Source organism: Phalacrocorax carbo, chromosome 3 (assembly GCF_963921805.1).
Source record: "Phalacrocorax carbo chromosome 3, bPhaCar2.1, whole genome shotgun sequence".
Taxonomy (NCBI): domain Eukaryota; kingdom Metazoa; phylum Chordata; class Aves; order Suliformes; family Phalacrocoracidae; genus Phalacrocorax; species Phalacrocorax carbo.
In genome coordinates, this window is record NC_087515.1 from 17,909,817 (window position 1) to 17,981,905 (window position 72,089).

Below are 72,089 nucleotides of genomic sequence, written 5' to 3' on the forward strand. Positions count from 1 at the left end.
TCTGACCTACTCTAATGTTAGCAAATCTTAGTCTCATTTGCACAGAATTTTGGAGAAAGACATTTTATTCTAGGATTTGTGATTATATTGCTAATTTCAGCTGCTATATTCCCTATATAGCAATTTGTAGTAGATCAAATATTATTTCTACTCCCTTGCTGGACGAGAATAACTTTTTCTATGGCCAAGAAATGAAGAAGACATGATAAACTGCAAAAAATGAATGGAGAGTACTTGTACTCATGTGGGAGTACTATATGCTAATACAGACAGCGGTAGAAGGACCGTTCCCAATGCAGTTATATGAATGAAAAATAACTGACATAAATATTTCTGAGTTGAAAATAACATGGGAGAGACAAACCACACTGGAACCAAACACATTTTGAGTCTGGCTGGGTTTTCACCAACATAGGTGGTAAAGAGAGCCTCATTCATTCATCAGTTGCTTTGTACCAGGTAAAAAATAACAGAGAACAAACAGCCAAGGATTACTCTTACTGATGCAAGAAAAGGCTATCCCCCAGCTGTTTTGGGAAGGGCTGCTAAACAAATCCTGCTGGGTGTGCTGAAGATGCCAGAAAGGGAGACAAAAATTTAGACCTGTAGAACTGCTATAATTTATTAAGGTCTCTAGCACTGTCTAGATTATACTGGGGGTTATGAGGCAGGTTTAAGACCAGAATAATGCAGATCCACCTCTGTTCAGCACATTTTGGGTTGAAGTTTTATACAGGAAGCATATGTGAATATTTCTGGCAATGGTTATTTCATATTTAACCTTAATTGTCCCACTCCAGTTTGTGCTTGGAATACAGATGCAAATTAAATCCATTCTTGAAAGACTGGAGATTTAACCTGGTGGATTTCGGAGAATATTTGGTCTAATACACAGGATTTCATTCTGAACAGCAGTATGGCCTGTCTATACCCACCACAAGTTGTACATATAAAGGGAACATGCCATACTGCACCCTTTATAGGGTTGAAGTTATATAGATATAGAAAATAAGTATATACAGTAATTAACTCATTAAACAGATAGAGCTGATTCTCAAAAATATCCAGGAGAGGATGAGGCCTCTGAAGGGTATGATATCCTCTCCTCACTAAAATGAGATCCAGTTCACCTGTCCTAGACATTAATTCTGAAGCTCTTCACCAGGTCTAATCCATATTAACACCAAATACAATTTAAATATAGTGGCATTAACAGTAAATCTAACATATCTGACATAGTAATACCTTTTAGATGTTTGAAAACTGGGTCACCAGTTTGATATTCCTAAGAGCTATACCTTATCTCGTTCTGGAACAATGACAAACCAACAGGTCTGTTTAGTCAGTGTATTTATGGTCAATTACTTTGTTTACTTTGTGGTTCTTCTGAAGAAATCATCCTGAGACGGCCATCCCCAAACTACTAATCAGTAGTGCAAACATAGCAAGTCCCCCAATACTGAACTGTGCTCCTGCCACCTCTTAGGAGAACACTGAAGGATGAGAGATACGTCTCAGGAAATTCAGGTCCTCAGTTTGTGAGTGATGAAGGACCTCAGTTCATCTGATCATCTTGTTACACTGAATAACTCAAACAACTGTAATTGTAATCATCAGTCACCATAGTCAATGGCAAAGTTGCAGCAGTGTAACTGAGTATGGCCGGGAATCGCATCAGCCATATTCAGCCTGCCCACTCTCCTGTGGTGTGTGGTTACTTCAGACGACCAGCTGGGCTGAGATGTATGGTAGATAAAAAATAGCCTCTTGCCTGAAATCAAATGATAAATCAGTGAAGAAAGAGAAAGGAGGAGGTATGAAACTTGGGGGGGCAGGTTGGGGTGGTGGGAGTGGTGGGAGGTGGTGGGTCCTGGAATGCCAGGCTAGAGATGTACCGTCCTTCCCTCTCAAATTCAGGCTGTTGCAGAAGCAGGGGGTCTCCTTCTGGACTGAGGTCCTGGAGGAATCCGTAACTTACATTCCCCAGGGAGGAATAAATTCTTTAACCTCATTCAAGATCATGCTTAGCGGACTTTGTGGAGGAAGTCCAACAGGGTGGTTCTGCCGCTCAGACTCTGAGTGGCCAAGGCTGGCAGTAGATTTGGGCACCCAGCAGCATGCAAATAACTGTAGCCTAGAAGCTGCAGCCAAAACTGTATTGTTCTCATCTGTATTCTAACCAATGCTAACCATTAGCCAACACTCAGCATATTATGGACAGTTACTTTTCAATCATTTGAGTGTGTAGTTGTTTTGGATGTGTTTGTGGAGCAGCCCAAATGTATAGCAAGCTGAGGCTCTCTGGCAGCTGTTAAAAGCATCTGTACTAATGGCCCCAGGATGGTTTCATTTTCATGCACCTACAGAGCTTTGCACTGGCCTCGTAACCCAAATTTAAAGGTCCACAATCCCACTGGGGTTTCTTCAATAGAAAGGCATGATTTTGTGGCTTGTATTAAACAGGAAGACAGATAATATAACATCTACTGACCTTAAATCTAGGGACATCTTCTTCACATCAAATTTGTGCTATGCCCAGTGCTTCCGGTCTCATCTCCAAATATTACTACACAAACTGGTAGTGTGCAGAGGTCTCTTGGAAACCAGATCTTTTTTTCTATAAAATGTTTGTATTCTATTCATATATATATGAATATAATAAAGGGTATTTGAATAGAACAGAGAATATCTGGTCTTTTGTTTCTCAAAACTATGTGAGAAAGGCACTTTTTGACATGATGGTGGGGATTTTTTTGCATTATGCGTCAGAGTTTCATATTTGATAAAGTTTTCACTAGTTTTAATATTGTTGCTGTTGCTGTACACATTGGTCTGTGTTAGTGACAGTGAGACACACAAGAGGCACGCCCTGGCCTTCTTGCAAATGAGGAATGTTCTCATTATCTCTGTAAATACTCACCTGTCCATTTCCAAGCTCCTCAGGCAACCCAGTCTCAGATGACAAGGACTGTTTTTATAAGTCAGGATTGACAGGCTCAGAAGCAGAAACTCCAAAAGAGGAGGAGTCATTCAGAGCTTGTTCTTGTTCCAGTTTTAGTTCTAAGTTGTGTTTTAATTGTTGGGTAGTGAATTTTGGAAGAAATTCTTTGTTCCCTTAGGGAGAATAGGATACAGACTCCCAGCCCATCAGGCTTTTGGACAGAGCACTCCTGAAGGTACTTTCTCTGAAGTAGCTATTGTTGAACACTATCACAGGATACTAAGGTGGGAATGATTTATTGGACTAGCCAGGTCTAACATGTCCCTACATTGCCGTACCTCCTGGGTAACCTGCTTCACCAGGCCCAGCCTTTGTGTGTGACACCAGTTCCACCAGTGATCAGCATGCAACTCGCTGCTGCAATAACACTTGGATCACATCAGTCCAATGGGTGCCATTTTTCTCTCTATGGTAGATCAGATTTATGAGCCTAATTATTTGAAGTTTCACATCTCTGAGTCATGTTCAAAGGAAGAAAGATTAACAGATACCTTCTCTGGCTTTCTGTTTAAGCCTTATTACCACAGGGTAAAAAGTAGACATTTCACCACATGCAGCCCTGCCTATGCCTTCTCAGATCCTGCATTTCATACCAACGTACCAATAACACTGGCAAAGAGGACCAACTTCCATAAAACAACAGCCTTTTCTTTTTTCCTGTGCAAACACCCATCTTGCGATTTGACTCATAAATTGTACAGGTGGTAATTAACTGCTCCATATTAAAATATCCCTGAATTGTTCATTGCAGGGAAGAAGATAGCAGTATTAATACTTTTAAGATAAACTAGTCCCACAGCAAGAACTTGAAAAGTGTCACAAAAGACATCCATTCAATTTTTCATTGCATGAAAAATGTTATGGGCGAACATGGCTGAGCAACTTTAACAATGAGTTGATTCCCACCTCTGTAGCTGTACAGGTAACTAATGAGGCATTCTCCTTTCCTATTTCCAAACTAAGATTTATGGATTTTAAAGTCAGGATTTACTTTCTCTTAGTACAGGCCATTGATTTTCAATGTTTCTGTTTCCCACCAGTTTCTGTAGCCTTGTGTCCAAGCTCCTCATATGACTGAATATAATATGTGATATTGCCCTCTCCCAAAAAACAAACAAACAGACTAAAGCACAACATTGTCAGCACATTTAAGAGCACAAACAGGGGCAGTGAATGCAGAATAGTAGCTCCCTGTGGCTGCCTGTCTTCCTGCAGACCATGAGTCCTCATTGACAGGAGACTTATCTGCAGCATGTGGTGGGAGAATCAGGTGAATAAATGCCCTAACGTAGGAGTTAAGCCTTTGCTGTGGTCATATGAAACAAACGAATCCTTTCACCTCCCATTAAGTTCATTTGAAGCACTAAATTCTCCCATCTGGGATAAGATGCAGATTATCAACTAATCTGCTTTCTAGAAAGAGAAGGTTTCCATCCTCTCTCTCTTTCTCCGATTAGTATTTCATAAAAAATGTGAATGTTTCTTTATTACAAAACTGGGAAATCTGTACATCACAAACCATACAGTTAAAGAGCACAACATATACATGTGTGCATGTGTTCAGATGGACAGTATACATGAATACAAATGCACTCATTTGCTGATATATCTATATCTGGGTATATATTTATATCCATGGCATCTGCCATCTGTTGGGAGTATAATACTAGGAATAAGCATCTGGCACTGTTTCATATAGTAGGGCCTTTTGACAGCTGATGCTAGGGAATGCTGTACCTTTGGGGATTAAGGAGTAATTAATTAGGACAAGGAAAACATACTGCAGAACATAAAATTCCTATATTAAAAGCGAGAGTTTCAAGGTACTTTTTGTTTTAGTTTTCATCTGGCCTACAGCCCAAAACCAAATCTAATTTTTTTGGATGGATCCCCTCATCATGTTTAGCGGAATTTAAAGGTGAAACATGTAAGACGTTAATAATGTCACTTGTTAATTCCACATCCAGAATATTATTACACATCCAGAACTGTCCAAGTATTGAATTACAAACACTGAACACAGAGGGGAGAGTCACTGAGAAAAGGTTCCAGAGAAATAGGCTGCAAGGGGTAGAAGGGGTACTGCGCGCACCATATAGTGTGCTGTGTGTTACCCATGGGTTAATGGGTACAAAGCACTGCAAACAGATGTGACATTCAAGCTATTCAAAGACTAAAATGTTTTCTTGGTTATTAGGTGGAATTATTCATTGGCCTTGAGTTTAAAATGTGCTTAAATAATTGCTGCATTTATTGCACTTGCTCAGACACCTCCAAGGGCTCTTTTTTGTCATCTGTCTTTGCAGTCCTTTGCTGGGTGAAGAGTGAGAATGAAACAAGCAGAATCTGTTGGAATATTATTTTCTTCTGTTTCCAGAGCAAATCAGTCCCATGGTGTGGGATATAACAGGTTTAGCAAAGGAAAAGTTACCACCTTTTCAGTCTTGCATAATGCAGAGCAGAGGTACCTTTCATTGCTTTGTTGTTATGCATTGCTTTATGAGTGAATTAATTCAAATTGTAACTAAGTACTGGGTATAGTTTGGAAGCATATAAAAACTTATCTTCCTCTAAGGGTAAGAGGAAAACAAATTGGTTGCTGTTCTCTAGAGCTGGCAAACTCTGAAAATACATTTGAAACCAGAAATATGTTCCAATTCATGAAATCTGTAAGGAGGATATAAATTGTAAGCAAATGGTATGGTCTGCTTAGCTACTCATATGTACATACAGGCATACACATGCTCACACACACTTTGATTTTCATTTCATACAACCATTTGGTTCGTAGCAGATGTCAAATGAAATCCATATCAACACTAATTTCAGAAATTTCCATTTTGTCATTTTGTTTAAATAGTCTCCAGGATGATATTTTGGGGATTTGGGCTGTTTTTTTGAGCAAGACTAACTATGTGCAGAATTTCACAGTGGAATCATATCCTGTTCTTTCAAGTAAATGGCATATAATATTTTTAGAGAAAAAAGCTTATTCCACTATTATTAAAGATGTCAAAATAATTAATTTACAGGGGCTAAATACTCATATGTAGTTGTCTTTAATTACTGCCGTAGGCTTCACTTTAAATTCTGTAGCACATTTAATTTCACAGGCTCCTTTTCCAGAAGGATCTTGTTGATCTCTTTTGTCCTCCTTACTATCTGCTCTACCTGACTCTTACATCTAAAGCATAGTTGGTGCAGCTGCATGTCACACTACCACATGTTAATTTATGAGACAGCACTGTTTCTTGAGGCCTGTATAAATTTCTCAGTGTAGGGTTGCGAGGCCAGGGGACTAGGCCATTGGAGCTAGCTCACCTCCTCAATGATGTGTGAAAATATTTATTACACCCAGGTAAGTGGATATCTACACATCATTTCACTAGCCGCTGGCGTGCAGTTGCGCTCAGAAGTGGAGCAAGGAAGAATCTCTACCATGCAGCAGCACTACAGAAAAATAATAAAATCCAGAGACGCTGAGTGAGGCGCACATGTGAAAATAGAGGCAAAACAAAGGCAAAGTAGAGATGGGTTAGATTGTGTGTGGAGGACCCTGGGGTTACACTTGTGCATTAGCAATTAGGGTGTGGATTCAGCATGTAACCCAAAAGACAGAGCTGTCTTCAGCACATTTGGAAATGGTAAAGGGGAAGCCACAGGGTAATTTCAGGGTTCTGCTTGGCCATCTGTGTAAGCAGGGCAGCGGCTGGTGGCACCTGAAGGATGCCCAGGCACTGGCACCACCAGCCTGGCTCCATCCATCTCTAAGGTTTGGCCACCTGCTGGCTCACCATGGAGCTCCCTGCCTCACCTATGAGTCCCTGTGCCCTCTTCCTCCCAAATGCTGTGAGCACCAAAGGTAATTGCTGGGTGCTTGTTTCATTTTGCTCAGTATTTGCAAATTTGCTGGTGTAGATTGAGCCTCATTAATTAAAGCTAAATGAATTAAAATCACAGTTAACAGTATTAAATGCAGCTGTTAGACTGTGGACTTTATTACCTAGGTTCTTTGGCAACTTTCCATTATTTTAAAACAGGATCTGTTGGCTTACTTCCTTTAATCTTGTATGAGAAAGTCAGAGATATTTTCCTTTTTAATAAAGAAAATAGTATAGGATATTGCTTTTGAAAATTCACAGCTGCGTATGCTGCTAATATTGTTGACAAACTCAGCAGCTAAATTAAAAACAGCCCAGATGTCATGTTTGAAGTGCAGCAGCAACATAATAAAAAAGTCCAACCACACCACAGTGTAAAAAGGAAAAGTAAATAATTACATAAACATGTTTAAGAGTCTTCAGTACAACATAAATATAAATGTCATTAATGGTTAATATCGAGGTGCCAGCTGGACAGTTGGGTGGTGCAGATTCTGGCACTAAAAAGATGTTGCAAACGAAGTTTTACTGGATCTCTTTTGAATATATTAATGTTGGCTGTGAGCTATAATCTGAGCAAAACCCTACAAAGTCAGGTCCTAAGCCTAAAATGTCTTCCTGTTACTTCTGTGGATTTTGGATCAGAGTTTAAAATACCTTAGTGATATAGATCTGTATAAATGCAACCACTGATAAAGAGGTGAAATGCCTTTTTCCAAGATCTTTTCTCATGCATTCCAAGAAGGTCTGTATTTCTTGATTCCTACTTTATACCTAAAATCCTGAAGTCAAAGATAGTTTAAGGGACAGATAAAGCAAACATCTACATTTTCAAGATAATTTAAAAAATACTTACTGCTCCTTACTTAGGTTTCAAAGAAGATCACGGACCAGAAAATAAATGAAAAGCAGGTACTTTTCTTTTCCCCAAGAATGTTTTTTACTATACATTTTGTAGCAAAAGAAAGAAAATAAAGGAAAAAAAAATATTCTGATCACAGGGATGTCATTTTCTAAAACTCCAAGTAGGAAACATGACGAATACAAGGTCAAGTACACAGCCATGTCACAATATATCTCTGCACCTTTAAAAAAAATATACATAGAATTTTTTTCATGTGTTATTTTCTCTGTGCCTTGCACCCTTTCTCCACATGTCTTACAAAATCATAGTAACAATGTGCAACTTCAGAATGGTTCCCAGCAGCTGATCATTGGGAGCCAAGAAATAGGTAAACGATGGAAGGACAGTTGCACTAGCCACCAAAATGCTGGAGATCACAGTTAAGTCGTTAAGGACAATGAAATCTGCTTGGTGGGCCGTGCGCAGTTCCACAACAGCAATGCTCCCCAAATACAAACTTGAGAATTAGTTTACAAGCCCTAAAGAGCTCCTGTTCTAAGTTAGCAAGTACTTTAGTGAGGGTGAGAGGCAAGGGGGCAGGAGTACACTGGGGACTGGGGAAGTGCTATCTGTAATGGAGGGGACACATGGGAGACCCCCTGGTCTGACACACCCAAATTTAACTCAGATTTTCTGGCTAATTGGGAACATACCCAATCCCCTGAAAAACTTACATTTCCGATGATTCTGATAGCTTCAAGCTATGTCACCAACTGTACAGACAAAGAGCTTTTGTCACAATAGGGTGAAAGTCTGTGTTTTCTTTGTCAGTTGAACAGAGTGACAGTGTGACCTTTGCCAGAAGCCACTGGTATTCATAATGTGGACAGTTCATGGGAGCTACTTTCGTCTTCCCTTTCTTTATCCTTTAATAGGAAATCTTCATCACTATTTTTCCCATCTTTGGTAGCAACACCCCTATAGATATCAATAACTGCTGCAATCTGCCTTAAGCACTGACAAGCAGAGACTATGAAGAAGATGGAAGAAAGAAGATGATTTTTTTTAAATTTATTAGCCCTAGATTTAATTTTTCCTAGGACATAAAGGGGTGGCATTGGAGGTGGGTTATACAGTACATCAGAAATTTGACCTTTGTACATGTTCTCCTTTTCATCTGGGGGATTTGATGAGACTGAAAGCAGAAAACAAAAACTGCATGGAAACACTTTCTGCTGTGGGGAAAAACTTAAAAGCAGTAACAAGGCAAAACAGAACAGAAATCTTTAAAGCCCACTCAGCATGAAGTATTGTTTTCCCAGATGTCACAGTTAACACCATGAGATTATGCTGAACATTTTGCTCTGATCTGTCCCTGTGGATGCCCTGCACTTTTGAGACAGTCACTTGCAGTGACAACCAGATATATCCTAGCACCAGTCTTATACTCACAGAAGTATTTTTCTGTTGTTAAAAGAAAAGAAAGAGGTGCCCTTTAAATAACAAACCAAAACAAAAACCAAAAACAAGAAACCTGGTAAAATTAAACTTGTGCTGTTAAACCCCTTTTCATCCTCCTTGTTTAAGCCTGTGTGACAGTTCACCAAGATTCTGAGTAACTTTTGGAAAGCAATGCTAAATACAACTAGCAAATTCCTTGAAACATTCACACATGGTTTAGTTGGGGCCAAACGAGAATGGTGCCATACGTGCCTATTCACATTTCATGACCTTCCTTCTCATTTAGTATCCCTGTTACTTATTTGTTTACCTATCTTTTTGGCCAGTACAACTGAAAACATTTCCTCCCCTCTCTTTCCAAATGCATGGCCCTGCAGCAAACCACGCCTTATACATGAGGGAGAAGAGGAAGGGGGAGATGCTGATATTTACACTGTGCTTTCCATTACCCACTCTGAGCTCCCAAAAGTCCCTTTTGCCCCTGTTAAGTCGTTGTCATCGTACTGCAAAAGCATGCCATTCACCGAGAGGCTCCTCTTTGTCCAAATATTTGTTATCTTTTTTGGGTAGGTGCAGCACTGAGATGTGGCAAAGTCCCCCATGTCAAAAGAATGGCTACGTTTAGTTTTGCCCTCCAGAGGCAACATGAGGAGGCTGCGAAATTTGGACTCTGGCTGGCCCAGCAGTGGCTCTTTGTCCGAGTGGCGGGCCACCGTGGAAGTTCTGGAGTCTGTCATCTCCTCCTTTTTCTGACATTTCAGTTCCAGGGAGGCAAAAGCTCCCATTAGCCGGTCAATATTGTGTTTTGACCTGGAAGGAGGCCTCCACTTACTGGACAATGTGCCCTGTTCACTTTGGAGGCTATAGTCATCACAGTCATGGCTATTTGCAGAGCTGGAGGAAGAAGAGATGCTACTCCGTGCAGACTGACAGTTGAACTCCATAAGTTCATTTCTCACCACCACTTTGGGGTTGACTTGGGGCAAGACTCCGTTCTGAACTGGTTGTGCTCCATTTGTCTGTGAGTAGACGTTGCTGACATTAGACATCTTCCCCTGGGAATTGTTGCAGACCTTATAACGGACCATGAGTATTACAATGAATACCAACAGAGTTGCCACAATGATTCCTCCGATGATCAGAATCATGGTCCCACCCAGGAACTGGCTGTGCATCGACTGGCACTGAGGGTAGTCTTCTTTGGTGAAGAACTGGGCGCATCCCACAATATTGGTGGCAGTAAGGGTTGTGGCCGTGTCATCCCACATTGCCAGGACACAGAGGTCATAGCCTGTTCCAGAAACAAGGTTGTTTACAACAAAGGCTTTGTTTGTAGCTGGAATCATCCTTTAAAAAAAAAGAAGAAAAAATAGAAAAAATAATTGGTTACTCTTGACACTAAGGGAAAATAGAGGAGAACAAACATAAGAACAGTGTGGTGTTTACTGTGCTGCATACTGGCAGAGAAGAGTCAGAGCCATAAAATTTAAACAAGCATTCAAGCTTCCCAGCTCCTGTGGGTCCAACATCCCAGCATTCAGTAACGCTGAATATTTGAGAGGACCATCTCTCAAATATGCAATAAAGGGAATAAGAAAAAGCAGACCAAACTAGTCTGGGTTTTTTTTCTCCTCACTTGCATCTGTCCTGACCTTAAGTATATTCAAATCTGAACAAATAAGTCAGAATAAAAATATATGCCTAGAAACAGCAGTCCTTTCTAAGTGTGCAAAAGACCCTTGCACTTGCTGAGTCTGAACCTGGCCGTTGTCACATCACTTCACGGGTGCCTGAACATTTACTGTGTAACATCAGAGGTTGCTTACCTTGTGGAGACAAGGGGCTACATTTAGTTTTCTCATGAGAATGCAAGGCAGGCAGCCACTTCTTTCTCTTTCTCTTCTCCCCCACCTACTTTCTCCATCCTCCTACTCCCTACTGTGGAAAATATCTCCTAGAAATGCAGCTACTGTCTTCTTTGCCAGAAATTTCTCCCTGCAACCACTTTCCTCTGTGTGAGTGAAGAAGAAATACTGGCATTGGCAGTATAGGCTGTGGAAGTGTGAGGAGAGGTAGGAAGATGCAGTGATGGTAACAAGAAGATGTCTTTAAGATAAAAATTTCTATCAAATGTAAATTGATTTTCAAAAAACAAATGCCTAGGCCCAAGCTGTACTTCAGGTTTGGTCATTTATGGATATTATTCTTTGCTGCCACAAACCTTAAGCAGTCATTTGAACTCATGCAATATTAGAGCATCCCTGGCATTCAAAATTAGCAGATGGGCATGAACATGGTCTACCCCCACTTCAAACTGGTGAAAATTGCAGTACATTAGTGGAATGCTCTGGAGAATCCCAGATTTGGTGCCTGGTGAGTAGCCAAGAATATAACAGAGATACCCCATGCATGTTTCTTTTTACTTCCACGTAACAGGCTTGAGTGAGAGACAAAAGTTGAAATTAAAAGCAGCCCATTCTGACTTAGAGGTGCAGATCTTCAGCACCAGCAACAAGGGAGACCTACAGGCACACCACACAGCAAGCTGGTGTGACTACAATTGGGATGGTAAGGCCCGGTCAGAGGAAAAAGGCATATTCCTTGTGGGAGTGCCAGGCTTTCTTAGCCTCAGATGGTCATCGCAGCTAGCATAAACTGCATCTCTGCAGAGGCCCGTCTGTGTAGCAGGAGGGAACAGGCCTTCACAGAGAAGCAGCAATGTCAAGGAACTGCAAAGATGAACTTCTGATCATCTTTGCATTTATGCATTCACACCACTTACACAACCCTTCAGTCTGGCCACAGGCAAGGATGTGGCTCCTTTTTAAAAAGCAAACAAACACACAAAGATATTCTGTAAGGAAAAGAAATACTGGTGAGAGACAGCTGGAATATAAACATCACCTAGCAGGTTCACTTGATGTTATATTTAAGATTCTTGGCACATTCATCATCCTAATGGAGATGTTCTGCTCAACCATAGATGAGCTCTTCAGAATGAGTCGAGAAGTCATAAAGCAGTCCTCCTGGAAAACTCCAGATACAGTTCCTAAAATGGTTTCTAATAGTTGAAATGATTGGTCTCAAGTTATTTCTAATTGTTCTCCTCTCCTTTTGGCTCTGAGGACAACACACCATTGGCCACAGCAGCTGGGGCAATGCCTGCACTCTGTTGAATTGTTCAAGGAATTTCATAGGCACACACCAAGGAAGCTATATGGAATAACAGAATACTATTGATCTTCAAACATATGACCTTCAGACTCTTGAACAGCTTCATCAATTGTTTCATATCTACTTCTGTATCACCTAGTGCTATACTCCGCTTTCCACCATCAGTCCCAATCGTGTGCTTAAAAAATTCTGCAGTGCATAAGTCTTTCAGAAATTATTTCAGTGTGAAACCTCATTACAAGCAAGCACTGTTAGCAGAAAGAATAGTCAGCCCTATAAACTAGGTCTTGGACTTGGGACATAACTCTCGAAAAACAGAGCTATAGCACCATCTGTTACAGTGGTTCCTTTTGTTTTGCACTGATGAAACAGAGGGACCACTATATTCTCTCCAAGTAAACAGCAAACAACTGTATATAATTTTGCACATATCTTATGCATATAGAACTACAGTCTTTCAGCCTAACACACTATGCCAACTTACACAGAGTGAACACTGATAATTTCAATCATTTGCAACTTGTTTTATTCAAATACGATTACACACAAGCTACCAAGGAAATGTAACTGCCTGGAATACTTCAAGGACTGGCAGGTGGTGATAGTGGCATGAAATGTAAAGCCAGTTAATTTTAAAATGGTCAGCAGCGAGGCCACAACCAGTTCTAAAGCTGGGCCACATTAACTGTATAAAAACTTGCTATAAAAGATCATCATAGCATTTAAAAGAAACTGAGTAGTTTCTGAACTCAGTCAGTCCTGGGAGCTACAGCTATGATAATATTGGGACTAATAATAGCTTTACAAAAGATCACAGTTGCAATCCCAATCATGGAAAAAGCAATCAACTCTACATATACATCTAAAATGAAGAATTTTTGATGTTTCTGTAAATAAACTTCAAATGTTCTTGTAAAATATTCAGATTAAAGTTACTGTAAAAGAACAGCTGAGCATAGGAATAATCACCGAGTGCAAGAGTACTAGGAGTTAAGTAATTAATCTCAGACTCAGTTTTCTAGCTTGCAGGGAAGATGATCTTGTTTTCATAAAGTTGCCAAATTGTAAGAGTTTTTTGGCGTCTCTCCATGCTTTAGCCCACTCTCCCCAAACATACTGCCAGTCAGCTATGATGGATGACATCTCTTAACATTCCCCACACCTAAAATCGATGCAGACACATTTTTACTCTGGGATATTGATGACTCTTTGATTGTCTCCAACATGGGTAGTTGTAAGATGCCACTTCAATCTTTGCTTTGCTGCCTAACAGGGGGAGTTTCTACATGGCTGTTCTGTACATCTAGCTCATTAATCATGGATGACCATGCCCTGACATTGGGACTCAATAACCAGGAGCTGCCACAAAACTAAAACAGGTCATGAAAACTGTGCTAGGAAAAGATCCTGCAAGACTGTGTTCAGTCAACTCATCAGCTAAACACAGAAGTTGGTTCCAGGTAGCCAGAATCTATATCCTGGTTCACTGGAGATCAAAAACAGCTTTTGAAAGTTGTTAACTTCTGAAACTCAGAAGATCCTAGTCCTCACTTGTTAGCTCTGAGATAGCAAACATACTTAATTGCAGCAGTATTTTGAAGCAAGGAGGCTGATATTGTCCACCTGCTTTTCAAGGCAGTATGATCTCGCAGAGATGCTTCTTATCATAGAAGGGGAATAGAGATCGAAATTTGATACTACCTTTTCTTTAGGAGAAAAAAAGAGTAAGAGTTGACTAACTGCAAGAGGACATCAACTAGCAAAACATGTATTTTTAAACCAACGGTAGGTTATGATAGATTATAATGTGTACAGTTTAAGGAGCCCGGGAACAGTGAGGACTGGGAAAGCAAACAAATAAATATGTTAACAGTGTAAGTGTAAATGTAGTCCTAGCTAGGACAAAAAGAAATTTGAAAATCTCCTTACAGAAATTTCACTGTCCAGACACATAAGAACCAGTAATTTCTGTCTTTCGCCTCTGGTTTATTTTCCCTGGGGTAGATGGAGCAGGCAAATCTCTTCCACATTGGTGCCAGGATTTTGTTACCTGATTCTTAAGCTACTTTCTGAATCCTACCTGAAGACAAAAATACCCCAGAAAAGAAACTATTCATATAAGAACATGGTTCTGACCTCTCTGAAAATCTTGTCTTTAAGGAATGGAATAAGTATAGTCAGTCTTACAACAGATGTTCCTAATTTACAAATTTTTACAAAATAATTTCTCTCATCCTTTGGCACAAGAGCATCACTTATTGGAAGAGGAGGAGATCTATGTCCAGGACTGGGGCATGGCATAAGCATCTGAAACAGAACAGCAATAGAGGCTTCTATGAGAGTTTACTTGTGATGAAGAGCTATGGAGCTGAGGTGAAAGTTTTCAGGGCTTTTGTAAACAATAGATTCCCTTCGATCCATGGAGATTTATGTCTCATTTTGTGAAAGCATGAAATGGCACCATGAGACCCTTTTTATAAAAAGGAACGATAGTGCTAGCACACTTTGAAGTCAACCTTATTTTCTACTGCTACCACTAAAAAGACCTTGTTATGTCCTTGTAGACACAACATATGGAAAGCAAGCAATTTTGCAATTATTTGATTCAGTTTGTAGTGATATTAAGAAAATTAGAAAATAAATTACTTAGAAATGCAGGGGGAAAAGGCTTGCTGCAGATTTCACTCATAATCCCAGAAGCAAGTGAGCACTGAAGCTTGCAGAAAGTCAACTGTGCTGAGAATTTAGGAGACCTGAATTTTATTCTCTACTTTATCAGTTACAGTGTTATCAGGCTCTACTTTATCAGTAACTCTCAGTTCCTGAGAAATCATTTTGCTGTACTGTAAGTCTCCTCATTTATAAAATGGGGATAATGCCAGCAATCTCCTTTCAAAAGAGGCCTGTAGTGTATGGAAGGAAATTAGTAGATATTATGATTACACTGTAATATAAAAACGGGTTCTTTTCTTCTATGTAGCACTGGGGATTAGCAGGAGTGAGCTGGTGGTTAATACTGTGGTTATGCAAAACAGACAAATTAGAGAAAAGACAGATTAGGCTAATTGGCTAGGCAATTCTGTTCCTTTTCTCCATCGCAAGAGGGGTATGATACCATCTAGTTTTAGCCTGAAACTGCTTTAATCACAGAACTTGCAGGGAACTGTCAAGGCAATTCTACTGGGAAGGCACTTGCAACTCCAAAGACTCAGTTTTATATTGACCTGATAGACTACGTTGCTTTTCTGATGGTCCTTTTTTTTGTACTATCCAGGGCTATATACTATCTATATTGCAATACAATTTCTCCTTTTGAAGTGAATGCTAGGAGTTTAAAATAGAAAGTCATGATTATTTATTAAATGTTTGTGTCTGAGGAAAAAATAAAATAGCCTAATTGGTTGGGTGTGAATTTTCTGTGCTTAAGCTGCTCAACCCAAACTCTGCCTGTAAGATTCTATGTCTATATGCTCTGTCCCAGGACAGACACCTCATGAAAAGTGGTCCATATTTCTGCTGGTAAATTCTCCTCTCTTCCAGAGTGACTTCAGAAAGTTCTATATCAAAAATAACCATTGGAATATTAGGTCCTGAACCATTCTGGAAAAAGCATGCAAGGAACTCTACCAAGACATTAGCAGTATAGATGATGCATTCTGGTGCATGGGAATTTTTCCGGGCCCTCATTAATTTATAAGGACAGCTGTAGCCTATACAGTAATTATGAAGTGACTGCTAAACAGCACTGCTAAACATTGTCACTGTGCACTATAGTTTGTAATGAAGAGGGGAGAAGGAAAAGGAAGACGTGTGCCAGGGTGAAATAGCTAGTGTTCTGTAAAATCATGTTTCTGTTTGTTAGCACACTAACTTTCATGTATAGTAATGCCTGAGAGTGAAAATATCAATCTCGCTGCACATTCCTATTCTTAAATTTCCTCTTACACAAAGTTGAATTCACATAAGTGCAAAATATTACCCTGATTTCTCTCAGAAGTACAAATCAATCCAGAAAATGTTAATACTGGAATCTGACCAATTTTCGTTTTTCAGTGAAAATCTCAAACCAAAAATGTTCATTTATTTCATCAAGTTTGTCCCCTATTTTAAAATCTTTGGGTTTTTTCCTTTGTTACCATTTTGAAGCTAATTCTGAAAAGCTGTTGATTCCAAATTCCTTTAAAGTATTGTAGAAGGGTCTGATAGAGTCTGACTTTTCAGGCGTAGTGTCCATCTTCAGGCCCAGTGGGATTAAAGTAGGAGCGTAGAGAAAGGGGAGAGGAAAAGTATCAATGGTGGCATACTGTAGAAAGACTGGCTAAAAAGCAAATGAAAAGAGTGGGTAACCAGAGGATGGAGCTCATTGCCTGAAGAAGGACCACATAAAGTATCCTTTAAAGCCTGGTGGATGTAGCTCAATGGCACACAGATCTTGCTTCTTACCAGAGAGATAGTAATGAGGTGTTATTTCACTGAGGACAGGTAAGGAAAGAAGGAAGAGGAGGTTGAAGTGAGAGAGAATGTAAGAAAAGAGAATAATGAACGTTGGTGGCTCTGGCAGTGTCAGAGCAGCAGAAAATTATAGAAAGATGAACAGGTTCAAAGCATCCTTTGGCAGGACACTATCAGGCACATGGCTGCCATCAAAATGATGGAAGAAGTCCAGGTGGGCACTGAATGGGGACCAAGACCACAAAACCAGCATAATATATGGTTGAGTGCAATCAAACGTCAGTGAAGATCTTTCAGCAAAAACAAGAGAATTGGAAAGATAGTGAAGTGAATCAAGGTAATAGAAAGAGTTCAGATGGTCGACAGAGAGTAAGAATGCTGGGGAAAAGGGCAAAAAGATATCAGAGGAAAACTAGAAGGATATAAATTGCAGTGAAAATGTCACACGTGATATATTGCCTGGGAGCAAGAGCAAGTAATTGACAAATTAGGACTGTGCAGTTGACATTCTTCTCTGCTGCCAACTTTTGTAATTTCCTTGAAAGTTTTACAGTACATATTGTTGTAATTTTTTGCTGTGTTTTTATCCTGGAAAGCCCCAGTTTCTGCAGTCATGGAATGGAAGTAGAAATGAAAATATTATTAAAAATTAAGTAAGCTAACAATAGAGATTTATTTCTGACCCTTCAAATTTCCAAAAAAGCCCTTGAATATATATCTTCAGATCATCCTAAAGCCTCAGGAATCAAAAAACAAATACAAAGTACCAAGTATATTACTGTGTGAGATCTCACAGCCTTCTGGTGCCTGATTTAAGATTTTTTAATCTAAGAATCTGAGAAAGACAGAGACCTACTGTGACCTGCATCTCAAAGAAATGACAGTTGTATTTCTGGTGTCCTGGGAAAAAAGAGGGTTGTTAGTATTAGCAACAGGGCCTAATTCCTCTGTCAGTCATGTCAACATAAGGAAATGTCAGATAATACCAGGAGGTAGCCAGACTTGTTCAGTAAACACTAACTCAGCCCAGCATGAATAATTTCTTGCATTTTTTATTTTATTAGTTTTTTTGGGGTTATGACATATAATCATAATTTTGCCTTCAGATGGAACATTTATTATTAAACAAAAATCCCCTCCTGCTTTTCTGAATCTTGTCTCCTCGTCACTCATGCATCCAGCTGCCCTTCAGAGAATCTATATTGTCAAATGGAACACAGTACATATCGTGTCATTATTATTTCTTAATTTGCTTATGCTCTTTTCTGATCATTTGGAAAAGTGTGGTGGGAGGTGGAGAAAAGAAGACAGAACCAAAAGCAATTGATATGTCTGTCACAAGATGGTGAGCCAGGGAGATACTGAAAATGAATATAACCCCTGTGCTACAGGGGAAAGGAAAAAAAAAAAACAAATATTAAACCACTGCTCAGAGAATATAAATTTCTGGTGATACCTGATAGGCTGCTGAACAGTGTGCCCTAGGAATGCACTGAAGTAATTCAGCAGGTGCCAGAACAAAGCATAGGCTTCTAGGGGACATTACTGCACAAGGCTGAGAAAGGGGAACCTTGGTATTCTGCTCCCCTCCATTAGCTGTTGCTCTAAGAGGTGATGTTCCTCTCTCTTTAATATTCCCAACCAGATTCTTGCAAACAATAGGGAGCCGCAGGCAGGCAGAACAGATGAGGCACTTATGGATGAATGAAGACCGCCAGAACTGTCCCATAATGCCCTGAATCAATGATGGTGCTCAGTTCAGCTGTCCAGATGCAAGCTCTGTGCTGGAACCTTATTTTGGTTAATGTTGGTATGATAACACAAAATTAGACTTTCAAGCTACCTGATGTATGGTATCATTTCTGTCACGTGGACATGACAGTAGCAGGCATTTAGTGCCCTGATCATTAAATTTTATCTTTAAATGGAATGTAGACATATCCTAGGAACATTTGACAGCACAAAAGATAAATCCAGTCACACCCAAGCTATTCAGCTACACACAGAACGCCTTTCACTGCAATATATCTGAGATATTATATGCCTCTGAAAAAAAAAATCCTCACACTAATTCAAATCCAACTAAAATATATTTTAGCCTATTAGCAGAGTAATTGAAATCCCACATAATATTTCTGTTAGTAAATGTGAAGCTGAAGTATTTATGGAAACAATATATAGTCATACTAATAAATTCATTCTGTACCATGATAAAGTAGAGTTAGAAAGCTATCATAATTTACAGCAATGTTTCAAAAAGCCAGACAGAAAATTTGAGATTAATAAAAAAATATCTAAAGTCAGTAAATTATTCTACTGATAGTTGCAACAACATGTTACAACTACCTTATTTCTAAAGATGGGAAGAGATAAAAGTTATCCAGGAAAGGTGGGTTCAAGCCATCAAGCAGAGTGTGAGACCCAGGACACTAATTTCCCAGGGTTTTCTAGACAAATGGACCATCCACCTGGCTAAAGTGTTATTTTTATTCTCTCTGACTGAAGTAATTTTGAGCTTTTTTATGCAGAGTTGGACATTTACACCAAAAAAGACATCCTACCATACAACAGAGGTTCCCAGAAGAGAAGCAACATTAGAAGGAATGAGCACATTTAGGAGCTCAGAGGAAATTAATTTGCAAAAGGGATTCCTTTCTTTTCTGGCAGAAATCAGCTGTGAGATTCAGCTATATGCTGCCCTTTCTTGACTTACAGCTGGGACTTTCCACTTTTTTTCTAGGCAGTGACATCTGTGCAAATTATAGTGATAGGATCAAAGAGATCTGCCTGGGATCCTATAGTGGTTGACAGCTGCCCATCCCCTTTTCTGTAAGAGCTCATGTGAGTTGAGGTGAAGAAGAGGATCTTTAGTGGCTTACTAGCAATTTAGTTCATGCTTATTACACAGAACACTTATGCTAGTTTGCAACCCATATGTCCTGCAGAAGCTCTGTGTCCTATCACACAGGCTTTCTGGAAGGTTGTGCCGGAATGACAAAAATTCCAGGCACTGCTTGAAGTTATGTCCTCCTGTGTTTTGTAATTGACTGATCAAAAATATTCCACCATGCTGTTTCAGGTTCTTCTGTCACAAAATCTTTCTGCACTGGTGGGAGAAGTGTGGTGCCAGCTAACAGCTGACAGGACTATTGTAACTATTCTAACAAAAAAAAAAAAAAGAGCCTTATTGAGTGAATCGGAGGTCTCACTACCCATAGAAACTGTGTATACACTGATAAATCAGTCTGTGTAAAGAAGTGCTTCAACATCAGTTTAAGACACAGTTTTGTGTTATTAAAAAGTTTAGTCACATATCATGCAAGTGTTCCCCCATCTCAGTAACTGAACTCATTGTGCATGGTCTCAAGAGATTGTGGATGGTTATCTACCAGAATATCGAGCATCTCTTTCATTATGAGGTTGAAAAAATGAGTTAAATTCCCAGTGGAGAGGAAGGGAAGACTGCATTTGCCAATTCTGCAGAAATTAGCTAAGGAAATATTAACTCACCAAAGATACAGCCAGAATATACCTACATTCAGAGAAGAACATAGCCACGATTTAGAAACATGAAAAGGAGTCTATTTGGAGAGATTTTTACCGCCACAGGCAGGTAGAAAAGCAAGAAAAGAAACTGCAAGATTGAGGACCTAACCCTGTAGCTTCTCAGCAAACACTGGAAGCACCTTTTACTATCTAAAATGGATGCAGTAGAATTGCTTGCTTCTTATAAATTAAGAAAACTTATTGAAAAAATAAAAGGGGGAAAGTTTGAATAACAAACTTTTCATATAAACCATCAAGCTTTTAGTTTGAGTTAGAAGAGGGATAAAATCTTTTGCAACAAAAATCTCTGTGAAACATGCACAACAATGCACAAGGTAAAGAGAACCAGGATGATTCAGGGCAATATTTGCAGTAACACTGGGGGAAAAGGTGGGTTTTTCAATTGTGGAATGAGAACATGGGGTGCAAAAATCACTAGTGGTCAAAAGCTTTGTCTCCTAGTGGAGGGGAAAAAAAAAAGCAGAAAAAAAGAAGCAACATAGATATGTAATAAAGGCATTTCCTAAGGCACAGGTTTGACATTTTGCCACTTTCTGGGTGTTGCATATAAAGCAGAGGAAAAGGAAGGCTAGAAGGACTAGATAGGCTAGAAAGACATGGAGATGTTGAAATTCAGGATGCTTTACAAAAGGCCAGAACACAGTTAAATCCTTTCAGTTTGTGATACCAAAATTAGATAAAAGCATTTCCCAGCAACCAGCGATACCCTGCTTCTTTCAAAGCTGAGCCTGGACTGAGACCCTACCATGTGAAGAGTGACAAATACATTACTGAAAAGGAAAGTAAAATCCATCCAGTAAGAAAATGGGTTTTAATATATAATGACCCCAGGAGTCAAAAAAGGAAAAGTCAATCACAGATTCCAATAGTAGCATGATACTATAGCCTAGAAATATGTTTCTCCACTAAAGGATTTTAGACAAGTGTCTCAGATTTTCAGTACTTGAACAAAATGTACTAAAGAAGTAGTCTACTAGTTCTTTACATGCTACAAATAAGACCCAGAAAATGGAAGGAAGCTGACATGAGTCATCTGATAGGCTAAAAGCATGACCCAAAAACTGAGTGTAAGTAGTCCAGAATCCCAGGATGTGCATCCCAATAGTGAACCCATTGCAAAGAGGAAAGCGTGAGCAGTGTCTATTGGATTTTCTTCTTCCAGGCACTAGCCATATACTTTGCAAATACATATTTGGCCTTCCTCATGTTACTTCTCACTCACGGAAAGTACACAGAAGGTTTGGAAGTACTTGGAAGGGAATTAAATCCTACTTTTAAGCAAGGTTAAGCATTAAATGAGTTTATAAATATAAGACTTCTCAAATTTGGTGTGTTTGTTTTATTTCAGAGAACCACAACTGATCTGTTTAGGTCTGATGGTGTAACATTAAGAAGAGACCAGAATTTCTTCTCGTATTTCAACTTCTCTGATTGATCAAAGTTTCATCTGGCTCCTGAGATTTACCCACTTACAGCTTAAGTTGCACAGTTTTGCTGAATATGGTTTTAGGATCAAATGGACTCAGACAATGAGTAGCTGATCAGGAAGTTAATAAGCTTTCACATGAAAACCAACTACAACAAATGCTGGGTATGCTATCAGTCTGCTGATGTAGCTACATCCAGATCTGCTAGATTTATTATTTCTTTACCATGATTAACTATTAGTCATCACACCTGAAGGTTTTTGCAGTCATGGATATTTCATTGTCCACCAGTAGAACTAAAGCTTCTACATTTCATAGGCATCCATATGAGGTCATTAAAGAAAAAGGAAATAATCTTGTGAAGAATGTAATTGAAAAATTCTATAAATACTGTGGAATCATATGTGTAAGAGCGCCCTGTACTGTTGCAAGTGAAATGAAAGAATGGATTTTTCTTTATCTTTCCTTGAAAAACTTTAAAAAAAATGAGTAACAAATGAAAAGACTGGCAGATTTCTCTGCTCTGCAGTTTCAAGTGTAAAGCCTGCAAAACTCTCTCTTCTTCACGCTGTAAAATCTCTGAGCTTTCCTGCTGTAGCTCCAGATAGCATAAGTATGTAGGACATGCAAAAATGACCCTAAGAGCTGAAATAGAAGATCATGGAACAAAATGTAAGTTAAATACACAATGATACTAATTTTTGCCCACTTGGAGAATACAGAATCATTTGTCACCTCTACTATCAGGCAAGGGAATGCTGTCCTCATCCTGTCAAAATGAACTGTAGTAGAAATTTGCCAAATGTTCATTGATATTTAGGAGCAAAAGAGATAAGCTGAACATTGATTCATAACATCAAGCAGCATCAAAACCTCAGGGTGACCCCTCTGAAAAGACTAAGAAGTAAAAAGCCAAACTCTATCATTCCTAGAAAGGAGTATAAAATAAATACTCTTTAAAAAATTTTACATAGAAATATAAGATTTCAGGCTTCTTGGAAGGCACAGCCAGCACCGTATTCTACAGTACATTAGTTCTATGACTGTTTCCCACACATATATTTATCATTAATATTATCAATAAGGGCATTCTACTCAACATTTTTAATAGCCAATGTAATCCTTCAGGGGAAGCTTAAGCATGTCCCTCCCTAACCACTATATGGGCCAGGGTAGTTCGTTACATCTGCAGTCAAGAAAGAACAAAATCTGTTGCCCTCAGTGTTTTTCCTTCTTTTCTCAACAAGTGATCACCCCAGAAGTATTGGAGGGCATCTCAGAGTGTGTGAGCAAGGGAATAAAGTAGACAAGAACTTTAGTCCCTTATGAAGTCCTGTAAAGCTGTGCTCTGCTAGCAGAACTGCTGATTTTGGCTTCTCTGCGGTGGGCTTGGTTGGGAGTCCTAAACTTGCCTCTGCATCGTTTGATACACAGCTGCTGGCCTCCAAGTTCCCTTCCTTAAATGATGATTGAATTCCCTTTCTAGGTTGCACCAGGACAGTGCTGTCCACAACGCATGGAATTTGGGTAGGCACTACCATCAGTCTGTGGCAGGACTTCAGCAAGACACAGTGCCTGTCTTTTTGCTTGAGGAGAGAATGAGGGCTAGACTTGAGCATCTTGACTGATGAGATGACCTTTCCTACTTGTTTGCTGGGGAAGTCAGCTGGTTTTGGAGAGAAGGGATTTATACTTTTTCTTTAAAGTTTCATTTCCTTCCTTATTTCTCTGCCTCACCTAAATGACAGAAGGAGGGAAAGTCACCAGCAGAAGAAATAAAGCTGCAAACCTGCTGAACAGCAACTATTGACTAAATAAGAGGGGAGGATGTGGCCTGTATGCAGATGTCTGTAAGAGGAATGCTCATGTTTCCCCCAAAAGATGTAGCAAAAGAAGCAAAATGGGATTGGTCTAACAAGCGCTGCCTTTTGTCCTTAAAGCCTGCTTTGGAGCTGCCTTTGTTTCCAGAGTTCCTGGAGACATCTCAGGCAGAACACACCCCTTTTTCCTTCCCTATGCCTTTCGCAAAAGATCTTAAAGGTAAGAAAAATCCTGTGCCCAAGCACCTCAGTGGTTTTTTATCCAGTTTAAGATTCAGGATTGCTTTCAGAAGAGACATTTAGGGTGTAGTCCTTTCCTGGTCATGTAAACACTGTCTTTGCAGGTGTGATTTGTACTATCCCGCCATGTTCAGTTGCAAATCTTTGTCCTAGGTCTGACCTGGGAAATATTGGCCCTACTGTGACCGTGCCACAAATTATTATTTGGTGTTTGAAAAGTGCTACGTTCAGGGATGAAGTGGAAATAGTTGTGGCACTGCAGAAAACTTCTAAGAGCTGCTGCCTTTTACATAACTTGGAGAAGTTACTATCTAATGTTCCTCGTGGGCAGATTAAAATTAACTTATCTCAGCCAACAGAAACTACACACAGAGCCAAATGATTCCCCACAATCCATGTGTTTCCCTGTTCCATATTAGCCTGACTATAAGCCACAAGTCAAAGCCTTGTCCTAAATTCATGTGGCTTTGCACCTAATGAAGGTGTAACTCTGACTCACAGGGATTAAATTTCAATGAATTATTGAAGAACTCTTAATTTGATTTAACACCTCAGCAGTAGGAAAGAATTTATTCTGTCATGACTAAATTTCATGGCTATGTTTCAGAAAATTAGCTGCTTTTTAATGACCATGCTGGCAAATTTTTGCAGTGCCATAGAAAAGGTGAATGGTTGGAAATATTTTTGTAACCACTAGTGCAATTTCTCACTCCATAGTGTAAATACACAGTGGCCTGCCACAGGTTTCATCTCGGTCTTGTTTTCTCATGTGCATTCTGGATTTGCCTGCAGATACTGGCCTCTTTACTCTCTGAAGTGTCCCAGAACATTCATAGACATATTTCTGAATCTGTTGCGCTGTGTATTTCTTTTTTAACCTTGCTCTGGAATGAATCACTCCACCCTCCCTCCAGCATGAAGACAAATATGATTGCTGCTCCTGAACATATGGTACAGAATAAAAAAGGGTTATCTTGTAGGAGTGTATCTGTATGGATCACTTATCACACATTCCCCAATGGAGGATTTAGGAGATAACACCTCTTTTTCTTTTTCAAAACGTTCATCATAATAATTTTTCTGTCTGCTGCTTTCCAACATGCTAATGATTACTCAAGAGAGAAAAGCCCGCTCCCATTACAACTGGCCTTTTACGTGTTGGTCAGCAAAGTTGGATCCAGTCTATCGCCAGAGGCTATTTGCATAAGATGCAAAAACCAATACACAAAAGTTATGCTCCTTTCTGTGTTCATCATGCTAGATTTGTCTAGATTCATTCACCATAAGAATGAAATTCAGATTCTGGAATGTTTGTTGACATTATGTCACTACTTTTTGTCTCTCAAGACAGCAACCTGTGATCACATGAAAAGACAGATTTTCAGTTATAAACTTCTATGCTTCTCTGAGTTTGAGAGATAAGATGTTAGTATAATATTTTATCCCAAAGCAATCTTCTCAGATTACAAGGTCTGTCTCCCTCAAGAACCTATAAACATCTTCAGAGAGACACATGTGATGAAAGCAAAGGGTCATTATTTCACAGGAATTCACTACAGTTTTAGGCAAATACTTTGAAGACTTCAGAATGCTTTTACCAATATCCAAAAGTATCTAACTAGAATAGTCTCTAGAGGAAATCCTTTATAAAATTCAAGAGGCAGCCACTCTGAGCTGAGGGAATACCTGGCTCTATTCTTGTCTATAAAAGAATCCTATACAGGTGGAGTTGGGTCCTCTGATGTTTCTCTGCATTGGCTAAAATAGATTTAAGGCTTGGTAGAACAATGACTACTGCAGCTGCCCACACAAAAGTTTACTAAGGGATGACAAAAGCAGGCCTAGCTAGGAAACCTGACTCAAACATAATCTCTTACATAGGCAGTTTGATTCAAGTTTGATGATGCCTGGTGTCAGGAGTGCACACTTTTAAGGATGGGAGGAAGAAAAGATTACCACGGATGCAGGATGACTCAGATAAAGGTGCATTGGAAGTATATGGGACAGTATGACCATAAAAGATGACACAACGAAAATGCAAATGCATCATCTCGTTTCATCTGGGTTTAAATCAGAGTAGAGTCATTGGGATAAGCACAGTGGTTGTAGGAAGCCTTTTAGTACTGAGGCTGTTCACCTATCCACCAGCACACTATGCCTTAACTCTTCTTTCAGCAAGTATCAGCAGAAGTGTTTTAAGACTGTGCCAAACATGCGCCACTGGACTGAATCTGTGATTATTTCTTAAAAGAAGCCTGCAATCTCTCAAGTGTAGCCCTGCTGGCATTGTGGTACTTGAGACCTTGACACAGGCATATCAACAGCACCAGCAGAAGCAGCAAAGAGGAAGACGCTGATGAATTACTCCAGTGACAACTAACCACCCCAGACAACAATACGCTCAAAAAGACAGATCTAGACCAAACCTCTTTCACAATGACCAACAGCACAGAAGGCAGGCTGAAAGGCAGAGATATCTGTCTGCAGTACTCAAAGTATCCCCGGATACGATTGTCCAAGGGACTGGCTAGCAAAGGATATCCCTACGGTCAAGCAAGAAAGGATACATTTTCATAATTTCCACTCTCAGTTGCAGCCTACTGCAAAGTATCATAATACCCTCTTCTCCATTTACTGACAAGTGCAAATGTTTCTTGCAAGCTGGATCTTGCTGAGATAAAATCCATTGAAAAGGTTCGAGAAGAACAGGATAGGAGAGACAATGGATTGTAGCTTCATAGCTTACCCAGGGAATAAACAATGAAGAGAGAGACTTTGAACTTGCCATGTGCTTTCTGCAGCTGTGAATGTTGCTTAAGGTTTGGTAGGATCTTTCCTACCAGAGTTCTAGACCAGGCGTCTCTGAAATGATCAGTACCTGTTTTTCCATCAGCCTTACTTTCAGGACTGTAAGGGGTAGGTTGGCACTTGGAGACAAGCACTGACTGAAAGCTTGACAGCCTTCTACCACGTCAATTAAAAAGGCTCTTCATAGTTGTCAAGGAAGATAAGTCCATGTAATACCTATTTTTGATAGAGCTTAAGAAAATCCATTCAGCATACAACTGCTGTGACATGACTGCCAGTTAAAGTAATATTCACAGTCACAAAAGTTAAGGCAACTGAAATCTTAACGCATACAACTGTAGCATTACTGTACACAAAGATGTTCAGTTTTATTGAACCTGCTGACTTTACCAGAAGACTTTGATTGACAGTTTGACTGCTTTTACATTCTTGCCTTTGTAGGAGACTGGTTCCCAAAGGCTAAGAGCAGTACAGGTAGTCATGATCATCTAGTCTGACCTTCTGGACAGTCCAGTCCAGCACAGGCTGAGGAGTTTGTCCAGAGATTCTTGCACTGAGCCCCAGCACAGCAGTTTACTGGACATACGGTCTTAAGGATTTCTCAGGAGATCCTCCTCCTACTACTGGTTCATAGCACAAGGTTAAAATGTCACAGCTCATTTTCAATTTGAATGTATAGGTCTTCAGTTCAGCCTGAGAAATATAAAGAGCGGTTTACACATCTGCATATAAAGACAAACCAATAAGCAAACAACAGACTTTGAGGCATGGTGGAGACAGTCACTCTATTTAAATCTGTTGTGAATTATTAAAGTTGTGAGTTTTGCTTTTGGAAGTGTCAGAGGATAGTATGAGCTTCTATACTTGGGGGAGGAGGGCAGAGGTTGCAGACATTTGGAACATAAAGAATAATGTCATGGGTGATGAATGGGCCAAGATGACTGGCTAAAGAGTCAGTGGCTCCTCATAAAATGGTTGAGGGATAGGCTTGAGAAAGCCCACGTGGCCACCCACAGGCAATCTACCCAAGGCCATGATAAATATGAAGACAAGTATCCATAGTTTGTTTATGGGAAAAGACTTAGGACAACTGGCTGAAATTAAACGGGATACAAAGATACCATGGCGTAAGGAAAAAGAAGGTGGTCCATGTTTTTAACACCAGCTCTGGAGTGTCCAGAGATAGGTCATTTGTTTCATATCTAGCCACTTCTACTTGAAATATGCCTGTGACTGTGAGGTACTTCTGTGTATTATTGTCATTATTAAAAGAGACATCGAAAAAACCCCAAACATTTAGAAGTTTTTTCTGAAGGTCACAGGACCACACGAACACAGAAAAACATAAAACCTGTGTCTTTTCAGCTTAGCATGTTAGTTACAGCTGCTACAGTAGTACTGAATTCTAAGGTGCCTCTACTACACTTTGATCATCAGAAAGTCTGTGGGGGAAGCCAGTAGTGCTCCGCCCAAGGGTTTTGTGCAGCAGAGCTTTAATGCTTTCATGAAAAGCCATTTTCAAAATTTTGTTGTGTAGGTGAAATAAAGATGACCTTTATCCTTTACTTTTCTCCATCTAAGGTCAACAGCAGTTTTGTGATCTACTGACAACGGCACATGATGCCCATAAAGGATATCCCATTGCTGCCAATTATTAATAGTTGCATTTCACGCTCCTCAGGGCCATAAGTCACTCAAAGCTTCAGCATTTGAGAATGATGGAACATCCCTGGAACAGATAAATCCATAAATCCTTCCAAGCCAACAAAAAATTGCCAGCTTTCTAGGAGTTTCTTCACAAGGCAGGCTAGTTTTCAGATTAATATGTGCATGTAACACAAGAAGGGGGAAACCAGATCACTAATAGGAGAAATCAGAGAAGTAATTTAAGGCTGGTTATTGTCACTTCCTGTACTCTGTTCACTGTTGTTCACTTCGCAGAAAGAAAATGTCACAGGCAGACATCGCTTGCTGTCCACAGTATCTGCATCTGCAGCAATCATTTAATTTGCAGTTGTGCTGGGAAGCACATTCTGAAACACATGACTTATCCCAAAAGCAGCTGTATAATAACATCACGAACCAGCCTTCAAAAGGACTGCCTGTGGGAGTAGTGTCTCAGTCACGTCGTTCAGAGATCTATCTGCTGATTTTAGCCACCAAAAGTTTTTACTTCTGATAGCTCTGTAGAAAAAAATTCATGTTTCGGGGGAGCTGGACTATGTTTAGGCTAATGCATCATCTACAAATGCTCAGCCACTAAAAACACCACCTTCCTGGCTGGCCAGAGCTCAAAATCTACCACTACGTAGGGACAGAGTCTGGCCCTCATCCTGGCAACATGGAGGGCCAGCCCTGCAGCCTGGAGCTATGCTGAGTCCAGCTCACAGGTCCTTCAGAGATGTGAGCCCCAGGGAAAGGGAGAGCAGTTGTCACTCTGCTCTGACGGTGTGCTGGAGCTGGCAAGAGGAGGAAGGACAACCTTCCTCGAGCTGCCTCTGCAATCACTGTCTAAACTAGATGCTGGAGCTAGGTGGTACGAAAACATTGCCTGGGGAGCCAGGCAGTGTGTTTGTGTAGATTGTCAACTACACTCAACTTTTTCATAAACAAAACAGAGGACATGTGAGATTCTTAGAACTCTCAGCTATATACTGTAAAGTTCTGCTTTGAAGTTTAACATTAGAGCTTTTCTGGACTAATAACAAAAAAAATCTCCTGCAGTCCTCAGAAGCTGTAGTTTGTTAAAAAAAAAAAGTAGTTTTATTTGCATCTTTTATTTTTAATAGGAGTGTTCACAGATTCAAGAAAAAAAATTTAGCCTTTTCAGCTATCTATTTTCAAAAGCAGAACCTAGGAAGCTTTTTTTACTGCTTGTTTTTCAGTGAAAGCCTTTAAAATTTTAATGGAATAGAATATTATTTCCCACATATTTTTCTTACATGTTGTATAGTTTCACTTTTCATTTTGGGGGAAAAAGATCTACAATTTTCTGAGTTGTTCTACCTATAGATATTTAGAATTTGCAATGGCCTAATTAAGAAAAGCTTGAATACTTCTTTGAATAGTCAGTCTCTGCAAAGTTCTGGTGCTTATCCAAATGTGACAGTGAAATTTCCATAGCTTCTGAGGATGCAAAATAAGACTGGAACCCACAGAAAAGAATGTTACGCTTCCTTTTCTGGCCTGCTTTACAGCAAAAGAACCTCATGTTACCCCTGTGCTGGAGCAGAGAAATACTGAATTTTTAGAGAACTGTGTGTGTTAACACATCCTTGGAAGCAATATTGCATTTCTTATCTCTGAGTCCTCATAGCAGGTTGCTTCCACCTGTGATTATCTCAAGTGTAGTTGCCTCTATGTATATGTTAGATATATGTATCAGGAACATCCTACGTTGACTGATGAAACTGTGTCCGAAGTACCTCATCTACCTGTGCTCAGTAAAATAAATGGTTAGCATAAAAGGTATCTCAAAATAGTGGGGCGAGAAGAGAGAACATAAGGATAAACAGTGAGCCAAATCATAAAACACAGTCCCAAATTATTTATCTAGCAGAAAATTTAAAAAAAATATCCCCGCACAGAAAAGTCAAAAGTCATATCTCTCATAATTACACTAGTTATCAAAAAGTCTCACAAATCCTCCAGACTGATAACTCTGAATAGAAAACAAAGCTGAGGAAATCTCAGTCTGGTCGTGGATTAAATCACAAGTGGAAAAAGAGGATTCAGTCCTGACAAATGGTCTGTCGTGACTTAGCTCTACTCAGCTTTTGATTTGTAGAAAAATCCATAGGGGAATAAAATGAAAAGAAATAGGGATTGCATTAAGCAAAGTTACATGTAACTCATATTTGGGAATGGAAAGGGGGAGGAAAGATAAATAATTTTTTTCCCCAAATTGATCACCCTGCCTTCATGCACCTTTTTGTGTGTTCACATATGTCACCCTTTTCATATTGTATTTTCCAACTTCATTCCTCTGCCTTTAGCTAAATGTTGTGCGGCTTTGTGCCTTTTTGAACTGTCATTAAAACAACATATAAGAGACAGCACTGTAGGTAAACAGCAATGCATGTCACCAGGTAAATTGTACTGTCACTTCAAGGAAAAAGACAAATCATCATGCACTCAAAAATGAGCAAAACATCTGAAAATATGAGAGCCGCTTGCTGTTTCACTTAAGAGCAAACCTGAGTGGGGAGGGTGTGGCTGGGATGGGACAAGTGTGGTATCTATTGGTAGTGTCAGAGAATGACAGAAAAATATGATGGCTCCCAGGACATGAACTTCAGCTGGAGGTTTTCGACTCCTGCAGCTGCAGCTGCGTAAGGCAGAGCTGTTTGGTTTCTGTCTGGCAGAGGGGTTCATTACTCATGCCAAATCATCCCATCCCTGAGGGAGCTTTTGTAAAGTGCACAACTTGGATGTCTCTCAGACCACGTGTTCAAAGCTCCTACAGGCACTAACACTAGATGCATCTAGAAAACCTTGGTATTCTGATGGCAAAGCTGGTAAGATACCTCAAAAGGAACATATTTTTAGTGTTAAAATAAGGGTTTCTGCTAGATCCATTTTTTTCTTGTCTCTTGTCAGGAAAATTACAATGAAAGCTATAGCTGTGGGGAACCACAGTGCTCTTCCTCTCCCTGACACCTGTGAGGGGTGCTCTGCTTCGAGCCCTTGCTCTGCTCCTCCACCACATCCTCTGCTCCTTTCCCGCTCCCCACAGAGAGCCACCCCTTCTCCTTGTACACCCTGACCATCTCTTTGTCACCGCAGTGGCTGAAAGCAGGGACAGTATGGGGGGAAGGAGGACCTCTGTGGTAAGAGGAGAGAGAGAATAGTGAATATCATTAATTTAGGGAGCTTTGCTTCCAGAAGACTAACTCCCCAAGGAGCATGATATGTGGTGGGTTTGAGGCTGTCACTCCCAAAGCTGCAACATCCACAAAGAGATGGGTAGCAACATTTCCACATTCCAAATGAAATACTTTTAAAGTTTTCTTTCCATAAGCAAACAAAGCAACTGTTATGGAGAATTTTCAGCCTGATTCTTGACAGAAACAGATGTTGCAATATTGGAATTTCCCATGGGACAGATATTCCAGGATTTGTTACATTTTAAACAGGGCTAGAAAATAAAACTGAGTTAATATACGGTTTGCTTCTTTATAGCCACTGCAGAGGCAGGTGCTTGGAGGGTGTGCTAGACAGATGTTACACTCTGCTGCAAAGACTATAAGAATAACTAGCGTGGATTTTTTTAATTAGTTTTTAAATCTGCTTCTTGTTCAATGTAAGAAGCAATTACTTTGTGGTCCTGTCCTACTATATGGCAGATTAAGGTTTACTTTGTGTAAACTGAGGCACTAGCTTCAAAATTTCCTCAGGATCTCATATTTGGGAACTAGTAAATGTGATCTGATTTGAAAAGCAGCCTGCAGCTTTTTTGAGTATATGCTTCCTTGTCATCACAAGCTTAACCAGGGTTAAGCAGAATAGAAGAAAACGGCAGAAGTCAGAAAAACACTTGCAGGTCGTCTCCTCAGGGACTTTCTCTAAGTCTGCTTCTACAGCTTTCCCTGGCCTTCCTTTTCTACCCTAAAAACATGGAAATCTTCTGAACTGAAATCACGTAAAGAGGGGTAGAAAACAGGTTTTAACCTGGTGTGGATGTATACAGTTTCACTGATGGACATGAAGTTCGGTAAGCATGTTAATCCACTGTCAACTGGGCAGGTATGGGAGCCAGCAAACTGTCAGGAGGTGACAGCAAAACTGGCAACTTCTCAGCACCATGAAGCTGTAAGGTCACAGCTTGACCACCCTGAGCTAGAGCACGATCTTGTCTAAGTTCATAGTAAATGCAGGTTCCCAAATGTTTTGTGAAAGCCTTGGCCTTGTTACTGTGACTTGCCACATCCAAGCAGTGCCAAGAAAGAAGAAGGAAGAAACTTGTTTACAGAACATACATACAGTGAAAGCAGTGAGGCAGCAAAAAGTCTTACCAAGACTTTGTTCAATACGACCTTTGGTAATTGAACAACATCTAATGACTCTAATGGACAACTATGAAATAGCAAGGAATGGAGAAGTGCGACCAGCCATCGTCACTACAAGGTCATATGAATTTGGACAGGAAGTTGTAGGACTCTGCTGGAGTTAGGCACCACTGAAAAAAACATGTTACAATTCCACATCGCAGCAACATAAAACTTACCACTATGTGTGCTAATCAGGCCAAGGTGCAGCTGTCGTTGCCTGCTTCTCTGTGCTACTCCTTGTCTTCTTTGGGGTTTTCAGGAAAGACCAGATAGGTTTGATTCCATTCACCTGTAACCTCCAGTTCAGCACCTTAGTGAGTACCTAAATTTTTGCCTGCAGTACAGCTAGCAACAGGAGCAAGGTTTATATATACACAAACTAAGCCTGCTAAGGAAAAGGGAATTTTTCTATTTGTTTGTTTGGAGATGCAAAGGCCAAATTAAAAAAGCCTTATACTTGCTAGATAAAATGTGTCCTTTAAATGCATTAATATGAAGGTTAAAATCACTTTTCTAGAGTAAAGCTATATCATTATTATTATTTTCTACTCTAAAGCCAAAATATCAACTAAATTTTGCAGGAAGTTTTATGTCATTGTGCTGCTCCCAGGAGTACACCACCTCTGCCTTCCAAAATGCTATTCCTCTCACCCCACTTGGATAACCAGCATGTTCATAAACTCCAGTAAAGCCAGTTATTAACACCTGTGCTACCACACAATGGTATACAAAGAAAATGGTATACAAGGAAATCCAAAGAGAAGCTGCTTAAGAACAACTAAATAGGAGGATTTACTCTGAAAAATACTCCTAACTCTGGCATAACTACCTAATTAAACCATAGCCAATATAATTATCAACCATGAGAGAGCCTGGATGAGGAAAACAAAGAGAAAATGTGAAACAAGCAACAATATTATGTTTTAGTGAGGAAAAATCCCAAACAGCTAAAACCTCATATGCTTCCATTAAGCAGAGCTCCTATATCACAAGGTCTCGCCACCTCTTCATCCCACTCCAACCTGGTGTTGTACAAAGGTGCAGTACTAAGCCCTGAAAATGGGACTGTTGCAGTCCCTCAGGTTTTTGTTAATACTCTTCACAGGCATGAATCCTGCTCCCAGTATTTATTTCCCCTTGCAAATAGTCCTTCACCTCATGAAAGGTGTTAGTGTCCCTAGAGAAAGAAAATAGAATTTAAACTACTAGCCATACATATATTTTCATGTCCTCAGTGTGGCTCATCTCCCTAAGCAAATCATACAAAAACTGAGTGTCTATCAGAGGTATTTCTGTGCTGTTTTTCTAGTAGAGAGATTGCAGCATCGCTAGTGCCACTGAGTGTGCAGGAGGTTTGTCTGACACTACCCAGAGAAGATGGGGCTCTCACTGCGCTCCGCTCAGCCAGCAGACACTGCTGTGACAGCAGCCATTCCAGGTGCTATAAGGCCATGGATGAAAGGAGCCAGGTTCTGAAGGTGAGTGTTTCCATGGTGGTCGTTCCTCCTTCCACTTGCTCAGAGAGCAAGGCACAGTCACATCATTGACTGAAGCAGCTACCAGAGGAGGCTGCAAGGATCAAGGGATGGAAGAGAGAAGCAGGGGTCCTCTTGGCTCTATTACCTGTTCAGTTTATGGGAACATCTGGCTTCCTCTTAGGGATGAAAGGGAAGAGGCACAGAGAGACAGGACAGCTTCAAGCCAATTACCTTAACTTCCCCTCCCCTCTCCTATTGTCCAGCCTTGGCAGAGCTGTCAGATTCCTCCACATGGCACTCCCAGGCGGTGAACCTCTGCATGCAGCAAAAAGAGCGGGCACGAGGCTAGTGATCCATCCTTGCCCCAGAGTAACCAAGCTGAAATTCTGCCTCTACATACGCAAATTAGCAAGGTTTAAGTTCACTTGGATGCTGCGACCCCAACTCTGCAGTACAACATGGGGGAGGCTCAGTGATAACTGCCAGGTACCTTTCTCATTCTGCAGCAGTCTTCTGGAGAAGAGAAACAGGCATCCCCCACCCTCCCAGCACCGGCAGAAGGACTGATTCATCAAGCTTGACTCTCTGAGGCAATCTGCCAGACGACAGAGCTGCTGGTGGGGTGCCTTGATGCTGTCAGCTGCCCATATGTCTATCGGGCAGCTACTGCCTGTGCGATTCCCACTCTGAGAAAAATTCAGAGCACGGTTTGGGATGTCTACATGAGAACCAATTGCATAATCCAAGCCAATTAAATAAACAAATAGTTAATAATAATAATAAAAAAAATTGGGGTTGAGCAAACAGCTCTTTTATTTGTTTTCTTATCAAAATGAAGTAAATTATGAGGTAATAAATATATTACAAAATTTAAACCTAGGCAAATTCAAAGCGATGCAAGGGGAGGGGAGGGAGGACAGATGGGCAAATTCAGCACAAATTCACACCTAGTGCTGGCTGTCTCAAACTGTTCATCTCTGCAAATAATCTAGTCTGTAAACCGGGAGCAGCTGAACAGAAGGGGTTTACTGTATAGCCTTACATTGATGTCTACAGGGATTTTTCAGCCACCCAAAAGTGTGCCTGTAGCTGCTAGTGGATGAGCTCTTTCCCATCCAAGGATGCCAGACTAGTTATCTTTCTCTCTTCCCCAGCACCAGTGCATCCCACTCTGTTGCTGTAGTACACAGGTTATTTTGCTTCCACTCTACAGTGCCCTCTGACAAAGGCTGAAGCCAATTCCTGTCTCCTTTCTGGGCAGCATCACTTTGTGGGATTCTTGTCAAATGCTCTGGGGCATAATATGGTGGTGCTGTGACTCCAGGATATCAGCAGGACTGTGGCAATAGCACAGATCAGCCTGCTGGCTGGGCTGTGTTTTCTCTGCTATGAAAATCAGAACATTTCACTTTTAATGTAGAAATTTCTCAATAGTGTTATAGTTTCAAGGTTTCTTTATATTGCAGATCTATCCTGTTATCTTCAGATAGGACTGGATTACCTTTGTGCATGGCCCTGTTAGAGATTGTTATGGATTACAGGGTACATGTCCATACTGCCCTCATATTAGACTCTAAAGCAAGACACATTTGGGTGAGAATGGCAGTACAACAATGAAATAACCCACATAATGTTTTCAAAGACGTCCATTACCTCACATTTTCTTTCTTTACCATTGAAAATTTGGGCCACATTTCTCCTGTGCCCTTTTAAGAACAAAGAAAGGATAAATTACTTCCTTGTAGTACAAGCCTTCTTTGAAAAACCTACACACTCAGAAAATTACATGGAGTATGAATCTGATTTCTGCCTCAAGTTTTAAGTTCCTCAGCTTGTCTGAAATCCTCCTCTTTCATCCTTCCCTGACCAAAGCATTAACACAAAGACTGCTCACCATCAACATCTCAATTAAAGCCTCAAAAGAGTTTTAAATTAGAAACAAAGGTTGCATTAATCTTGTACTGGATCACTTGAAAATAATTATTTTTGCTCACTCTGAGTGTATATATTTTGCTTAGAAAATCTGCCTATTATAGGCAAATCCAAAAAGAACCAGGCTTCTAAGAGCTAAAGCTAATGAAGATTTCATAATATAATTTATTTAGTCCAGTGTATTTTTATTTTTTATCTTTCTCGTGCTATGTATTTTTCAGTTCTATATTTTTCAAAAGATGAGTCTTAAGTAGTTTCTCTATGGAAACAAGCTGTATCATTGTTATCATATGTTAGGGTTAACCAGTGCAATCATTGTACAAAAAAGTATAGTTTTTTTCTGAAAATAACCTGAGCATACAAGCAGAAAGGCCAGTATCAAAGAGAGAGGGTATAAAAGGAAATTCAGGGTAAGCAATTAGACAGGTGAGTCTGTAGCTACAGCAGCAAAATAAGGCACTAGGTTTTGGTTGTGTTTGTAACCTTGATTTATTCTCTCCCTGCCATCCTCCTCATCCTGTGCCATGTATTTGATAGATAAAATGGTTGTACATAAAAAATTAAACATGATTTCTTGCACAAACCCCAAAACAATGCCCACAGACTGAACTCAACAGTGCTGGAGAGACAAGGAGTATTAGGAACCTGTTGCAGGAGGAGCAGGTGCCCTCCTCCAAGTACCTCCTACCAAAAATCTAAAACAAAGACAACTTTGAAATGGGTAAAAAGTCTTCCTGTGACTTCAGAGCTGGGCTGTACCAGGTAGGGTGTCAGATGGCTGGGGAGGCAGGAGCTGTCAAGGCACCCTGTTTCACCTACCCACAGCCTGAAGCCTGCACGTGAGCAAGTGGGAGCTAAGTTAAGCAGAATGATCTCAAACTGGAAAGGCAAATTTTAGGAACTCAGCATGTTTTAGGAATACAATATGCTTGTAAGCTTTTATTTTTTATTTATAACTCTCTTCAGAGCACCTGTGGATAACAATAAATCATCCTCTCCTTCAAACAGGTAGTTTCCAGGCACTACTTTTACTAGAGGGTCACTGTTCTTGAAGGAGATTTCTTGGTAGTCTGGAGATTACCTGGACTCCTGGTGTCCCAGTTAAAACAAAGGGTGAAGTGAAGCGAAGGGGAAAGTTCTCAGATACAGATTTGGAAAGGCTAGGAGTAGTTGCCATGCTCTGTGCTCACTGATACTTTGTCCATGTCTCCTAAAAGGACTCAGGTATCAGTAGCTGTGACCCAAAATGAGAAAGGAATTAGAGTGGATCTCTGACACCACCTGGAACTCAATGGATCAGCACTGGAGAGACAAGAAGCATTGGGAACCTGCTGCAGGCACCAGCTGAAGAAGTAAAAACTTGGACATCAAGTGAAACATCTTGGGTACTTACATGTGATTACATATACAAACTATGGAGGAAATCAAGCCTTATTGTTTTCATTATTTCTTTAAGGAGACAACACACCTCTGTTGTATAGGTACATCATTACAACGAAGTCCTGATCCAAGTTCGATACTGTTCAGGATGCCTTTCCCAAGCCAAACAGATTTATAACCTAAGTTTAACAACAGTAACAACACCAAGCATGCTGTATTTTCTCCTCAAATCATTATATTATGAGGAGGAATTATCAGATTTGTAATGTGAGGAAGGACTTTATTAGGAACACATTGAAAGCTAAGTCAGAACTTCCCACAGCTGTGATTCTGTAGGCATGTTGTTTCTTCCACTGGCTTACCAAATTACCTTGAGCAAATTATTTATCCTTTTTCTTCATTTCGCTCTCTAAAAAAATAACGGTGATCCCTAAAATGCAACATTTTCAGGCTGAACAAAAGCCCATCAGAGTCAATGGTGACTACTCATTTCTGTAGGCTTTGAGTCAAACCTTCAGTCAAGCATTTGATGTTAAAATTTGTAATTATCTGTGCTAACCGTTACTACCTTGCATGACTATGAATGACATGGGAAGTTGTTGCTATTAAGCAGTCAGCAAGTGGCAACAGGTTTTTTTGCACAGAGCAGTACATGAACTGCTATAAATCTGCCCTAGATTTGAAATAGTACAGATAGTTGTAACTGTGCAGCTGTGTGCTGGCTTCTTAATATTCAGGAACGGTATGAATCTGAATGTGTTAAAACTTTTCATTTAGATATCAAATTGTTGACTCACCTGAAGCTTAATCAAAATCTTATTTCAATAGTTCATTTTGGCATCAGACGTGTAGCTTGTTACTGCAATGACGGGTGAGGACAGCTCCTGGCATTTGGGTTCAGAGCAACTGAGAGAGAGGATGTGGCAGATGTTATGGGCAAGCATTAGCTCATCCCGAATTCCCCTCAAGTAAAAATGCTGAGCCTTTGATGAGCTAAATAAATAATTAGCAGTGGAGATAAAAAGGGAGTACTGCTGTCTTATGCTGATAAACCTATTCTGATTTCCTTTCCACCCTGTGAAACACCCTTGGCTGTGGTGGGATTACTTCCCAGCAGCACAACAGGGGCTGGGATAAGAATCAGGCTCTTTGCCTTTGTATTCAGCTCCTGAGGCAGGGCTTGCGGGTAGAGCTGTATCATACAACATCCCCACATACCTCACTAAATGTTACCTGGCAGTTGTTAAACTTTGAAGGAATTGGGAATGCCTCCAAGCCAGGGAAATGTGCTGTCCTGCCCTTCTCTGCTTGCCCTTCTCCGCTCTGCTGGGGCACCGTGGCTCGGGCAGTGGTAATGCAAGTGCCTCTCACATGTCCTCACATACTTATTATATACTCATATAAAGAGACATATCTCCTGTAGGGATAAGTGGCCGTTTAGTATTTTGCCTTTCTGTGGCAATTATTAAGGAAGAAAATGTTGGTCTTGGCAGTGTTTGCATGGTCTGCCTCTGCTCACGATGAACTGGACTGGCTCTGACCGATGGGTTTCTCATCAGCTCCTGTACAAGCATCAGGTGGATGAAAGTTCGTCACAACAGTCTAGGACAACTTTAGTGACGATACTAAGATTTACATCTACTTATCTTTAATTCTTGCTTATTTTTACGATATTTCTTTTTTTTTTCATAATTTATCTTACTATTTTCTACTTAATTATCTGGCAATACATGTAATTTTTGTCATTTTTACCACATTTTCTTTCTTATTTCTCAATGATTTATCATATTGCAAAGGGAAAAATAGAAGAAGAAAACAAACACAAGCAAACAAACAAAAGACAACCCTAAAATACCCTTTGTCCCTGTATTTTTTTTCCATTAAGAGAGACAAAATAAAATGAAAAGGCTTTATGAAAATTTTTTCAGCAGAAGCAAGTAAAACCCCACAGCCCTAGAATACATGCTTCTGTGAATCATCGTTTTCATTGTGTCTAATGCCTTTCAGCAAGCCTGCTCTTGCTGAGGGTCAATGCACACTACTGCTGCAAACCACGCTCAGATGACCTGAAGTACCAAATACCCATGTCAAATTTCTCCTGCTTTGCTCATATATATTTTGCTTCCCTTTGGGACTGTGACTTCACGTTTTTATTTTTATACAGTTGCTGTCTCAACCTGTCAAATACAAACAAATAATGCATGATGATTAATGTCTTCATGTGATGTCCTTCCTCCCAGTGGTTGTTTTATTCAGTGTTTAAATATGTAAGTGCTTTGACAAAATCAAGGTTTGTATCCTGGATATAATGCAACTGCAATAGCTCAGCTCACATATTGAGGATGAGGAGGGGGTTTTGTGCCAGCTGTGAGCCATGGAGGAAGGTCAGTGCCTAGCCAGGTTGGAGACAAGGGTGGAAACAAACAAGGGGTAAAACAGCAGCAGGCATTTACCCATATCTTCATCTGTATGAGCCCATTGTCCAAATCACGAGTAAGGACAGATGTTCAGGTCAGAATAAATTAATACCCTGCCTTTTCTGAAATTACCAGAACTATGTATTTCTAACTTTTCTCAGAGAGAAAATGATGCGATCATGTGTTACTACAGCATCAGGATGTTGAGATTATTCGCCCTAAAAACAACAGGGCAGAACTTCCTCTGTTTCCAGTCTTTAGCTGGTAAACCTCCACACAATAGGCTTTCATTGCAAGAAGAGTTAGCTAGACAGCAGCATCTCCTCTGATGCAAGACCTGGTGTTCAGTGTGGCCCTGATGTTTGAGAGAACATCCTTACACAACTTAGATATTTCTGAAGTTTGCAGCACCTTACTCATAAAACATTTTCTTATTGACATGCAATTGACTAGAAGAGTGCATGGGTATTTTTATCCCACTATGCTGTGGGAAATTCAAACTCAGTTAATTACTTCCTGCCTAGGTTAAATTATCCGTAAGTGCAAATGCTGAAGTTATTTTTTGCTCATAAATGGAGTTGTGCTATTGCCTGACTGCCAAACTGCAGCTAATATTTAACTGAGAGGTGACAGGATAGCAGTGGTTGGTGAAGTGATCTCTGTTCAGCCAGTCTGTAAAGCACTTGCAGTAAAAGGAGCTGTGCAAATGTAAATCATTATTATATTGTTTGAGTAATCAAATCCATGGCACCATTGTTTAAATAGACTGGAGATGTGGAGCCATTTATTCATATTTTAATGCTTAGACTGCCTGCTACATAAATTATATGTGGAAAAAACAATCTTTCAGAGATATATAAAATACTTTTTTTTCCCAGTGCTGAATTTATAAGCTAGGGAGAGTATAGTGCCACAGTAATTCTTAATTCGTACCATTGTTTTTACCACTCTTAGTACAAAATACCACAAAATAAAACAGACCCAGATTTCTCATAAATCTAATGGCAGTGTCGCACTTCAGATGCACAGTTATAAGTGGCTGCATCATTGCTTAATTCAAAACACAGCCAGAAGGCTCAGTATGACCTGAGAAGTTCTACAAAACACTTGCAGATTTATTCATCTTTTGAAATAGTAGTGAATGTATATATTATACCAATGCCCGATGGCCAAAACTGGGATTTGGTCCCACATCATTTAGGGTGCTCTACACATAAAAAAGACACAATCTCTGTCCCCAGATGCCTTACTTGAATTCAAGTCTTTCAGTTATGTAATGCTCCATCTTAATCATTCATAATTATCCCTGTTGCTGCAGACCACTTCAAAGCAACTGTCTCCCTGTTCATTTATGTGGGTGCCTGGTTGCACAATAGTTTCTAATGTGTTTATCCCTATGAGGCAAGGCAGTGTTGTCACCCCAGGTTACAAATGGGAAACTGAGGCCCAAAGATACTATCTTCCAGATTTTTATATTTCAGTTCAAACCCGTATTCAAAATGAATTAAGTATGCCAGTGCCTAAGTTGCACTGGTCATATGTCTGATGCTCTTAAAAGTCTAAAACACTTTCAAAAGGAGAGTCTAGACTGAGAAGAATATATGCTTAACTCTTAACTTTCCCAGGAGCAGGTAGGATTTCTATGATAAAGCAGATATCCTAGTGTTTGCTCCTTTAACCCTGAGCCTAAGGACAAATATTGCTTTGCAGTCCTCCAGTCTTATTCCATCCCTTTCTCTGTTAGACATCGGTTACTTTTCCTGCATGTTTTTCCTTCAAATAAGAAGTGATTTTCAGTTGTGCATTTTGCAACAAACTTCTGGTCTTGGCTAAAAGTGATGGGTACAATACACATTTACTATCATTGGTGTGTATTTAAGGGTGATTTATATTACAGAAAAGGATGAAAAATGGAAAAGCTGCTGCATTAAAACCCACACAACTGTCTAAGCATACCCAAATTCACTTGGCTCTGGCCTTTGCAAATTGTCTTCAGTGATTAGTTCACAGTGTCAAAGGAACTGCCCACCTGAGTGGTACTTGGGATTAAAGAATCACAGAATGGTTGAGAATATAAGGAACCTCTAGAGGTCATCTTGGCCAACACCCCTGCTCAAGCAGAGCCACCTAGACCCAGTTGCCCAGGACCAATATCTCCAAGAATGGAGACTCCACCACCTCTATGGGCCACCTGTGTCAGTGCTCAGTCACTATCACAGTCAAAAGGTATTGCCTGATGTTCAAATGGAATCTCCTGTGCACCTTCAGATGATGCCTCTTGTCCTGGCACTGGACACCACTGAAAAAAGTCTGATTCAGTCTTCTTACACCCTCCCTTCAGATATTTGTACACATTGATGAGTTCCCCCTAAGCTTTCTTTTCTCCAGGCTGAACAGTCACAGGTCTCTCAGCTTTTCCTCATATGTGAGGTGCTTCAGTTCCATAACCATCTTACTGGCTCTTTGCTGGGCTCTCTCCAGTATGCCCATGTATCTTTTGTACAGAAGAGCCAGAACTGAACACAGTACTTCAGGTGTGGCTTCACCAGTGCTGAGTAGATGGGAAGGATCACCTTCCTCTATATGGCAAGACCACATAGCAGGCTCAGGTTCAATCTTGTGTCCACCAGGACCCCCAGGTCCTTTTTTGCCAAGCTGCTTTCTAGCCAGGTGGGCCCAGCATACCTGGCTGTGATGGCTTTGGCTGAGAAGGGGTTAATTCTCTTCACTGTGGTGCCTGTGGTGGTTGGGGACCTTTCCAGCTTCCCGCACTCTGCCGCGTGGGCAGGAGGCTGGGAGAGGCAGGGCCACGGGCGGGGCGGCTGACCACGACTGGCCAATGGCATGGTCATTCCTTACCGCGGGACACCATGACCAGTATTTTAATGGTGGCAGTTGGCGTGCGGGGGGGGGCAGTTGTGGCTCGGGGGCTGGCAGTGTTGGGTCAGCGGGCAGTGAGCGGCTGCACCACGTGCAGATTGTTTTGGTTGTTCATTCCCCTCCCCCTGCCCCATGTTTCGCGCCTCTCATTGTTTTCCTTTCCATTGCATTTTTTGTTGTTGTTGTTTTATTTTAATTATTAAACTGTTCTTATCTCAACCCACGAGCATTACCCTTCTGATTCTCTCGCCCATCCCACCAGTGGGGAAGTAAGCAAGCGACTGTGTGGGGCTGAGTTGCCAGCTAAACCACAACACTGGCATATGGGGTTATTTCTCCTCAGAGGCAGGACTTGGGATTTCTTTTTGTTGAACTTCATGATGTTCCTGTCAGGCCATTTCTCCAGCCTGTTGAGGTCCCTCTGGATGACAACATGACACTGGTCTAGCAGCTACTCCTCACAGTTTTGTGTCATCAGCAAAATTGTTCAGGGTACACTCTGTGCCATTATCCAGGTCATTAATGAAGATATTAAATAGGATTGGATGTTAAATAGGTTGTGGACCAGTACTGGCCCTTGAGGTATACTGCTAGTTACTGGGCTACAACTGGACTTCATTCCACTGATCACAGCCCTCCTGGTTCACCCATCTGGCTAGTTTTAAATCCACCTCACAGCTCATGCAGCCCATACTTCATCAGCTTCTCTACAATGATCTTATGAGATAGTGTCAAAAGCCTTAGTGAAGTCAAGGTAGACATCTACTGCCTCTCCTTGTCTACAAGGATGTCTACCATCATGAAAGGTTATCAGGTTTGTCAAGCATGACTTTGTGAATTCATGCTGATGACTTCCAGTCACCTTCTTGTCCATCATGTTCCTGGAAATCGTTCCCAGGATTAGTTTCTCCACCACCTTTCCAGGGATTCAGGTGAGACTGACTGGCCTGTAGTTCCGTATCCCGTATCCCCCCTCTTGTTTGTTTTGATGATAGGAGTGATATTTGGTTTTCTCCAGTCCTCAGGTATCCTTCCCAAGTGCCATGATGGCCTTGTGCTGACATTAAACCAGATCCCTCAGCACTCAAGGGTGCATCCCATCAGTGCCCATGTATATCCAGTTGTCTGGATTGGAGCAGCATGAACCATAGCTACATGTGCTAGACAAGAGACCTTATTATATGACAGTAGTTTAAAAAAATTATTTTCAGTTCTCAGAGAAATTTAATTTCCACTTTAAAAGGCCCTGCTTTCATAACCTGTGTATGTGAACAGAAAATATAGATAGCAATCTATCTTCTTTCTGTGGCATCTGCTGGCCATGATGTGTCTTATACCATTAACCAACAATTTCTGTTTTCTCCATCCAGGGTACCATGGGTTTGAGTGGCACAAAGATGAATAGGACAGTTAAGGAGAGTGAAGAGGAAAGAAAAGTTAAAATGAATAAGCAAGGTAAATCAGGAAAGGGAAAAAATACAAAACAAGAAAAAAACCCAGAAAAGCAAATTAAAAAGAAAACCCAAAGAAAACAAGCAAACAAACAAAAAAAAAACCACAAAAAAACCCACAACAAAACCATAAACAAACAAACAAGCAAAAGGCAAAACAAGCTTTCTCTTAGAAAATTCTGCCTTAGAAAGAGAGGAATCCTGGTTCTGTTCCAGGTGAAACAATACCATTATCTTGACAGCAGGATTGTTAAAAGCAGTGCAAGGACAAGTCAGAGAGAGAGAAAGAGCTCATTGGCACCACACATAGATCAGTACAGCAATGGTGTTAGCCTGTGTGTGACACATGACTCCAGCACAGGCCCCTGTTGTAGGATCTTTTTCAATAAGAGCACAGATCAAGGCACAAAAAGGAAGTTCTAAGATATATCTAAGAGTTAAGTTCATGCTCCGTTAAAGGGGGAACGGTCCATTCTGCCAATGATGTGGAAAAGATAAGATAGCATGTCACCTCTGAGAAGCCTCAGTTATTGATTTGGTGCCAATGTTAGGGGCAGTCCTTGTCATTGCAAGCTGACGTTGACCAAGCTGCCTCTGAGACATTTGCACAAGCTATTACTCCCTTCCCTCCAGCTTCTCCTTCTCACTCTGGGAAGCCGTGTGGAACAGAGTGCTGATCCAGGACAGTGCTCATTAGATCAGTGTCAGAAACATGCACCCTGAATCTACCAAAAGAGATAAAAACCTGCTGCTACCATCAGCAATGAACCTGAGACAGCAAATACAAGGGAAGGTCAGATGTGGGAAGCAGACAAACAGTGCTCCTCCTTCTAATCCTCATTAGGATGGCAATGGTGTAGCCAGAGCCAATCTTGAGATTCTGATACCATTTCAGCTCCCTGAAATAAGGAGGCCTAACAGACAACACTTGCCACTATCTCCCACACCTTTTAATTTTCATGGGACCATTGCATCCCACCGTAGTCTCCTTTCTGCCATCTGGAGCTCCTGCATGTGGAAGACCACAGCTGGGATGGAAGTGAGAATGGGACTGGTGTCCTGGGTAATGATCAGGAGAGATGTTAATATCAATGGGAAGGAAGAATTTCTGCTTTCACTCTTTCAGTCTGAGTACAACGTTCATGAAAAATTCTTAGCAGAAAATGCAGCAAACTTTTGTCTTTTGTGCATATAACATTTCTTACTAGTGAGGCAGGATTCCTTCAAACTGATCACAGCCAGTGTGCCTCAGTCCTGGCATACCAATGTATATTAACGTATATTAAGTGCCCATCATTTTAGCAGCTAAGCAGTATCACATCCCGTTTAGCACATACACAGCATTTTATAGAGCAGAGCACTGTAGAAATCCTTTTCCCTTAGGTTTTTCTACATGCTCATTGCAGTGACATGCATCTGACCAATTAAAGCAAAACAGCTTTAGTTAATTAACTCTAAGGGACCGAGCAGTTCCCTGGCTGAAAGTCATAAGAGCTGGTTTTATGTTATGAGTGCCAGTGATTAACTCTCAGATGCTGGACAATTCAGTTCATCTTCCTATGCTTCATTTTTCCCTGGTGCAAAATGTAGAGAAATAAAATTTGTTTTCTTTGGTGAAGTGCTTTTGAGAGCTGTGAATGAAATGAGCTATGCACCATCAATGAATTCTCAAAAAAGCTCCAATGGGAGATTTATGGAAATACCACTGTCCTCACTGTGCCTCTGGAAAACTGAGCCACAACCAAGAAAAGCAACAAAGGGCCAAAACCTCACTGAGAGGCAGCAGTGGGGACAGGATAAGAATTTAGGGCTGTCTGATGCCTTGGCAGCCACTTGTTCTTCCGGAGCAGTCTGGCAAGATGGCGTCCTTCTCTCATTTCTGCCCATGCCACACAAATTTCAACCCTCCAGCTACTAGATTGCATGTCTTCACTTCTGCATTGTTTGTTTATTTGCCACGAGGCCATCCTCCTCCTCAGCAAATCAATCAACACATCCAGTCACTCCCAACACCTGACAACCTCCACAAATGTCTCTTTCTGTTTGCAGGGATATTCCCGTTCACTGGGCCAAATTCACTATATGTATAGGACTGTACACAACCTTCAGAATATTTTTGCAGACTTCCATTGGGCTCAAGATCTTAAATACTGTTGAGTTTTTTGCCAAAATCTTTGCCTTAGGAAAAACTGACACTAGCATATTTTTTTTCATCCTATTCTTATTACTCTATCGTTACTTAGATTTATCTTATCCTTTAATTCTACTTAACTCCACGTAGTTGCAAGTCCCAAAGCTAACACACCAGTTCCACAGTATATTAGCCAGAGCAAGGCAAATAATTTGCACCTGCTAATTGATTTCATTATTCCCACATATTTTTATAGTTGAAGAATGGAAGTAGAGAACCGATTTTCCTCAGATTTTTTCAGTATTTGAATAAATATCCTTTTAAAAAAATGTTCTTTGGACTTATTTGTCACTATTTCTTCTTTTGGCAAAAAGCGTCTAAGTTTGGAGCAGTTAAATATATCACTTTGTTGTTTCTGTTCCACAACTGATTGAGATAAAAGTACTTCTGACACAAAATTTTGTCCATGTCAGCTAAACATTCTGAAAACAACTTTAAAATTAGATTTCATTGTAGGAGGAGAGTGAGTGAAAAACATTACAAGAATGTTTACGACCCCTCATTTTGACTTTCTCATTTTAAAGAAAACTATGCTATGGTAAAGAAGAAAATAGCAAGGTCTGTTCTGGTATCTAGTGGCTGAGTACCATGACTTGACCGGTGCCTCAGCTCTCACTGCAGGCAGAAGAAGGACAGAGTATTTTGCAGGCCAGTAGATAGTAACCTCAAGCCTACTGAGGAAATCAACGGCTTTAACTATTTTTTGGCCAGAGATTTATCTCAAATTATAGTCAAAACCTAAATTCCGTTGTTCCTCTACCAGATCCAGTTTTTATTCCCTGGCTTCAGGATGCTTCTAAAGCTATAGCGGTTTATGTGTTTGGTTCTGTTTTGCCCTGAGATTCTAACTTCTGCTGGTAGCTCACAGACTTCAGCTCAATGCATCTGATACTGCTGCCTCTGCAATAAAAAAGCAGGAAAGGGTGGTTTCTAGGGATTCATCATTATCATGAACATACTACATCAATAATTCTTCCAAGATAGAGGGAAAAAAGCAATAACACTGTTTTCCTGATCTGTTAAGCATTTTTAATCCCTTAAATTTATTGCTTCTTTCTTTTTCATATCTAGGATCACTGCAAGAGTGACTCTTTTTTTACATCGTTAAAAGTCGGAGAAGTTCTGGAACTGGAGGAGCGTAGTGAACATTCAGGGCTTGTTTTTGAAATTATCTCTATCTCTTCTTGCATTTAATATGGTATAAAACATTAAATGCTCCAAAGTTGTCAGCCATTACAGTTGTGTGAAACAGATGTTAGCGAAGTAAGAAACAAGCTCTTTCATATAGGTGAAAAACGTCTTGCCAACAACCCCAATCTTGAATCGCAGATAATTAGAGCCTGTGTTATGGGTAGACAGCACAAACTTCCTCCCACATTGCTTCCTCTACAGTAGTAGGTTTCAGTCCCACCTACAGCAGGTGGAAAGGGAAACTTCTGACTTCCAGCCTGTCAAATTTCTCTTTCTTTGTTAAACCTAATAAGGTGGTTACCAACTGCAGTACTATTTTTTCCTAAACTGGAAATTTTACTGAAAACAGCTCTTGTTAGAGAATAAATACTAAAAAGGTTTGTAATGTATTACTTAGAAAAGTGATGAACAGACCAACAGATAAACTGACAGACACAACACAGATTTATCAGACGCTGCTAATGCTACTGGTGGCAGTGGCAGTGCTACCTCAGCTCAAAGTCAATGACCTCAGTTCTGTGACCTAAGAGTAAAAGACTTCAATCATGCTTTCCTCCCCCTGGCACCATCAGAGGACAAAACAGCAATCGCATTTACCTGTAGATCAGGACTTCATCATCCGAGCAATTATACTGCAGCTGGTACATTTTAACCCGAGGGGCCGACTTGCTCACTGTCCACTTGACCAAAGCTGAGGTAGTGGTCACATCTGACACCAGGACAGCCCTTTCTGGTGGGCCTTTTGTTTCCCCTCGATTAGACTTGCTGGAGCTGGTGATGTCTGAGAGTCTTGATTTCGGTGGGGCTGCTCGGCCTGTTCCATTGCTGAGATGGGGGAGCTGAACAATTGAGAGCTCAATCGTTGCAGTGGACTCTCCAGCAGCATTGGCTGCTATGCATGTGAAAGTCCCATAATCTTTGGAGGTGGTGATAAGGATATCTAAGGTGCCATTGTCATAGACAGCTGTCCTCGAAGAGTTGCCAATGAGACGGTCATCAGGGGCCACCCAGTGAATGATGGGGGTGGGATCCCCAATGGCTTTGCATTTGAGTGTGGCAGTTTGCCCTTCTAATACCAACAGCTTGTGAGTATGTTGTGTAATAAGAGGAGGCTCGCAAACAAATTCTTCCTCACGTACATACCAGAAGTACCTTCCCTTTAGACCTGGAGGAGAAGCACAAGTTTCCATATCGTCATCTCTGTCAAGTCGCCTTAACCATAGTAGCTCGCAGTTGCAATGCAGCGGGTTGCCCCCAAAGCTGAGAGACAAAGGTGGAGAAAACGGGGTAACAGCTAATGGAATTACTTGAGATCTTGCAAATATAGGATCTGGGGGGAGCTTCTGAAGTCTGTTGGATGTTAGATCCAATCTTGCCAATTTCTGAAGGTCTGCAAACGTCCCCTCTGTAATATAATCTATCAGGTTATGATCCAAACTGAGCTGGTGCAAGTTTATCATCTTCCTTATAGATTCCCAGGGAATGCTTCGGAGGTTATTGTAGGAAAGGTCTAAGTCTTCCAATGTCATCAAAAAATCCTCAAAGGCTTCATCAGAGATGCTGCTTAGCTGGTTGTTGTTTAAAATCAAATGCTGAAGGTTAATTAAGCCTCTCAAAATATCCTCTCCAATGTCAGGCAGCCTGTTGCTGTCCAGATGCAAAGACCGAAGACTCTCCAAATCAGTGAAAGAATAGGGCTGTATGTAACTGATGGTGTTTCTGGACAAAGTAAGGTCAACAAGTCCAGACATATTGGCAAAATCCTGTCGACTGATATTAATAATAAAGTTGCCCCCAAGTCGGAGTTCAACAGTCCTTCGATCTATGTCTAGCGGTACAAATAGGAGACCCTTGGAGGGACACAAAGTCCCCAGTGACTCAGACAGGTTCTGACAGACACAGTATTTGGGACAAGCGTTGACCGTGACAGCCATTCCAAACACCAGGATGCTGCAGAGCAATTTTTCCATGGTAAATCACGCAACAGTACCTGCAAGAAATGAAAAGAGTTACAAGGAACATCAGCAGTTATGATACAGCTACCTTTCCTCTCACGTTTTAACTAACATCTACCTCCACAGAGGCTTTGCAGTGCCTTCTCTCAGGAGTCACACCTAAAGTGATCATCACTCTGGGATGGGAACATTAAGTGTTACATCAACAGGTTTCCCCACATAATGAAATTCTTTCTAAAAAAAAAATGTGGGTTTCATTCCAAATCTGAACGGGGTAGAAATTATTAGTGTTTATGCCTGATAATAGGGTCTTATGACTACCTTTTTTCTCATTACAGTTTTATAATTTTTATTGGGTAGCTGGTAGAGGACAAATCCTGATGTCAGATTGCATGGCTTGCTTAAAACCCTGAAAATTTTCATTTGGAATAGTGCCTGCTTCTTTGAGGGTAGAAGCTGTCTTATAGTAATTACATACTGCTGCATAATAATGTGGAATTAGTCTTAGGGTTGAAATAACTGATTTTATGGATAAAAATAACTGCATATTTACCCTTCAGTAATGTGGTTAGTAATGACCATGTAATTATCTGGCCAGTCCTGGGGTGAGTCAGTTCACTTGCCCACCCATAATAAAATTCATGTTACACAGCACAGGAAGCAGAAATCGCTTGCATAATCGTCACCTGGATTCACCCTGTGTTCAGACAACCTATGGGAAGGATGGCATCATCTAGCTCCAAAGAGGAGAGATGCAGGGGAAACTTGTGCTACCTTAGGCTCCTGGCAAGCTTTCTGAAACATCCATGCTCACAGGCTGAAAAACTTTCTGTTGTAGTGACAGCGGGGTTCTCACGTGTGTCCATGGTCCTCCTTTGCATTCCTAACTATTTCTCTTTGCACCATTATTTCCTTTCTGTTTTTCAGCTCTCACATGCTTTTCCAGCTTGAGCTGTGAGGTATGTGTCTTTGAAGAATAAACAAAATGTATTTACAGGTTCACTTGGAGGGCCGTTTGTGGCTGGGAGAAGTTGCAGCCCTGCTTCAGGTTTGGGAATATCTTCTTGCATAGTTTCATTGACCTTCTTCCCACACATGCAGGATATAGGTAAAATTGTTTCCTTTCTGTTTATCCCTTGCCCAGACCCTGCTATCAAGGAGGGGCAAAGAATGGGCAGATTGTTCATTTCTAACCCTCATTCTCCCTTTGAGGAAACGGCAGGTTGATAAAAAGCTATATTTTTGTGAGGGATCTGCCAGGCTTTTTTTCCAAGATGGTGTGCCCTAGCCTCCAATTGCCTCACCTGTGGCAGTAGCTACAGGCACAATGCAGGCTATAATTTCCAGCATGGCCATTTTAACCTGTCCTCATGAGTGTTTGTCTGTCCTCGGTCCATGGTATACACCATATCCCTTCTTAATCATGCAGGTGCTCATATGCTTAGCAGCTTTTGGCACCCATGTTTCAAGAGCAGTCATGGCACAATAAGTGATTAGACACCCTCACATGTCATCAATTGCCCCTCCAGTGCCTGCGCAGTGGATGGCAGACAGTCACCTGTGCCTAAGCTGGTTCTCTTACTGCTGCACACATGATGGGATAATACACAGTGTCTTACAATGACTCCAGTAATTAGTACTATGAGGCCACTCAAACTTTAGTGGACATATGATGCAAGAAACATATTTCACACAAAAGTCACATCGCAATTATTTACACTTCATCACACAGCTGAAATGACAGTTACGCACATGTTTTATAACAATTAAAAGAAATTATAAAGGTTAGTTATTAGTCCCCTAGTAACACGCACTAAACACAAAACAAAATCTATCACTTAAGTAAATTCTTTTTTAACCCTTTAGACAGGTCTTGCTCTACCTCCCTGTAAAAGACTGAAACCGAGACTTCTATGTTTGGGCCTCTGCCCAAAGGCAGCTGATTCCTCTCCTGTGTAAGCTTGTTTGGTTTTCCCTCTGGAGAACATGTGAGATGACTCAGAAAGAAGAATCTGTAGAAATACAAGATGTTATGAGTGCTGAACTATGTGTAGTATGTTCTTTATGGCAAGGTTTTCTGCATGGTGTGATATTAGTAATTACATACCACTTTTACTATTTCATAGGAGAGGAAAGGATTGAAGCATCTGTGTTTGCTGAACTCTCCAAACAAGATGAAAGCGAGATACTTATAGAAAGGGTGGCTTGAGAAGAGTAATCTTACCTTCAGTAGTAAATAAAAGGCTACTGAATAAAATGTTTGGAGAATAACAAGTATGTTATTGATGCAAATCTGTGGCATACTTAGCAAAGAGCTATAAATATCCCTTACTTTATTATCAATTGGTAGTTTACTAACAGGCAATTGGCTTTTTGAATCTTAATTATAATTGTGTTCTGCAGCTTTAATTTGGTGCATTACCCTACCAGCTGAAATTATAAACAAAAAGCAGTTTAAAAGGGGGAGAAATAGATACAGTTAATTAGTAATAAGCCCTTTCATAGCTTCTCCCTCATCTATATTCCCACCCTCTGAATATCTATTCAAAAATGTGAATGCACACTTACGAGAACAGTGTCTCCTTTAAGTGTCCCAATTCTCTAACCACATTTTTTCCGGATGCTGTTAAATATCACAGTGCTTTGGGGAGAGAGTTGACACTAAGCATCAGAGTGAAAAGCGTTTGTAAAAAAAAATGGGGGGAGGAACAGAAGTTAATTACAGAAAATAGGGACTGCAACACCGAGAGGAGACTCTGAAGCAGGAGATCTAAATGGCAAAGTAAACCCTGATGGGGAAACCATCTGCAGATGGCATGAAAGCGCATCATCTGCCTGTGTGTGCTTGCATGTGTGCATGAAAAAGACACAGTGAGTGCAATATGTGGTTTTACCAGCAGGAGGACAAATCAGTAACAACTATACAAGGATGGAAATATTATGGCTTCTATCATTCCAATTACTGAACACATTTGAAAGTATTAATGTAAATATTCATTGTCTGCAGAGGAAATTTCTAGCTTTTGTGATCTGTTGCCAGCATCAGTATTTCAAGCTTCTGAGCCTTGGATTTCTCTGCAATGTAGTCCTGAAGTGGCCAGTTCATGACAGAGCAAATATGGTACAAAGGACTACCTATAGGTCGTTGGAGAGAACAGAAGTGGGCAGGGCTCCGTAAGGAGAACATCTGGGGCTTTTGTAGGGAAGCCAGTTTTCCTTTTTCTGTCGAGACAGACAAGGACCTGAGTCACAGATGAGGTAAGAATTCGTGAGTCTGCACAATTATAATAGTATCTTCTAAACTCTAGACACTCCCACAAAGTCATGGTAATTGCTAGTTGCCAAAGGGATGGATGTGTAATAAAAATTGTTTTTATTTCAGTTCTGGTAACTTTAATACAAGACAAAAATTAAAATGTTAAGTTTAGGGTCTGGTTTTGCTGACCAGTTTGTTCACCTTGTTCCCAAAATCTCTTGAGACCTGCAATACCAAGCATTTTATGGGCTACTAATGGCAGCCTTGTGATAATCTCGCCGTTCTGATTTATGTTTTAAAGGTATCTATCAGCCAGATAAGGTAGATTTCTCACAGGGAGTCAGTAAATCTGGCAGAGCTCCTGTCTCAGCCCGAGATGAAAAATAGCCCCTTTAGTCCTCTTATAACACAGATTGGTATGAATTAATATGTGCAAGAGTCATAAACCTCGGTGTTTTGTATTCAAATTTTCCTCATAAAGATACAACTTCTGAGATTTGGCATCTCATTTCAGGAATGTCTCTGAGGCATTTTTTAATTCTATATTCATTGAACTTTGCATATAAATTCCAATAACCTTTGCATACCACAGCACCAAGTATAGTACGACTGTCAGATACACAATAGCTGCAGCATACAGGCTGGGGAGAAAAAAAAGGACAGATAAAAGAAAAGGATGGGATGAATAGTGGCTCTGATTTTACTGTCTCCAAGTGCCCTGGGACCAAACTTCCAGGGACCGTATGGGTGAGTTCATATACTTTTCTTCAGCTTTGTAAGTGGTGTGGAGGAGTTTGATTTTCTTCTCTGGGAGGTGCCTTTGTCTTTTTTCTTAACTGTCTTATCTCTGTTTTCAGTGACCCTCTGTGACTAGGAAGTCTACCGTCCAGCTACAAAGCTTGGAGGACTGCAGCAATGGGTGAAAGTTTTACATACATTCTCTGAAGCAGTTTAATCTACAATAGGCAAAAAGGGATGGGACCCTGTCAGGCAAAAATTACTCCTTAATCCCTTGCATTGCCAAAAACTCTGTGGGAAAGGTAGGTGTTGTGTACTCCCTGACCCATTTAGGTAGTTTATGCCTAACTCTCCAAGGGATAACAGTGGCAGAAAGGAATGTAAAAGTCTCTGCCTCTGAATCCATCCTCAGTATTAAATACACTGAAAATGGTTTGGGTGTTAAACCACTGCTAGCTTTGTGAGCATCTGTGAAACCATTCAGATGTTTAAATTCAATTATATACCTATGTGCTGTGCCTGGGCCTTTTCGGGAGCTAGTTTTATCGAAAAGAATGAATACCTCTAACCTGTGAAGTGCTTGCTTTCTCCAGCCACCTTACATTTTATAAATCACAGAGGGGGAACATTTACAAGCACACACTTCTTCAGGTATTTGTGGCTGTCTTTACTAAGCTCCACTCATATTAATTTGACTGATATTTCTTCCACAGTAACAGAAAAAAAGGAACTCTGGATGAATTTTAACAAACCTATTGCCCTTCATACAACTTCTTGAACATTGCAGCCATAGCAAAGTTGTAATCAAAATTATTTCACTACCCCAGTACCATCACAAGGTTCATTTATGCGGTTTGCTTCATTTGAGCTCTGTCCCCTTGTTTTCACCTTTCCAAGCAGCTAGGTATTCATACTACCTGCTCTGTGCTCCCCAGCTCTGGAAGCAGTCCAAGTTTGGTAGTATTTAGGAAGAGCTATGCTAAAGAGGTGTGTGCCTCCAAATGGATTTGACTCATGGGATGGTCTTCATTGTAAAAACTTTTCTGTTATGGTTGCAGTCTTTAAAGAACTGGTTGTAACTGGATCCAGAACAGAGGTACAGATAATCCATAAAAGGCAATTTTCAAGAGGGGTCACTCTTGAAAATCCATTCAACAGATCCCTAAGGAAATAACCCAGTATTTTCTTAGGCAGGGCTATCTCACACAGGAGGATATTGGTCTCTTTCAGTTTTTCATTGGCAAAACTTCTATTTGTGTGAATTTTTGGGAAGCTTTTCCTTATTTTTCATAATTCTTTCCTGATCTTTCCCTGACACTAGTAATTTTATTTCTTTTTTTAAGTACTAACTTTACCCAATTCCTTTACCTTTCCCAAGACTGAAGCAATACATTTATTAAAAGACCAAATAATCAATGTAGCTAGTGAGGTGCAGAGCTAGGTCAGATGTAATTCACTTACAGCCTGAGCATCCTTGCATCACCAGGCTATAAGCGTGGTGGAACACACATTACATTACACATTGCAAACCTCTATTGACTGCAGGATTTTGGTAGACAAAGCTCTGACCTCACAGCAGCTTTTCTGTTGAAGTATAGGGCTATAACACTGATGGTGTCTGGCACAGGAGCCTCACAGCTTTAATGCACATAAATATTTTCCTTCTTTCATGTCTCCCACTTTACTAAGGCATTTCATTTCTTCCATTAGAAGTGGTACTTTCCATACACCCTAAAAGAACCATTTCATATTCTAATGTTCCAGCACAGTTAACCCCTGCAATTAGTCACCTCTTTACATTTCAGGTTACTTAGGCCAAAAAAAAAAAAAAAGGTTTAACACCTGTAATACTTGACAGACAATAGTAACCCCAAATCTTATTAGACAGATTTCAGAGTCAGTCAAAAATATCAGCACCTTGTTTCTGTTTCACAGAGTTAAACTACTACCAAATACCCCTTAGGTGATTTCTTGAAATACATGGTGCAATTTCCCTGACATCACCTGGAAAGTGCATTTTGAGCACTAATGGAAAAGTGTATGTGCTCACATAGGTGTGTACGTGATGATTTTCATTTTTCACAGTGGTTTTGATTGCAGAGAAACATAGTGTATTTGTAGTTTCTCTGCCAAAGACTTGGACATCTGGCTGCTGGACAGTATGTATGTCTAATAGCCTTAGTGACCCTAGAGCACTTACATCCTAGGATGTGCTTACATCCTAGTTCCTAGGAAATGCAGTGAGAGATCTTAAGTCAAGAGGAAACCAGGTGTATGCCTGTTAGATCCTACCTCACTTTTATTAGCACTTTGCTGCAATGAAGACATCATTATAAGCCATGTCTTTTTAATAAATGTGCAAAATTAGTCAAGATTTTGAGGTTCATTTTGTGAGAAAATAAAACTTAGTGAATACGTTCTATGTACTTCTGAGCATCTGCCTGTCTGGCACTTCCCTACAATACATTTGGGGCATTTTCATCACTTCAGATAAAATCTGAAGTGCAGAAGCCTCAGAAATGTTTACTACACACACATTTCAAGAATATAGAGTAAGTTTCATGAAGGCAGAGGAGAGAGACTTCATTAGCTTTGTTAGGCTTCTGCGAAGGAAATAATGGGTCCACCTCTTGTTGGGCATCAGAGAATCCATATGGAAGAGAGACGTTATTAATATCCTGTCTGCTGAAAAGGCTTTAACCTGAGTTCAGCCTTTTTAGACAAGAGGGAGTACACTCTGCTGTTAAGGTGGTCTGAGCTGTACAGGTTCTCTGGTGTCTAATAAGCAGTAAACTCACTCTGGAGCCCTAATATTATTCAGGAGTAGGTCAGTCAGGGACACACATCCTTTGGAAGACAGATTGTCTACTAATTTCCACAGAAAAGTAGATTCCAAACAGCTCAGGGATGTAAATGGTTGTAAGGATGCAGTCCCGGAAAACTATTTGGGGAACCTGGATGCCCTATTCCAGCTGACTTCAATGCGCTTCGAAAGTCCATGTTCCTAAAGTGTTTTTTAAAGGACTGGCACTAGGTATTAACACCATTCTGTGAAAATAGCTACACTGCTGTTATAGTGGGGGCTGCTGTTTCTGCAAATACACTGCACAAATCTGAGTATTATTTAGTGGCCTGGTTTACAAAATAAGAGGCTTTCCACCCAAAGGCTACAGGTGCCACTACTTCATTATAACTAATCTCTATAGACCTTGTCTGATCTGGCATCATGCCACTTGAAGTTCGGACTGAAAAGCCTTCATGCATACACAGAGAACCATGGGCTTAAAATTCCACTTAGAAAGTAGCCTAAACCTCTTTTGCTGCAGAAGATGGAAATTTTTACTCTAAAATGATGTTTACCTTCAATGCCAAGGTCAGTTTCTTTTATACCTGTCCTGAAGCTCATGGCAAAATTTTTAATTCCTGAATGCTGATTGTGGCAACTGAATTAATTCAATCCTGTAACATGAATTCCATAGGCATGTTTGATTTACTTATTCATTAAAAATCATGCTACCTTAGGCAAATACCTACACAAAACACATAATTTCAAAATGAAAACATTACATCTCAGAAACACTAGAAACAAACATTTTGAATGCTTAACTTAATACTTTTCCTAAAGTGGTTTCATGAAAAATGAACAATCTCACAAATAGGTCTTGTGAACATGGACTGGTACATATCAGTGGGTAAAACTTTAAAACTTCTGGCCAAATAGAAAAAGTTATCTAACTCTAGCCAGAACTTGTGGGTGGCACATTATAACCTTAATAATTATAGCCAGATTTTGTTGAGCAGTGTGATTTTACCTGTGAAAATAGCTGCAATTTCATTATTTTACCGTCACTGACTGGGAAGCATACTCTTTAACTGCCTGGTTTGTTGAGACAAAAAACTGCATGGTTTTTGAATATGCACAAAATTTAAACGTGCAGACATTTACTTGTAAGCATATAAAAACAAAATAAAAAGAAAGAGGCCCTTTAGAAAATCCAAGTGTAGACATTTGGTAAACATACAGACTTAAGTAATACTGCCTGATACATGCACGTGCATCTGTATTTGCTTCAGCTGCATAAAATGTTGCTTTTCTTCAGGGGGAGACACTATCCCTGAATTGCCTGAGCCAACTGATGAGAAGCTGCAGGTGGGGGGTAAGAGAAGCCCCGAAGCAGCTGAGCAGTTACCTCATGGCTCCTGCCCAGGGGAATAAATAATCTGTTCCTCAGGTGTGGGATGTGTTGCATCAACAACAGGTCTATTTGACCTGTTTCTTAGAGCTTTCCAGTGCAGCCACATCTGTGAAAGATCATGGTTTCCCAACAAGAGGGACACAGGAAATGCAGAAGAGTGTTTTCAACAGCACTAATTAGAACTGGCTTGGTTTGGTTTGTTTTTTTTTCCCCCAGATCATTTGCAGGTCCATTCATTTTTGTTTGTTCATTTAATGCCCCTCCAACCTTTACCTTTACCTCCACCTCCAATTTTAATGTTGAGTGCCATTTTCCATCAGATTTCATCTACAAACTCATGAGTCAGATAAGCTGAGCCCCCTTGCTATTTATAACCATATAGTTCATTTATTTATCTGGGTCTTTACAGCAATCCTCCATTTTGCTTTATCAGCACAACAGAGAAGTTACCAGTTATTCTGTCTATTACTCATTTTGAACACACAGGGAAACTGCACAGGTACGGAGTGGCAACTCTCTCAGAGATATTGCCTGTGGTGTAAAACATAAATGTCCATCAACAGACCCTATTGCTTTCTGCAAATACAATTGAAGGCCTGTTCTCATCATCAGAATCCAAACTGCACTCGGCTCTGAGCCATAACAGCAACTATTCAGGTAGTGTTTTATCCCTAGCTTACCCTAATTCTTATAAAAGCCTCTATATAGTCTTATTCCCTTCCGCATCAAAGGAAAAGGGGGATAATTAAAATTGGTATTCTCTTCCTTATCTGGACTTGTTACGTTTTTGGGGTTTTTTTGTTAATCGACTCTTCATTTAGCCCTAGAGACAAACTCTGTCCAATATCCCTTAGGAAGTATTCTTTATTTGCAATACGGACTGCAGTTTTACTTTAGTGTACAACCAACAGTCAAAGAGGCACTGGTAGGAAAAACAAGTCATACATACAAAACAACCATTTTCTGATGTTTCTCATAAATTTATTAGGGCTCAGAAAGCCGCGTGCAAAGATTTGGAGAAGCTATGAAACGTGGGAATGGCAAACTGAAGTCCACATTATAAAAAAAAAAAAATATGCTGAATGTCCCAGATTATGACTCCTAAACATGCTGCATCGGCATTCAGTAGCAGCGGTCCCCTGTTACAGGGAATATAACCCCAATGGTTTGTTGTTGAGGATGGTTTATGGTTTGGTAACAAACCAGCAGAGGCCTGAGAAGGAAATACTTGACCCCTGGTATGCTGCTGCACGACAGAACACATGGTCTCCAGAGTCTCTGGGCTTTTTCTTCAGCCTGGTAAACTTACTATAATTTCTTGGTTTTCACTTAGTTTGTACGGAAATAGATTTGTCAGTTAAGTCTTCTGTCTCTTAGTCACTCTCAATTTCAGATTCCAATGCAGGAGGATCATTCACCGTTTCTCTGGACAACTTCACACTCCCATTATTTCTACTGTGTGTATATTGGTTTTTTGCAGTTGTGCACAATGTCACATCTGGTTATACAGTTATACATTTCCAAACTGCGCTGCCACTGGACAAAAAAGAGAACGGAGTGGTGATCTTTTGGTAGGAATACCGGTTCTTTCATATCAAGTTCTTAATGCACTTTACAGAAGAGACTGTTACTACTAACCCATTTTTACAGGTGAGCAAGAAGGGGCACAATTTGGCTCAAATATCTTGCCCAAGGTTACTCACCAAGTCCCTCCTGGAAAACCCAGCTCAACTCTCATACTTTCTTGACTCTCATAACCTCTGCTTGCACAGTGATGTTTCTACAAATAAGACATGTCACTGTACAATTTATTAATACAAATCTAGTGTCATGGATAGTGTTTGCATAATTGCATTGAAAGGAGATACTGTGAGCCTGCATCTCTGGGTAAGAAATCTGGCCTCAGTGTTAACTCCCAGATTATTTTACCACTGTCTTGATACATAGCCTTGGATGAGTTTCACTCAACTTTTCTTTCTCCCCTGTAAGATAAAAATAAATATACCTATTGACTTCTACTAATCAGTTGTTTGCAAGGTACCTGGAGACTGTGTATGTGTGTATGGGGAAGTCTGTTGTCACAGCACAGAAAGGGAGATTGGAGTTAAGAGACAGCTTTTACAGTGCTTTCTCTAGCTCAGTCACTGGTTTATTGTCATCCCAAGGCTGCCTGACAACAGAAGTCAGAGGCAGTGGATGTCTGTGCACAGCTGAAGTGACTCTAGTCCCAGGTGCCTCGTCTGCTCCCCCAAGTACCTGCAGCACTGAAGGCCCTGAAAAAAGCTTTGCCCGCTTTTCTGACATCTTGCATTCTTCTACTTCAATGACTTAACCATAACTCAGAGTCTCAGCTTTCACTAGTAGTAAGTCCAGATATAGTGGAATACATTTCTAACTCCCCTGGCTGCGAAGAACACTTGACTAGTGCAAATGAGTACACAGGGAAACATCACCATGAAAGCAAATGGAAGGTAAAAAAAAGCACCCCTAGTCTACTACATCATAAATAACAATAGTACAAGTATACCATGACTTTTCAGTCATGCTGATGAGGCTGAAAGTTTTGAATATGAAACTATACAAGGTACTACTGTTTTCCTGTCAAACACTGACTGCTCTGCAGAGACCTTGTCCCAGGAAAGATGGAAAATCTTCTAGGTGAGGCTAGAGGAAGGTGAGTGGAAGGCCAGATGACGATAACCTCTTTGCTGTTACACTTCCTATGTTTATTTATGAGAAAACAAAAGTCTTCAATCCCCAGGGGTCTCCATATAGCACCTTTCACTGGCACTAAGTCAGCAAAAAAGAACAAGTCTCCTAAAATTAAACTGAAGGGAAGGCATGCGATAAAACAAAACATATAAGCCCCAAATATTTCAAATATATATTCTGCTTCACTTCGCAGTTTCTGCTTACCAACTACTCACAGAATGACAGTCTTATCAGATAAGACCAGCCAACTGCTATACGTTGCATTTAAATTTATATTGCAAACAACAGGCTCCATTACCCAAGGATTTTCTCGTTGCATTCCTAATATTGTCTTTCTGCATACTTTATTGTTCCTCATTTCCTTACATGCTCTTTGCTTTCTAGTGTGTGCCAACACATCCTGGTATTTGTTTCAAACATTTTTGGTTCTTTTACTTAATCTGCCTTTGACTAAATTTCCTTATCTATGCCTCTAAACACACTCTGCTTCTCAAACACCATCTTTAAAGCTGCTGTCTCATACGCTCTTTGCTGTTCCTTTCCCCCTTTCTGCTGCACCCACCCCCCCCCCCCCCCCCTTCATACCCTAATCATTTGATCACTGCAGTTCTTTGATGTGTGAGTCTTCCAGTTCAGGCCCAATTTAATTATGTTTTTCAGAAGACTGACCTCTGTGGTCCCAATTTGTTCAAGACATTTCCTTCATTGATCCAGGGCCAGATCCCTGTACTGTCTCTTCTAAACTAGATTCCTGATAGAAATAGCAGTCTGATAGCAGCCATGTATTAGCTCTCAAGGTCAGTTTGCATATATCGGCAGTTAATTGCACTGATTTATTTGCAGTGGGTACAATACACTTTTCCCTGCCCTTTAGGTCTAGATGCATTACCACAAAATCAAGGGAAACAATTAGAGGTATTCTCATACTACAACAGACACACTTGTTTCACTATTCATAAGAATCCTCAAAGAACAGATTGCATTTTTCAGTAAATTACTGCACATCCCAAAGTTCTGTATATTTAATTTCTGTTGGACTATTATGAAAACAACACCCAACACTATTGGACTTTCCCTTAAATTCTCTTCCTGTAATCCACCATTTAAGAAATAATCAGAAATATATTTCAAGCTTTGAGTTGGAAAGGCAAATATATGGCTTCAAGAAAGAACAAGAGTCCTGTAGAACATATACAAAGTAAAACACACTGTCTTGATGGCACCCAGAGAGGGTAGAAGCTAGCTCTGTTTATAAAATACCAGTCTGATATGCATGGAAAACTCCCCTGTATAAGCACACAAACAGCTGCATTTTTCAGTAAAGCAGTACAAGCTTTCTGTCTGCAGCAGAAAAAGTTACGGAAAACTGAAATACAATTTTTTATTCCAGGGAGGGAAAGCTGCAATATTCCAGCCAAGAAAAGGGAAAAAAAAATCTCCATGGTGATTGTAGCTATTCATTGCTTCCATAGGGTCTGCAGTTAGTGGAGATCCAGAAGGACGCAGGGCTCAGTGACAACTGTACGGTAACGGCACTGTGCCACTGAGCTGTGCGCGTTCAGTGAGCAAGAGGTGTGGCAAAGGTCCCTCTGAATTAGACTGAGCTAATTAAATACGGCTTGGTGCTTGACAGGATCTACAGATGCCTCAATCCACTTTGTCCAGTTCTACCCAAGGATGATGTCAAATCTAAGTAGACCAGCACAATCATGCTATCCGTGCCTGCTGCCATAAGCTAACAGCCTGAATAAGATCAGCACAACTGTTACGCTTGACCCTGACTGAAAAGTGTTAACGAAACTGAGCCTCCAGATAAAACCAGAGCTTCTTCAGGAGCACAGCATCCATTCCCCAAAGCATAAGACTAAAAATGGGATGGCGTATCCGCTACCATGAAAGAAGAAGTACTGGCCTCTTGGAATTCATTGTGAGAGGTGCTGAAACACTCCCTCCTTCCTCATAGTAACCACCACAAGATGTTGCCTTTCATGTTGATGGAAAATTTTTTGCTTGGGTTGAGGTTTTCATTTTAAATATAGGAGAAATACTCTCACCTCCCTTAAGTTATCTGTATACTTATCACCACATGGTGTGAGAAATCACAGAAATCCTTCACAGGAGATGGACGTTCATGTAAAAGAAAAAATTAAAACAATGAGATAATCATAATTCAGAAATAAATAAAAAATAACTCTTTTATTATCTGTCCTACTATCTCAGGGTTCCCACTGATTTTTCTACATATGTTTAAATGACCCAAGAAGCACATCTCTTACCTCAGTCAAGCAACTCACAGTGTAACACATTTCAGTCTCAAAAATATTTTATAACACTTCAGCCCAACACGGCTTCCTGATGAAACTTATCTGCCCAACACACACCCAACTCATTCTCCCAACTCTGAGATCACCCACAGCAAGGTCTGCAAACACATGCGCGTCCTTTTAGCAGCTACTCAAAATGGGAAGAGGGAGGGAAGCGTCCATCCTGCAGGGATCAGTTCCTGCTTGATATTTCCCCACTTATGCTGTCTCATTCCTGTTCACTCACGGAGGATATTCTGTCTGTCTGAATTCTGGAGATGGATCTGTCCCCTCCTTTTTCTGGACTAAGTTCTGGAGTCTCCATTCTCAAAATCTGTGGGAGGTTTTCCCAAGTAAAATGTGAGTATGGATTTCAAGACCTGGACCTTTGAGCCACAAAAACCTTGAAAAAGGCACCAAAAATGGCAAAAAAAGCCCTGCCAATGTACACCATTATGTTAGCTGGGAGCTGTGTCACAAGGACGTCTTAGTTCTCTCAGTACAGAGGGACTCAGTGGTGCCTTCTGACAATAATAGGGATGGTGAATACAGCATCTGTGGCAGGCCCTCTGCAGGGTGTCATTGCCAGGACAACAAGGAATATTTGACACTTTTTTCCCCACAGAATCGTCATAAATATCTGAGTTGGCTGGAGAGCCCTAAATGATCACAACAGTGAAACCTCCTCTGCAGCTATTTCTTGATTTCATTCAGATAATCTTGTTTACTTTCTCTCTTTTCAATAGCTTGCTTTTTCTTGATCTCTGACATGCACTGGAGTATACTCATGCTCCCTTTCCTATTCATCAATAGTGAGGATGCACTGTGGGCGTGCTAGATGCCAAGGAGTCTCTCATTTCCTTGGTAACAGCAAACAGTTACTAAATTGGAGCAAATAAATGTGAAATGTAATGCAGACACAAAGCTAAGGTTTAAGATACTTGATCTCCTTTGCTGGTAGTTTAGTTTTAACCTTTCTTTGTCTGCTATCCCCCTATATGCTTTATTTTCCCCAGCAAAGAAGAGGCAAATTATGTTGCCCATTATATAGCACTAAGTCTCAGATAACCATGTTCAATTTAAGGGATTAATAACACTTCGGTTATGATACATTGGGACGTAGAAAAAATACAGCACAATAGCAAGAGTTAAATACATGTGAGCATTCACATGGTTAATTGAACTGCAAGCTACATTTTTGCTGATGTGCACCACAAGCACAATGAACAGAAGCAGCCGGTAGACACAGCAGTTTATGCAGAGTGCAAAATCAGAACCTCTGCTGAGGGCTCTGCAAAGGTGGTGACACATCGCAGGGCACAGTCCCCAGCACCCACTGCAGCAGCTACCCCTAGTACATCCCCAAGGGAGGATGCAGCTCTGCATGTCTGGGATTGCAGGAGTGCCTGGGACCTCATGGTCGGACTGGGGCTGAAGGAGGTAGACTCTTTGCCCATATGTGTACACTGGTGAAGGGTGTGCAGTGGTACATGGCAGAAGGTCAGCAGACTGCACAGCATCAGAAATTGTGAGAAAGAGAGCAACTGGATCTTCTCCAAGACTCTTCAGGTACAACAGCCTGAAGACCCAGCTGTGCCAATGGAGGGCCTACCATCTGGAAAGCATTGTGTTTGCAGAAAAGGACCTGGAATTCTTGGTGGACACCAAGTTGAACACAAGTCTGAAATATGCCTTTGTGGCAAAGAACACCAACAGCTTCCCAGGCTGCAGTAGGCAGAGTGTTGCCAGCAGGCCAAGGGAGATATTCCTTCCCTTCTACTCAGCACACATGAGACACTTCTGGAGTGCTGGCTCCAAGCCTGGGCTTGCCAGTGCAAAAGACACATGGACATACTGGAACAAATTCAGAGAAGGACCATGAAGATGTTTAAGGGACTGGAGCATCTTTCCTATGAGGAAAGGGTGAGAGAGCTGGGACTGTTCAACCTGGAGAAGAGAAGGCCTGGGGAGGGGGGGATGTCCTATCAATGTGTACAAATACCTGATGGGGGCGGGAAGGGAGCTGGGAATAAAGAAGATGAAGCCAGAGTCTTCTCAGTGGTATCCAGTGACAGGATAGGAGGAAATGGGCACAAACTGACATATAGGAAATATAATTTAAATTTAAGAAAAAGATTTTTTCCATGAGGGCAGTTGAACACCAGAATGGGTTGTCCAGACAAGTTGAGGAGTCTCCATCCTAGGATACGTTCAAAACCTGACTGGACACAGTCCTGGCCAACCTGTCCTATTTGACCCTGCTTTGAGCAGGCAGGTGGACTAAATGGTCTCCAGAGGTGCCTTCCAAACTGAACTATTCTGTGATTCTGTGGTGTAAAGTGGTTGCATATTTTTATGCTACTTATCTAAAAGGCATCCCTGATCTCAGTTCAGAGCCAGAACAGCTTCTGTCCTTGTGCTGTCTGCAACATTACCTCTCTCATCATTACTTTGAACATGATGGAGATGAGTAACTAGACTAGTGGATTCTACAATAATGAACTCTATTCATAAGGAAATTAATTTCTAGTGAAGATGATTCTGTCAGACTGCCTCTTCTTATAGCGAATACCTCTCTCCAGAACACAAGCTAAAAATTTGCCCCATCCATCACACTTTGTAGTCCTGGCTCAGGTACCAAGCAGAGCCAAGAAGAGTCAACTTTCATGGATCAATATTCCAGAAACAAAGGAGGGGTCAGATTTCACTGGGTGATAAATTACGGTAAAGCCATTGCTAGAAATCAATCCTTTGTTAAAATGACTGAAAATGATTGTGACAAAATGATTGTCAGGGAAGCAAGGGTCCTAGATTCCCTCTTTTGAGATTATTGCCCGCTTTGGAAATCAACTTAAATTGCACAGTTTTAAATTTTTTTCTTTCTTTTTTTTTCAGATTAGGTAAATTGAGGCAGCAAATGAAGCCATCATCTCACTTTTTCCTAAGCCTATTGTAGGAACGGGAGTACAATATGTGGGGAGAAGGAGGAAAGGAGGCTTGTGCTCATCACTCTAAAGAGGCAAAGTGAGAACAGAGATAAAATAGGCTTTGTTTTGGCACAGAGACAAATGAAAGGTAGGCAGTTAGATCTCTCAGTCTTGTCCCAACTTCCCATATTTGCTGGCCTGATGGTTCAGTACATGTGGTTCATTGCAGCCGTGCCCTTTGCCTGAACATGGAAATTTTCTCTGGGGAAAGGTGAAGACTAATGTCTTTCCAGAAAAAGTGCTGAATATAAAATGCCTGATTTTTACAATCTAATTAGAATAATATCTAAGGAATCCCAACATTTAAAGTAAAGCTCTATCTCCAGACATACGGATGCATGTCTGGCACAATGTAAAGAGCCACAGAATACAGGGATGACAGAAACGTGTTCAGAAAACAGACTGAACCTAGTCAGATATACGGAAATATTTCCTTCAAGTATCATATCTTCAATCTGACCACAGCTCATGCTGAAGAACAGTCAGACACGGCAATGAAAAATGATAGAGGAGAGCCACAGGGGAAACCTGCAAACAGAAAGGCACACCCTAAATCAGTGATGGAATTTGTCGGAATACCTGTGAATTGCTTTACTGGTCTCCAGTACATGAGAGGTTGAAAACAAAACAGGTTTTGTTGATACCTCTGCAACTGGGTTGATCATCACTACAGTGACATACAAGCCCAAAGTATTTATAGCACGTTTCATCCCAAATACAGAAATCTTACATCTCTATGTCAAAGCCATCTTACAGCCAAAATAACTCCTCAGTCAAACTGTTCATAACCTGACAACCACAGCTGTTTTGTTGAAGCATGAAAGGAATCTAACTTCTCTTAATAAAGTGTCTAATGCTTAGGAGTCTTCAGTTTCTACGAATTTACCACCCTTAAAATCCAGTAAAAGTGTGAGTTACTTCTTTACCAATATGAGTCAAGAAGCATCTGGAAACTGCTTCCCATATGATGCAATATACTGAAATAATACAAGGTTCGGATACACTCACACAGTGCAGCTGCTTATCAAAATGCAAGCAAATGATTAATCAAAGCACAAAGAGCTGAGAGAAAATGCAAAAGGTCCCATCTCATTTCAGGTGCCTCATTCACTGTTTTCCATCATTTCCAGACCTTTGTATTTGTTCCTTGTAAGAAGTTGTCATTAGTGCAAAAGATTGTTGGCATGGGGAGAATATTCTTTAATGACAGGGCTGATTTTACCAAGCTGCCTTCCACTCTCTTTGTACAGAAATGAGAGGTTTGACAGACCAAACATGGAGGAAAAAAATGCAATGCAAAGAACTGGGGGTTCTTGACTCTAGTTGTACCTCAGTTGCAGGTGTGCTGTAACTGGGATCAGTAAAAGCCTTGAGGATTTAACCCCTTGTTCATCATTCTACATTTCAAATATTCAGGGGAAAAAAACCAACAAAACAAAACAAAAGAAAACCACCAAAAAGTGTACTGGTTCCACCAGTTTAACAAAGTTTGGTCATTGGAATAAAAGCCAGATTAGATTCCCCTTCTGAGTCTCCCAGTCATATATAAAGTTTTCAACAGTTTTCCTTTCTGGAGTGCAAAAGGAAGGTAAAAGTTAACTATGGGCTTTTAAGAGGGTGGTTTAAAGTGGTCACAAATAAATAGAATATAGATGAATTATTCAAGATTTGTTATTTTTCCTGTAAGGTTTTTCCACCCTTTTATAATAGTAATTGTTTAAAATTATACTACTTCAAGAATTGATTTATTTCAGGTGATTCCTGATATTAGGAATCCTGGAGTGATGAGGTATGTATCTGACATTTCACAGCCTTGCTTTTGTGAGGTTTTCATGGAAATTTCCATGGTAGGAAATTGGCAGAAAGGTGGGAAACTGGGGACTGCTGCCAATGGCATGGCTGCATGCCTGGAGCTTCACCTTGCCATCGTGTCCCACCCTGGTTGCTGAAAACTGCAGTCAGAGCACATTTTACTAAGGAGACAGCACATCATTGATACGTAGTCTTTAAATGTTTTACAGGGTATAATTTAACAGATGGATCCAAGGGTGTTTTAACAGAACTACTTTTTTTTTTCTTTAAGAGGCCAGATTGGAATAAAAAACAAAACAAAGATGAAATAAATATAGCAATGACTAACTGCCTACAAGTAGTTGAAACATCTGAATGTTAAAGATGAAAAAGAATTGTTTAACACATTGCAGAGGTATGTAAATCATCAGAATTTAGTTGTGTACGAAACAGATGAAGATGAGAAGGAAATATGATCTTGTCAGGCACAGGGACAATTTCACTGCTTTGTCACAGACAACTGGTATTTGTCCTTTGGAAAATCTCTTAATATTGTTCTATGTGAGTTCTCTGTCCTTACAATGAAAGCAAAGACTTTCACCCCTCATTGATTTTCTGTCCTGTCAACAGACTTGAAAGCAGTTTGGGCTGAAATTGCTTCTTTCTGTGCATTCACATAGTATGTGCAAATTATAAACCCAATTGCTTTGGTGGCCTCTCAGCACTGCCCTAATTTAATAATTATACTAGTACAAAAAGTGCCTTATAAATGTTAAATTTTATATTCTACCTATTCTATTTACATTATGTATCTAGTGCTATAATTTATAATAGGCTCCTGTTTTCAAACGATAATTTAAACTGAGTATCAGCAGCCTCATTAAAGGCAAAAGCTACAATTTCAAAGAATCTTAGCGGTTTAGGAACTGTAAATCTTTTACCAAAAGCAGCTAAGGCACCTACAGGCTCTCGGTATCATTGAGAACCTTTGGGAATCTCACTTTTGGGCAACTAAGTGTTTTATGAAATTTTTATTTAGGAATGAAAGACAGATAAGGACTTCTGAAATTTTGATCCCAGAAGTCTTGACTGTGAAAGAGTTTCACTGGAAAGCAAAGGGAGTGGCATTGCTAAAAAGCATATTTAAATAGTCCAGACACAGCACTCAAAATCTGTCACAAGGAAAATCCTAGAGTAATGAACAGAGACCCCATGCTAGAAGAAGGGTAGACCACTATGAGCTAACAGGTCTTCTTTTGATCCCTCTCTTCAGTAAGTCTTTTGTAGAGCATTTCTTTTTTTCCTAAAGGCAAAACTAATAGAAGAAACCTTTCTTCAGTACAGGCTTACACTCACTCTGTTAATTCACTGGAGAGTAAAGCTCCTTTATTAATATACTCTACAGTCTCACACACATATCAAATAATATGTCAAAAGATAAGAAAGGAAAGCAAAGAACTTGGGTGACATTTGTTGACATTTCCAACACAGAGGAAGCAAACAAGTTACGCTGTTGCTGAATGTTAAAAAGGCCGTGGAGAGTGAGTTTCCCCTCATCAATATGGCCCTCGGGGCATTTTTAACAAAGTCTGATATTGTGTTCCCCAGCAGGAGGTATCTGCAACACTAGGAGACAGGGATGGCTCCTCTCGCCTCTTTGGAGACCTCAATAAAAAGGTCACCAGATCTTTTATTTTAATTTACATTTTTAAAAGATCAAGGTCACTTTTAAAAGAGAATAATCAAGATATTCAGCCTGCTTCTTAACAAAGCATCAGCTCCAAACAGAAATCAAAATCAAAATACACGTATTTTCATTTTTATTTAAAATTGAAAAAGAGATCGAAGGTTCTTTATTTTTCTGCTTTCCTGTCCTGAAATCATGTTAAGATCCCTTTAGAGGCTGCAACCGAGAAACATCAAAAACCTTAATGTGGCCTTAGGGTGGCTCACTACAAAGCCATGTGCTAATAACACCTTACATTTATAGCTCTTTTCATCCAGAAGAACTGGTTCCCCAGGCAGTGGAAATACTGTGTATGCAGGAATAATAACTTTGAGCCCCCTTACTGACATGTGGCTGTTCCCACGGGGGCTCAACACCCAAAATGCCCCATATCTTTAGAGCTGAGGGAGTACCCGGTGTTACGGAAAGTACATGGAAAATTTCAGTAGAGCAAAAAGCAAACAGTTGACCTGTAATTTGCTAGAAAATGGAAGCTGTGAGCCCTACTCTTTCAGAAGGTATCTTGGGCTCACCAAAGAAAAAGCCATGCTGCTGCAGGAGGTGCCCTGGAGCTTTTCGGGGGCTCTGGCTCAGCCATGGCGTATATGGAGGCTCCAACCCGCCATCCTGGCAGCACCCCTCCTGGCGCAGCATCCCTCTCCCTGCAAGGCTTCCTGTATGAGGAGAGGTAACTCTCTGACTGGGTCTGATCAATGATCTCAAAATCACAGCACAAGCCACATCATTCACTTGGAAAATCAAAACTGCTTTTTCATGTAACAAAGATTAATCTCACGTTTCCATTATTTTAGTTTAACAGAACACCAGTTCATCAGGAAGGAAAAGTTGATACAATGACATTTAATACTATAACAGCAGGATTACTCTAAATTCATTTTTACCACCTGCTAATTTTTGAATTTATACTAACTTAATGCTTGGTATTTTACAGTTAAATATCTGTTTCAATGTACATATTTTTAAAATGGTGAGGGAAAAGGTGATATATTAATATATCTCAGGTAAAAGATAAACACATTTTCTCTATGTAGAGGAAGCTGCCCTCATATCTATGTCCAAATACTGAACTACTCCTCAGTGATGCACATTGGCATAACCAAATTAAAAGTCAACAGAGCAGTGTTGATTTACATCTGATCTGTCTATTTCTAGAGCTTTACTACAACGGTAATAAAATAATGATTAATAATGATCACAGCTGACATTATTTAGTGGCAGTAATCATGGACTATCTCAAAGCATTTGTAAGCTATTTGCACAGCAAATTGCACCCACAGTTACGTGTACACGTAGAAGAATCACATCAGTTATTTAGACTTTCTATTGTATATCTCATAGGTCCAGGATCAAATGTTGATTTAATCCTGTCAGCTCTACCACCTACATTTTCATGCCATGACTTTTCAATTGTTTATCATAACAATCCGTATATTTAAGATCATAGAAGCAATGCCCTTTTTCAGCCTTTCTGAAAAAAATACTACCACCACCGGTACTGCTTTTATTTCAAGTCTTCCTCATTTATCACTGCACTATAGCTCATGCAAATGTTTGAATGGCTCACTTTTAGGTTTAATAAACTCTTCATACAGCCCATAGCTTTATATTTTGGATTTTGAAAAAAGGAGAATATAAACTGCAGAAAAAAAAAAAATGTCAGTCATACTTTCCTGTCATCTTCCTGGGTAAGTGGTAATGCTGGCATTCATTCTATAGCTCTAGTGTAATTTACATTTTTAATAAAGTATCTTATTTACGGAAGTATACCCTTCCCCTCACAGTTGTTCTATGGATTATGTCTAGTTGTATGAATCCCATGTGTGCCAGATTTCACAGATGCTCATTCCTTTTCTTTCTGTTCTTTTCTGTGTTTGTGCATAACCCAAAATTTCCAGTCCATTTGCCTCAACAGGTATATATCCCTGCCTCCTGACTATGCACCACATAATTCAGTCCAAAATTCAGCCTTATGCAAAGTCCAAGGAAACTTTCACCTAATGAAGGCAGCCAACTCACTGCTGGGTGATGTGGAGAAAATAGGGCAAGACTGTCACTCACCATTAATGCTATTTACCACCGTCTCTATCACTGCATAGCAGAGTACTTTGCAAAGCCTCTCAGGTGGGACTAGATAAGCCTGTAACTCTCTGTGAGCACTTGATGACAAAATGCACCCAAGAGACAGGCCATTGCCAGGTTTGGCTACTCCGGTTACTTTGATCAATTCCATTTGATATGGGCTTTCATGTCCATAAGCCACCTAGCATGATAGCACATCATCTCAGATGTGACTTTATAGCTTTTAAAAGAAAGGAGGATATAGTAAATACAGAGGTCTGAGCTGTAACAGTCCTCTTGAGCCTGCAGTCACTGCAGGAGCTTTGCTGGCTTATTTCAGGGTCTGGAAGCAGTCTCTGATGTGGACAGTGCCACATTTCTAGTGGTCATGGTGGGGGCAAGGGGACAGGAAAACACACTGTCCTCCTCTCAGACAGATGATGTTGTCACTGCTTATCGGTACATTAGGACCAACATTGTTCCACGTTACTGCTGAGTCTGACAGAAGGGGCAGACACCAGTCCCACAGCAGTGTCTCACAGTAGCTGCCAATTCTCCACAGATCATCAGGTATCATCAGATACCTGCCTCAAACACATTGCCTCCACAGTTTCCCACTTTTGCAAACCACCTCTTCATTTCTCCTGTGATGAACCTGCACCTACATTTCCTTCTGCCCTCATATGACATCAGTATTGATT

General features: G+C 40.4%; 1 protein-coding gene across 1 annotated transcript; it reads right to left on the reverse strand.

Annotated features, from left to right (window-relative positions):
• Positions 1 to 7,813: 7,813 nt before the first annotated feature.
• On the reverse strand, positions 7,814 to 49,617 carry LRFN2 (leucine rich repeat and fibronectin type III domain containing 2). The gene is made up of 2 exons (XM_009507085.2): positions 48,243 to 49,617; positions 7,814 to 10,534 (listed from the first exon to the last, which is right to left on the reverse strand). Exons 1-2 carry the CDS (start codon positions 49,613 to 49,615, stop codon positions 9,616 to 9,618), a joined length of 2,292 nt encoding a protein of 763 aa, XP_009505380.1. The 5' UTR covers positions 49,616 to 49,617; the 3' UTR covers positions 7,814 to 9,615.
• Between the last annotated feature and the right edge of the window lie 22,472 nt (positions 49,618 to 72,089).

Excerpts from the sequence above, each read along its gene's own strand:
- LRFN2 (XM_009507085.2), bottom strand. The coding sequence starts at position 49,615 with ATGGAAAAATTGCTCTGCAGCATCCTGGTGTTTGGAATGGCTGTCACG. Across the intron at positions 10,535-48,242 it reads GATGAAGTCCTGATCTACAG|GATGATTCCAGCTACAAACA; the intron begins GTAAATGCGATT and ends TTTTTTTTAAAG.